Raw genomic sequence first — 72089 nt, forward strand, 5'->3', positions numbered from 1 at the left:
TGATGCTACATCATTGCACCACCGGTAGCAATGGGTTGTTTTTTGAGAAAACTTTTTTAGACCACACCTTCTTGATTTCTAATGCATGGTCTGAATGCAACATTTTTTTTCTAGAAAAATTGTATCAAATAAGATGCCATTTCTGATGTGGCACCTATATGGTGCCATTTTCTCATAAAAACGTCATTGATGCCAAACACCGCCTAAGTATAGGGGAGCTTGAGAGGTTTCAACAATTTATCTTTTAAGGCCCTGTTTGCTTTTTGGCAATTCACTTACCTAGTTAAATAATAGAATGACCATTTTAACCATAAAAATCTATTATTAAAAAGAACATTTTAGTCCTGTTCGAGTGTGGCAACTTTCCCCTTGGATGGGAAAATTATTTACCCCACCTACGAGATTGGTATCATTTGCCCAAAATAAAACTTCCGTAATTCTAATTAAATCTGAAAAAAATATGAGTTTCTTTAATCAATAATAACCAAAATCTAATTAACCAACTTTCTACGTCTCAAAATCCCAAAAAAGAACGCCCCCTAAAAGCATTTTTCAAAACCCTAAGGATGGTTTTAGAGTTTATGTGATTTTCAGGTAACCCGGTTCAACGAACAGGATAGACAATATGCATAAAGATGGATCATAGCGGTGGACCGGTGGTATTCTATTCCGTTCCTGCTCTTTCGCGTGCTCGTCTGCTCGACGCAGCAGGGTTAGGAACTAGGAAGAGAAGCGAAGGGAGTGAAAAGGAACAAAAATGGTGCGGTTAACTGCGGATTTGATATGGAAGAGTCCTCACTTCTTCAATGCCGTTCGAGAGCGAGAGCTTGATCTCCGCGGTCAACACCATTCTTTCTCTATCTACAAAACCCTACATCATCCATAGCTCATAATGTTTCTTGTTAGTTGCAGTAGTAATAGTTGTCTATGTGAGACAAAAAACTTAGATTTTTCTTAAAAATTTCGTTATCATCTTTGTTCCAGGAAACAAGATTGCTGTGATAGAGAACCTAGGAGCGACTGAGGTGAGTGAGCTTCCACTTCAACTTCTCTATAAGACTAACCTTCTGCAATGAGACAAAACCTGTATTTGACTTTTCTCCCCCTCCAGTTCGCTAGTTTATCTTGTTTATATTCTTTCTTTGGGGTTCAAAGACATATGCGTACTTGCCAGGGACATAGATGATATGATTTGGTTAAGAAATCCTTTGTGTGAAAGACGAGTCTAGGGTCTCCTCGGGGCTGGGCCATTTGTATGGGGTTCTAGGCACAATATGCAAACTAATAAAAGTTTCATTGTTACTGATGAAAAAATAAAGTTTAGGGTCTCTACATCCTAGTAACAACCGTGCAGCTAATCTGTTGAAGCCCCGAGGTTTCCCAAAGTTTTATTTGTTTTCACTTAAAATTGACAAACTTTTCAGGCTCACATGTTTGCTCCTTCTACGGTGGAACTTTGTTTTACCTGCTATTTACAAAAACAAATTAGAAGGGCAGAAAACAAAGCTTTTTTCTGTGAAAGAGATGGAAATATTAGCTGAAATGTTTCAATTGGAAAAATTTCATGTCCATTTTATAGTGATACAAGTGCAGCCTATATGTCCTCCCCCCAGTTGTGTTAATGAATTTATTACCTAAAACAAGTCTACTTAAAATTATTCTATCTTTGAATCTTTAACACATAAAATTTCATTTTTCAGATGCTTGTATACTATTACCACTATTCCATTCCGTTATTTACTTCTCTTGTGCACCATAGTTTATAGAAATCCAGGTCTGCTACCAACATGTTTTTTTGATAATTGTTCTACCAACATGTTTTTTTGATAATTGTTCTACCAACGTGTTGTTAGCAACATTTGCTTCCAACATGATTGTAGCTGTACAACTCAAAAATGATCACTGTCTCTACTATACGACCCCCATCAATGACAAGATACATGAATGAAACATGTTTGAGATCTGCATCCATAAATCATATTGGAAGCAATGTTGCTCCTGACATGGTGGTACTTGGTAGCTGTTTGGACTCGGTTTATGGCCTCCAATTTTTTAGCTTCCCTTCATTCCATGTGGTCTCTTGTAAGCATGCTATATTAATCCTTATCCTCATTGTATTTACTAATTACATAGTCTTTTCTGTTAAACATTCCTACATTCTAAGTGGCTAATTGATTCATGTTTCTTGGATTAACTTCTTTACTTACCCTCTTCCAAAAGTATATGGGAACCTTCACTTATTTCTCATCACAACTTACCATTGTTTTGGTGCGTTGCTTTTAGGGAATGCCCTAGCATTAGCATGAAATGACAATTAAGTAGCCTTGTTCATAAGAAGTTGGCTGCTGATTTTACACAACCCTCCTCCCTTATTTGGGCTTGGGACAGGGAGTCAATGTATGGTTAGAAAATGGTGTTCAATATGGAATTTGTACTAAAAACTAACCCATCTAACTCAGGCACGATCTCAAAAGACTATAACCTGTAGGGATAGAATTAGGATTGGGAGATGTTGTAGTCACAAATGAAGAGAAGTAGTAGTGCTAGCCTTTTTTCTTATTATCTTTGAACTACAGAGGTAATGTTCAAGATGCGGTTCCATGGTGCTTGATGTTTGCTGATAACATAGTCTTAATTGATGAAACTAGTGAAGGATTAAATGCAAAATTAGTTTAAAATATATTCACAAAAAAACAAGTCATTTTATTATAAACAGGACTAAAAATAGAATATTATCTCTGTAGTTCAAAGAGATAACTCAGTGTGGCCTCTTTGGTTACCTTGGTTCAATAATTCATAAGTAGAGCACAAAGGGTAAAATGGAGGGTTTGTTATTGATAAAAAGGGTAAAATGGAGGGGGTGCATCTGGTGCAAGGTTCAAAATTTTGTCACGTATTGGGGCATATCATATTGTACTGGCCCTGTCTTGATATGTGAAATATTAAGCATTTTATAATTTTAATATAGCCAGGGATAGGCCTTGTTAAGACCAGCCCCTTGTAAAAATAAGTGTGTTGGGGGTTAAAAAAATAAGCATGTTGGTCAAATCCCTGATACGTACATTCCGGCATATCGGGGTGTATCAATATTCTGAACCTTGATCCTGAGTCTTATGTGATAGGCGAATACCATGTTGGTTTAAAGGAAAGTTCTATAAAACAGTTGAACCAGATTAACCAGTCTCCGGCGAAGAAGACTGTAGCTTTATTATCTTCTCTGATTTTCAGCAATTCCATACCCTTCAATCTAAGTAGATGACTAATGGTCACACTAGGAAGGAGCAACTTGGTGCAAGTAGAAGGCTCTAAAAGAGCATGGGGAAGGCTAAAGAGGACATGAGCTGAAATAATAAGAAATGACAGTTTTGTTGAGTTGAGTTCTTGTCCTTCCTTGAGTTTTCTCTCCTTTATAAGAAAATATGGAGGTTCTCATTGGATTGCATGTCCCAACTTCCTATTACCTCACCTATGGTTTTCATGGGTTTTTCATAAATAAATTATCTTCATTAGTTGCTTGGCTGCTGTACTGCTTTTTTTTTTTGTTTTTTTGTTGTTGCGTGGTCACTCCTATATACTTGTGTTGGATGTTTCTTTAATAGAACTCTTCAAGTAGATTATTTAGCTCTTTAAAATTTTGTAACCCTTTGGCACCTTCTGTTTGATGATAATGGCTTTTATACTTCTTATCTTAATTTCAGGACCAATTTGATACAATTGATCTGTCAGATAATGAGATTGTCAAGCTTGAAAACTTCCCTTATCTAAGTCGGTTGGGCACTTTGCTTATAAATAATAACAGAATTACTCGTATTAATCCTAATATAGGAGGTAAGACTGAAAACGCCATTTGCCTGTTTAATGCAATGTGTTTATTTCTTAAGGAAGCTTACTCTAATGGTTTCTGTTACTTAAATTTGCAGAATACTTACCAAAACTGCACACCCTAGTTCTAACAAATAATCGACTTGTTAACTTGGTTGAGATCGATCCTCTTGCATCCCTTCCGAAGTTGCAATTTCTTAGCCTGCTGGATAATAACATTACTAAGAAATCGAATTATCGGTTGTATGTGATCAACAAACTGAAACAGTTACGGTTGCTAGATTTCAAGAAAGTGAAACATAAGGTGAGTGCATTTTTTTTTAATTTTATATCAAGCAAGTATTGTTTAGGTGCCTTATAAGGCATGTCAGAGACTCAAAGTTCATTAGAACCTAGGTTGGATGGTCTTGAATCTTGATCTTGGTTATTTGATTCAATTACCTTGATTTCTTTTTTTTTTCCTTTTTTTGTTTTGAAGAGGTAATGTAAAATTGTACTAATAGAAAAAGGAAAGGTATACAAGTATGTCAGTTCACCGTACAAAAAGATTCTGTACATATGAACACCATTAGGAGCCCCCAAAGAAGTCAATAGCCAAAAAAGAAGACAGAAGATTCTGTTTAAAGTATAAGTTGATTCTCTACCAGCCTCTGAGATCTTCGACAATGTGATTAATCAGCATCTCTTCTTGAGACTACTTTTGGTAAAAAATCCTCCTATTCTGTTCTTCCCATATAGCCCATAACACTTCCAGAGGAATAGACCACAAAGTCCACCCCTTCTTATTCATTTCCCTACTTTCCAACTTTCAGGAAGGGACTTCTGGCTGTGCTTAACATAAGCTTGTTAATGGGTGGTAATTTGTCCTCGTAGAATTAGAGATCATGCTCCCAAGTACAGCCATCAGCCCCATTGTAGTTTAGAGGAAAGCTTGTCAAAATAAGTTGTCTCTCCACAAATGGGTTAATTGATGCCTAAGTTTTTTTTGTTTTAATTCAAAATTGAAAAAAAGATTCCTTGTCATTGATAAAAAACTTCTTCAATACATAAAGTTAAGAATGTAATGAAATACTCAAAAGTGCATAAACTGACAGAGTCAATGACTCAGATTTAAGGGAGAAATGCATGAAGATCCAGACCCTGTGGTTAGATGGGGAAACAAATTTGATGCTAAAAATTAGTAATCTAAGTGAACTAGGATAGAAGGCAATAAAATCTGGTCCATATTCAATAGCTCCCTGATTGCTTTTTTGCACTAACAGTTTGTCATCATTCAGTGGAAGGATTTTTTTTTTTTTAATAAATGAGAATAGTTTTATTAATTCAAATAACGAAAGTACAATCAGCCTAGGAGGAGGCACGAGATGTTACCTCCCCCGAGGACTGAACCATATACACTAAACATACCCAAGCCTGAAACACAATTACAAAGTAGCCCAAAGTAGATCTCCCCTTGACACCCCTTGCTTGGCCAGAAAATCAGCCATTGCATTTGCTGATATGTTAACCCACTGAAACCTGACAGTCATATTTTTTGTCATCCATTTAACTTTTTTTAACAGATCCCTGTAGCCCCAACAAGCTGTTTCTGGACTTATCAGCCAGCCCACTACTACCTTGGAATCCCTTTCTACTATCAAATTGTTCACTCTAATTTGACTAGTCATCTGTGTACCTTGTACTGCTGCTAGTAACTCTGCCTTTACAGAATCACCTTCACCCGCTGGTCCTGAAAATATAGACAACTTATTGCTGTTTTTGTCTCTCAGAATCCCTCCAATTCCGGATGGCCCTGGGTTACCTTGGCAGCTGCCATCAAAATTCAATTTTACCACTCCATCCGGTGGGGGTTTCCATTCAGCTAGTGATTTGTTCTTGGTGGAGACTGTAGAAGCCACTACTGTCAATCTCTGATACATTTCCATTCAGCTAGTGATTTGTTCTCCTTAAGTCATCAAAGGAGTACTCTGCCAACAAATGTAACCACGTGAGTGTCCTTGTCGTTATGCATTCCTTGATTTCAGCAAGACTTCTTTCCTTTTCTTGAAATATTCTAACATTTCTCTCCTCCCATAATATCCACAAGGTAGTGGTTCTGATACATTTCCACATTAGCTTCCCTCTTTTTGTCAATCTCCCAAAGGCAGCCGGAGTGAACAACAACTTTACTTCACAGGGCAAGTTCCACCTGCACTCAAATAATTAAACAACCCAGTTCCAAATGTTGGCAGCAAAGGAGCACAATATCAGCAGATGGCTATAGTCCTCATCCTTCACTTTATACTGGAATCACCAATTTGGGGACAAACGCATAAAATGTTTCTTCTTTTGCAAGTTTTCCGTAGTATTGATCTTACCATAATAGGCTTTCCAACAGAACACTGCTATTTTGGGGGGGGGGGGTATTGGCCTTGACCAAACCTTTTTAACAGGGAAGACCTGAGAGGAGGGGTTGGAGCAAAGGGCTTGTACAGGAGCGGCTGTACAAGGCATCCAGATTGCTGAACAATTAGGAGTTCAACATTTGATAGTTGAAGGAGACTCTAAAATTGTTGTGGGATGGCTGACAAAGCCAGTTTCAGCTGTGGCGATATAGAGATTTATTGAGGAAAGTCAATTGGCTCACAAGAAATATGACAATTACCTCTCTTTGGGTAGAAGGATCAGCAAATTCCTTAGCGGATGGACTAGCTAAGCAAGGGGTTTCAAGGGATCATTTGTTTTGGGTTGCTATGTAATTTTATTTCTGTTTATTTCTGCTTATCCAGTTCTTAATTGATGTAATACTTTGTTAGAAGAGGTAACAGCTCGTGCCTCTTCATGGGTTTCTTGTATTGCCTTATATTCTGATTTAATAAATTATTTTCATTCATAAAAAAAAAAGATGCGCAAATGAAGGAGCCAACCGGGGTTAGGGACCAGACCCTTTTATCCGAGTTGGGGGGTCCAAACACACCAAATCTAAAAGCAGCAATAGTTCTGAAACACAAAAAAATTCTTTACCCTTAACCCTCTTTGAAACCTAAAATCCTATTTTAAAGCCAAAGGGCAAACTGGGGGAGGGTGGAAGGAACCATGAAATGGGTTTCTTTTTAAAGAGGGAGATGGAATAGTGAGAAGGGAAACTGTCTTTTAGGGGTTGAGTGCTCACCCAAATATCTTCCTAAAAAAGAATGGAGTTTCCAGAACAAACATCATACCTTACAAATTTGAGGAATTTGGGGAGAATGCCAGAGATAGCCTTCCAAGGTGTTGTTAGCAAAGCCCTTCAGGATACCCCTGCATCCCAACCTGATTTAGAACAACCATGGATACTTTTCACTATTTCATGCCACAACCTCTCCTTCTCTAGGGGGGCCACCTCCAAAGTCACTTACCTAAAAGAGCTTTATTCTTATTCACAATATTCCCTAAGCCTAGGCCTCCTTTTTTGCTCTGACTCACCATCTCCCACCTAGTGTTTTAAAAGTGCAAGGCGTAGGGGTCAATTTGCACTAGGCGCAAGGCGAGGTGCAAAATTATAAAAAAATGCTAAAAAATAAAAAAAGTCAGAAAATTCAAAAAAGTACTAAACATAATATTAATAAAAAAATATAAACTTAAATTCTAAAATAATGTTTTAAAAAACCTATTATCTAAAATTAGAATACATAAACATAAGATGTAATTATGTAAAGCATATTCAAATGAGAATTTAAAAATAAAATCAAACATATAAAACATTTTCAAGCATTTAAAACCTCTAATCTCTTTTTTCACTTAATTGCATTACTTCATGTAGCTAATGTAATGCAAAACATATTACATTCCTGATTCTACAAGCCGCCTTTGTGCCACACCCCTCGAGGCAAGCCTAAACAAGTCCACGTTAGCTCTTAAATTTTTAGTTTTCACACAAAAAATAATGATTTTATAGTTTTACTTGTTTTTTAAGAAGATATTTTATTAGGATGAATGAATGAACAACATTACCAAATTGGGGGTTCTCGGAGCTTTCGTGAGCTCTCCTTTGCTTCGACAAGACCCCCCCTTTCAACTAATGTTATGCATTTTTATTCTTCTTAATATAAAAGATTTTTATTAAAAATAAAGAAAAAATGAGATCCCCCCTTCCTCTTCATCTCCTCCTAACCCCCTCCTCTTAAGGAGGCTTATGCCTCTTTGTGTTCGGGAGGCTTACGCCTCTTACATTCTGAACTATGCCTCACGCCTCTAGGTAGTGGAATGCCTCGTGTCATGCCTCCGCGTTTTAAAACATTGATCTGAACATAGGACCTGCTGTCCCTCTGCCCACCCTACCATGCAGACTTTCCCCAAGTGTTTGAGTTATTCTCTTTTTTCTTGGTTACCTCAGTTGACTTAGCCTATTTTATAGTAACTACTCTTCCTTGCAAACCACTTAAACAAGCCTGTTCTGTCCCTTCATCTTCCTTGCTTTGTCCCCCTTCCATAGCTGGGCTTCAATGGAAGTAGCAAGCTAAACGTGGTATACTAAACCATCTGAAACAACCTCTATCTTCCTTGGAATATCATTGGGTGTAACACCACCTAGCATCACTGCGATTGAATGGAAATCAAAATCAAAGACACCATCTAATCTTGCATCACAGATTGCAGCTATTGATTGTAATACTTCCTCCTTCCAAAGATTGAAAGGTAACCCAAGCAATCTAACTATTACATTATCCTCAATCTTAAAACTTTTGGTATTAGAGAGAGGACACCATTTCGAGACTGTGACAACACCAACCTTTGAGTGAATATTTAAAACTGAAATCTCTACTTGATCTTCACCCAGATCTATCAGAGCTTTACAAGATTCATAAAGATTAACCACCATTGGCTTTTGCAGGTTTAATTCTCTGAGTATCGCCTGCACAATGCCTCTCCAATCCTTTGGTGGACTTGAAGTTTCCACCAAAAATTTCTTCCCCCAATCCTTCTTTTCTACTGTTGCTACCAGTTTACAACTTCTTTTTCCTTTTTCTGCAATCGTCCATTTCCTATAAATGGGTTCTTTCTCTCTCTTTTGTTTACCCACTTTCTTTTCCTTTGCCACAACCTCTACTTGTTTTAGTTTCAGCTGCTGAGTAAAGTCACTCAGTACCTCTGCCACTACCTTCCATCCATTACCCCTTCTACTTTCTGGGAAGCAAACCAACTGCTTCTTTCTTCCTCCAAAGATTTCCTGCAGAGTTATGTAACATCCTTTTGCATTCTTTTTACATTCCAATTCATAACTCTTTCTTCCATCAAGGTTGAACTTCTTAAAGTTCATTTGTTTACCTTTAGAACTTGCTTCTAAAACAAACTTCCGCATCCATTCGATCACTTCAAGACCTTCCAGCAGTATTGTAGCTTGCAACCCCACAGATGTGCAGATATCTTGTAAAACAAGAAATAGTGATTGGCAAACTGTGTTACATAAGACTGCACAAGGTATTATGTAGCAACACACATCTTCTTAGTCTTTCCATATGATCTTTTGTCAGGCACTTTCTGTGCGTGCAGTGCATACCAAGAACACATCCTTGGTAGGAGCTTACTCTATTTGACTTGAAGGTTTAGGATATGAATTTGCATTATCAATAGTAGTCGGTGTATCTCCTGTTTGGTGTGACATATTGCATGATTCAACTGTTGAAGCTGTGGTTAAAAGTAAAGAACACACCAAGGCTAAGTAAGCTAAGCCGAAAGCTAAGCCGTGTTGCAGACTCACCGATGCTCTTAGTTGTAGAGTTCACTCTTCACTGAACAAACCATTTGGCGTTTGCTCACCAGTCACCCCTAGAAGAGTTCACTCTTCACTAAACAGGAGAAGAGCTAGAACTCGCGGTTGTCGCTGGACTAACTGTTGTTGTCGGTTGCTGATGGTAGATAACGAAAGATGAAGCCCGAAGCTCGCCGCTCGTCAGCACTACACTAGGGTTTTAACTAAAAGTTTTGGAGGGAAGTTAGGGAACTGGGTGGGAAGAGTGGAAGGTTAAGGAATTATTGATAAAAAAGTGGACGGTTTCCAATTGTGCAAGTATAGCCCATGTAAGAAGTTTCCAATTGGAAGGTTTAACTTAAGGAGGCAGAACTGTGTTGAGGATTTCATTAGCATGGACAAATGGGGGTGATCATGGGCCAGGTTTGGTGCTAATGACAAGGGCTTTAGCCTAGGACCGGGCCTGGCCCTATAGTGGTTCGGACTGGGTATACAAGCTTTCCAAGCCTAATGACTTTGAGCCCATGGCATCTAATGATAAAAGTTTGTTATTTAGAATTTTTTGAATTAAATAACATAACATGTAATAAATGAAAAAAATATTGCACAAACCCAAGCTAGGCTGGGTTTGGCTAGGCTTTGGGCCTAGGACACAAAAAATTAGGCTTGTGCCTCAATGCCTCGTTTAATTCTTAACCTTGGTTATTGATAAAAAAAGAATTCTTAGGCTTGGTTTGGCTTGGTTTACCTATCTTTTTATAGATGAAGGCAAGACCTTAATCTTATTCACGAGAAATATGGGACTTGGAGCAATGCTTAATAGTGAATGTTACCATTGAGTGTTTTCCCATGGCTGCGTTTGTTGTGATACAAATGCAAATATGTATTGTACATAAATACTCTGCCTTTGGTTCATGAATGCAAAATGGGTTCACAGTTGTAAACTCATTTTGTACTCTTCTTGTTTGTTTCAAATCGATATAAATTTGTTGGTGTTTGGTAGATTGTGTGGAAGTAAACATTTAATGCTTCAACTGCCCATGGTCCACATACGGTGGTCTCTCTCGATCGAGGGGGTCCAAACTCTTTTATCTGGATTGAGGGGGTCCAAGCAAGCAAAATCCAACAATAATAAAGTTCAGAGACACAAACAAATTCCTCATCATTTAGGCCTCTACGAAACCCAAGGTCCTAAGCAGGAGACAAAGGGAGAGCTGGATGATGAAGAAACCTTGATACAATCTCCTTCTTAAAGAGGGAGATAGAATAAAGAGAGGGAAGTAAATCTTTTAAAGGTTGATTACCCACCCAAGCATCTTCCCAAAAAAGAACAGAGTTACTTCAGCAAACATCATACCTTACAAACTTGAGAAATTTAGGGAGAATGCTAGAAATTGCCTTCCAAGCAGTAGTTAGTTGAGCTTGTCAAGATATCCCAGCATCCCATCTAGTTTCGGAGTAGTCATGGATGTGAGCCACCACTTCATGCTAGAGCCGCTCTCTTTCCATAGGCCACCTCCAAAGCCATTTGCCTATAAGAACTTCATTTTTGTTGGCCAAGTTCCTTGGTCCTAATCCTCCTTCCTTACAACGATTGACTATCTCCCAACTAAACTGATCCTTTTTTCCATCTCCTGGCTCCATAAGAAGTCCCTCGTTAGTTTTTTCTAACCTCTTAGCTACTCTAGAGAGTATCCTAAAAACGGATGGAAAGTAAATGGGGAGATCAGCGAGAGTAGCTTTGATTAAGGTGATTCTTCCCCCCAATGAGATGCAATTCTTTTTCCAAGCCAGTAGTCTTTTTTCAAACTTTTCTAGGGGAAGTCCTAAGTAGGTCAAGTGCCACGCAGAAATGGAACACTTAAGCATACAACAATAGACTCCGGCTCCCTCTGATTTTAGTTTAGCCTCACCACACAACTCTTTTCAAGATTGATCTTGAAGTTGGAAGCACTCTCAAAGAATGAAATTATTTTCTTAGTTTGTTCTGTTTGGAGTTTTGTGTAAGGCGGTAGCCTAGTATCTTGTTGGTGAATACTTGTTACCCTTCTCATGTATGTTTTTTTTCCTTTTTAATAAATTTTCTTTTATCATTAAAAAATTTATTTGCATTAATGCCCATCTCATTGGTTATTCTAGATTCGGTCTTCCCCTTGGTCCATCTAACAAAGCTTCGGAAGATTTATACATTCATAGAGCAGGTTCTGTTCATCCTCTTAAGCATATACATCTAGAAGGTCCAAAGGGTCAACAAAATTCTCCTTTTCTTCATCACCTTTAAGATGTTCTGCCTTGAGCCTTAAGTTGTGGTTGACAAGAACTGACTTTTTAAGCTTTACATGACCCAAGCTATTTTGCTATTTTGTGTGAATAGGAGAGAACATACTCCAATTTCACTCACATCTTAATGATGTAGCTGTTCGAGACAATACATGTACAACTACATGATGTAAGGAGAGTAGGGGAAGAGATAGATTTAGAGAGGTCCAAAGGGTCAACATAATTCTCCTTTTCTTCATCACCTTTAAGATGTTCTGCCTTGAGCCTTAAGTTGTGGTTGACAAGAACTGACTTATTAAGCTTTACATGACCCAAGCTATTTTGCTATTTTGTGTGAATAGGAGAGAACATACTCCAATTTCACTCACATCTTAATGATGTAGCTGTTCGAGACAATACATGTACAACTACATGATGTAAGGAGAGTAGGGGAAGAGATAGATTTAGAGAGGGAAACGAGATAGAGTTTGAAGAAAGTTCAAGAAGAGCAAACAAAGTGGAACTCTTGAACTTGAACTCTTTAAGTCCCAACTTATCAAGTGTAAAAGCAAGCTTGAAGGTCCTAAACGAAGAGATATTACATTATTACTTCACTTTTTATTTTTTTCTTTTTCTTTTCTCCTATTATTCACATAAGAAATCCAAAAGAGGGTTTGCTGTTAGTGCATACCTAAGGTCTTGAATGGCTGAAGGCCTGGCTTTTTGATTGTTGCTCTAAGGAAGTCTTCAGTGATGTTAAAGCTACTAGTTCGAAGCGTAACTATGCCGTTTTAGACTTTCTAGTTTCCAAGTATGGAAAATAGAAAACCCTTCTTTAATATGATTGTATCCCAATGCTACTCTATAGTCTACAAATGTGGTTTTAGCTTATTTCTTTTAAGAAACATCTCTCTTTTTCTCTATGTTGATAGGAAATAAGATTCTATGTTTCTTCTTGGTCGACATGTCTTTCAAAATATTAGGAAAAAATGTTTTCTTGGTGTTTGGATCGACTTAGTTGATATTTTCAAAATATAGGAAATGTTGATTTACATATTGTATATTTTATATTCATCCCCAAGTTTATTTTAGTAAATCTTGAGAAATGTCATGCACAACTTTAGAGGGTAGCTTTTGGAGTCTTCTACTTCAGAGTTAATTAATCATGTCATGTTATATCATTTTTGTTTGGGAGAAAAGTCGTTTAAAGGAATAAGTTTGTCTAGTTTTCATTGTGAATCTTGTGAGCTCTCCTAGAATTATAGAAACTCGTATCCTTCGAGTAATAAAATATCCATTTTTCTTTTTAATGTTGTGCTCTCAAAGGTAAAACTTGTATCATTTACCTTTGATGGGTGTTTTTTTTTGATAAATGAGTATGATTTATTAAATCAGAAATATGAGACAATATAGTAGTCCACACACCCAAAGAGAGATTATCTTCTTTTTTTTTGATAAATGAGTAAGATTTTATTAAACCAGCAAATAATAGTTACATGCAACCCATGGAAAGGCACGAGATGCGACCTTGCCTTTAAAGCTAGTTACAGAATTACAAGTACAAAAGAAATTACACAGAAGCTCAAAATAAAGTATCCCAGAGAACCCCTTGTTTTGCAAGTGAATCAGCTATTGAGTTTGCTGATCTCCCTACCCACTAAACTCTGATTGTCATATTCCTTGTTAACCATTTAACCTTTTTGAGAAGATCTCTAAAACCCCAAATCATAGTATCCGGATCCTTTTGCCAACCCACTGTCACCTGGGAATCCTCTTCAATAATCAGATGCTCTATACCTACCTGATTTGCAAGCTGGATTCCTTGCAGCAGCAAGTAATTCGGCCCTTAAAGAGTCTCCCACACCCGCAGGACCTGAGTACAAAGATATAATGCCTGAAGGTCCTGGGTTTCCTCGGCTACTTCCATCAAAGTTCAGCTTGATAAACTCCTCCCCTGGTGGCATCCATTCAACCCTATGTCTGTCCTTCCTGGCATCCATTCAACTCCTCCCCAAAGAGAGATATCTTATATATGTTTTCTATACAAGGCTGAGAAAGGACCATTATGTCTATCTCTTACAAGAAAGAATAAAAGAATATACGTGTACATATGTTATAGCATAAAAAGGTGCTCCTAAAATCCGAGAAAGGAAAGAATATATAAGATTGAAATCTTCAGCCTCTACAGCTATAAGTATTTTGTCTGATTTATTGCTCATTTTTCCAGATATACATGGATTTACTTGATGCGTTCCCAAGATGAAGCTTCAAAAATTGTGAAGCAATTTCATGAATTTGTTTTTACCCAATTTGAAACTTATGTCAAAATATTATACTTTGATAATGTAAAGTAGTATTTTGAGAAGAGTCTCACATCTTACCTTAAAAAAATTTTGGGGTTATTTATCAAAATTCTTGTACCTGCATTCCACAATATAATGGAGTGGCAAAGGATAAATTGTCACATTGTTGAAGTTGCCAGAAGTAAATAAGAAAAAAATAAGGTTTCTAATGGACCCACCTCAAGTTGGAGCCTAAATGTCATAAAGCTTCAACTTGCTGTAAATGTAATCCATCTGAGCACGGCTTAAGCCTTTGGTGAAGTGATTGGCTGGCTGATCTTCTGATCTGACCCCTTGCATACGGTGTTACAATTTCGCTACTTATGACCTTCTCCTTTACAAAGTGGCAATCTACTTCTACATCTTTAAATTTTTTCATGAAACATTGGATTAGAAAAAATGTGGATTGCAACTTCAGTGTTACAAAATAGTTTGATAGGAGTGGAAACTTTTATTCCAATTTCCTGAATAGCTGTTTTAACCAAAGCAACTCACAAGTTGCATGTGCCATGGTCCTATATTCAGCTCCAATACTACTAGCAACCACATAATGCTTTTTGCTCTTCTAGGTAACTAAATTTTCTCTAGGAAAGGTGTAATAGCCAATTATGGACTTTCTGTTAGTGATAGATCTGGCTCTTAGTCTACATCTGTAATTCCTTCCAAGTACAGTTCTCCCTTTTATACATCAACGCTTGACCTGGAGCACCCTTCAAAAGCAACTTGAAGAGGGAATATTCATAGATAGACCTGTTCATGGGCCGGGCCGGGCTTTGCCTCTACATTAACAGAATATGTTCAGGCCTGAGCCTGAGCCTGAGCCCGGCCTGACCATTGGGCCTAGGTCTTGAGCCTGAGCCCGACCCTCATAAAACCCGAAGCCCGGGCCCAAACCCAAGCCCGTTTAGAAATTTGGAAAAGAAGATTTTTTCCTTTTTAATTCAATTAAAAGCTGTTTTATTTATACTAAAAGACCTCAGAAGCTAAAAACTAATGAAAAATCTCATTATTACTTGAAAAAAGAGAAGAAGGTAAAGAAAAATATATTATATATGTTTTTTATTATATAAAATATATTTTTATTAATATAATACATTATCAAGTCGGGCTCGGGCTTGGGCTTGGGCTCGGGCAGATTTTTTTGAGAAAGCCCGAGCCCGACCTTAAAAAAGTTGAGTCTGATATTTAGGCCTGAGCCCGAGCCCGTGGGCCTGAAATCTTGTCCAAGCCTGACTTAAATCGGACTACCTGGCCCATGAACAGGTCTATTTATAGATAATACATGTTTGGTTACCTTTTTCGATGATTTTTTCTAGTTAATGATATGTGTGTGTGGATATTGTGTGAGATAAGATAAATGTCTCCTATTTATGTTGTTGATGTCAGCTAGCATTTTGAGAAATCTTTACTAATTTTCTTTGCTTGCGGCTAGTGTTTTATAGTGTTTCTAGGCAATATGTATTACTGTTTGGTGATTATATGTGTTGGTGAGATTTAGTTTTAGGTGGAGGTTGCTAAAGTAACATAGCAGAATTCTCCCTTTCGTTATGGCATCATGGGGTAGTGAAATTAAGTCAAGCATGGTTAATAACCAGACTTCATGGCCGTCCAGATGACCTCGGTGAAGCTTAATGGTGCTAATTACATACCTTGGGCAAAATCTGTTGAAGCAAATCTAATTGCTAGGGGTAAATTGAAGTATATTAAGGATAATAAACCGGACTCAAGAATTGCTGGACACATTGATTGGGTAGAAGAACATGTGTAAATTATGACTTCAATGGAATAGCATGGAACCCTATAATAGTGTGAATTTGGTGTTCTTTGACAAGAAATATGGGTTTCTGCTAAACAATTCTGCTCTGGACAAGATAATGTGACAAGGATTTATCAGCTTTATCAAGATTGTTTTCTGCTACAACAAAGTGACATTATCATTGAAGAGTACTATGCTAGCATCCATAAGAGTCTTGCATAATGATTTGAATTCCTATCAGCTGTTGTCAAATGACTTGAAGGTACAGTAGCAACATAGGGATCAGCTGGATGTTGCCTTGTTTCTTTCTGGGCTAAGGTCTAAATATAAATCTGTTTATGGACAAATTCCAAGTAGTTGTTAGATTCGTACCCTATTAGAAGTCTTCTTTAGAGTTAGGAGAGTCTCAAATCCACAGGCTTGTAGTTCTCCCATATTTGAGATGTTTGCTCTAGCTGCAACCAGGGGTGGTGGAGGTTTATGAGGTAGAGGTGGTATGGAATGAGAGGTGGCTGTGGAGGTGTTTGAGATGGAAGTGCTGCTAGAGGCTGAGGTGTTGGAGGATGTGGTATAGTTGTGTGAATGTTGTCATTGTGGGCATGAAGGATACATTGTCATTAGTATGCAATACAATAAAAAAAGAAATCAACATGATAGACTAAACACATTTAAGTTGATCATTATTTCATTAGAAAGCAGCTACTGAAGTTCATCATCAAATATTATGGGATGATTGGCCTAATGTCTACTATTAGTGTGCCTAAGGTTTTCCTTATGCTTCATTGATCCTGGATGATTGCCTTGATGTATGATGTCTTGGAGGAAATCTCTTCCCCTTTATAATAGAATTTTCACCACTTCTTAAAAAGAAAACAGAATTGCCAACCATTTGTAAATACCCTTTTTGTCAAACTTGCTAAGCATGGCTTTTCATCATGCCCAACTTGCTAAGACAAAGCAAAAGTTTAGGTTAGATACCCTTTTGTCAAAACATTAGCTAAATGATTCTGGTTGTGTTTGGGAGCGTTTTTTTGGCCTAAAGGGGCTTCTAAAATGCCACTTTTTAAAATGGGCATTTTAAAGAAGTGCTTTATAGTGTTTGCTTGGTCACCAGATTTTTAGTTCAAAATAGGTTCTTGTAAACATAAAAAATCTAAATGGAGTTTTTTTTTTTTGCTTTTTTAAATGGGCATTTTGAGGTAGAAAGCCCTTTTTGAGCTTTTTCACCAAACAACTCTTTGACTGGTTTTTGGCTTCTCTAACCCAAAAGCACAAAAAACCCATTTAGATTTTACTAATTAGGGTATATATGTAACTTGCATTTCATTAATTATGTAATTCAATACAAATTAGGGGTATATATGTAACTTCATCTTCTTTCTCTCTTTTATCTTTAATTACTTTGTTTTAAAAATTCAAACAACCCTAACTAGTCTTGATTGACCCTATGTAATTGTTTTATACTATGTTTTGGGACAAGTCTTAGTTGAGTTGACTATACTTGTGTCAATCTTTTTGCAAATCTCTTCTATTTTTTTTTTCTTTTTTTTTGATCAATAACAACTTCAGCAATTTTATTAAAATATCACAAGAATAGTTACAGCAAGGAAGACAAACACTCTTATCTGCCAAAAACAACTTAAGTCCTCAAAGAAAGAAAAGGAAAAAAAGAAGCTATTTAGTTACAACTTAGCCCAAAACACTACATCCCTTTCTATCCCCTGTTTATTTAGCCCATCTGCTATAGAGTTAGCTGTTCTTTTAATCCAACATCCTGATTTCCATTTCCCGTACCAGCCACTTGAACTTTCTTCTCTCATTGCTGTACTTCCATAATCCACAGTTGTCTTTCCTCAGCCACCCTATCACCACTTCCGAGTCCCCTTCAATTATGAGTTTTCTGACGTCCATCTCCTTAGCTTTCTGAACTCCTTCCATAACTGCCAAGATCTCAGCTCTAAGAGAATCCCCCACTCCAATTGGACATGAGAACATGGCTGAAATGACCCGGTTCTCATCCCTAAAAACACCCCCAATCCCTGATTGTCCAGGATCCCCCCTACAACTCCCATCAAAGTTCAATTTTAGGAATCCAGCAGGTGGGGGTGTCCAAGACACCTTCACAACTGATTTGGACTCCATACAGCTTGCAATCTCACCCCACTTCCTCACATGTCATCCACTGTGTAGTCTGTGAATAGCTCTAGAGATTTCAGTCACTGGATTAGGAAGCCCTTTACAAGACGAAATGTGACATGAACTGGATACTTAATTCTACATCGTCGTTCCTATTTGCAATTGTGAATTTATTTACTCGGGATAGAGTTTATAATTCAGTTGCTCCTTTCATGAGCACCTTTATATCTAACACATCCAGCATTTACTTCCATCATCTCGCTAAAACGTGAGAAGCATATTCTTTATACTTGTCAATGACGAAATGAATATACATGAATCGTTTTTTGCACTAAAGTGTTTGACTGTTTGTATGTCTCCTCTTTAAAAGCTCGAACCTTTATATATCTGAGGCGGCTTTATCATTTTTGTTTCTCTTAAATTGGTGATTTTTGAATAATCACAATTTCTGATCCATCATGTGAAATTAGTTGTTCAAGCAGCGGATGGCCTTTCCTTGTAATTGTCCAAAGCATGGCTAAGGATTTTTAGAGAATGTTAGGGGAACCTTATTCATAGTTAGGAATGTGGCATACTTGTCTGGCAAATTGATCTTTTGATTGACCACTTCATCTAAGAACGTCTTCAGTGAGATTATATCTGAAGTTAAAAGGGGCTGTTGTTAAATTAAAAGGAAAGAGGTAGATGAGAATTTTCTTTCTTTGAGGTGCTCATGTTATATATTTATTTGTTTGTTTGGTATTTCACGTTTGTTCTAGTTTGTGTTGTTTTTTTAGTTTTTACTGTCTTGTCTCTCCACTGATGTTACACCTTTTCATTGTAGTGGTTCACTTTCCCCCCGTTTTCAGGTGAAATTGCTAGGTTATCTAAAATAAGTAACTTTTAACTTTCTTAAATGAAAATAAACCTTAATAAAAGATATCGACACTTTACTGCGTTTAGATTGTACAAAGTTACTTAAATTGATGATAAACTGGTAATTAGGATCTTTAGCAAAGAATGCTGTCTGCAAAGTACTTGGTGCCATGAACCATGTTGCTTTACCCCGCCTCTTCTTTGCCCAACAAATTTGAATCCACTCCTTCAAGAATTTTCCCCTGAATATCTGCATCAAAATTCTCTTTAATTCAATCTAATGTCAAAATTTTTATTGACATCAAATCTGACTTCTCACTTGATGTTTCTACCATCTGATTATTGCTAGGTAATTTGGATCAATGATTGCCACCTCTGCCTCCTTTTTATCTTTTATATCTTCCTATTACTTTTATGGGATCTGATTCCCCATAGGCCAATTCTCATTTGGGAGAAATTTCTTGAAACTTGAATTATTTGGCCGTTCTTCGAACTCTTAGGCCTCTAATCTATCCACAATGCTGATCTTTTTTCTCCTTCTCAACTGGTTCTCCATTTGGTGATATCATCTTTTCATTCAAATTCACCAATGAAATCCTCTGAGTGGGCTTCCTAATCCAGTCCAGCCCTTTACAAGATAATTAGTAAGGTCTTGTCCTTAAGAATCCGATAAGTACTCCCCTCCTTAGTTTTTTGTGAATCAAGGAGTTTTTGTTCAAGATGGACAAATTATTGATCTAATACTAATTGCCAATGAGTGTGTAGGAGAAATGAAGAGATCAAGGAAAAATGGTGTAGTCTATAAGTTGGATTTGGATAAAGCCTATGACTTGGTTGATTGGCAGTTTCTGATTGGGGTTGTTAAGACAATATGGGTTTGGAGAGAGATGGTGAAAATGGATTTGGGGGTGTTTAAGGACTTGTCGCTACTTGGTAATAGTTAGCGACACATTGGTGGATTTCTTCCCTACTAGGCATGGAATTAGACAAGGAGACCCCCTCTCTCCTTTTCTATTTACGGTAGTCACAGATGTTTTAAGTAGAGTCATCCTAAAATTACTCATTTGCAATTTGCAGATGATACCATTTGGTTTTGTGAGGGGGATGAGTTAGTTGGGATAAATATGGAAGAGGGGGAGATTGCAGAGTGTGCTGGCATCTTAGGGTGTAATGTTGCTCAATGGTTGTTGACTTAATTACCTCTAGGAGCTAACACAAAAGAGGCATTTTTCTAGAACCCAATAATGGAAAGATTCTATAAGAGACTGGCTAGTTGGAAGAAAGGGTACCTTTTTCTGGGTGGAAGAATAACATTGATTAGTTTGACCCTTTCCAAGTTACAAGGAATATGTTGATCTCTTTACAGTGGGTGGGGAGATCAGCAAATACTTTGTCCAATGTGGTAGCCAAGCAAGGGGTAATTAGGGAAGAATTGTTTTGGGCTCAGTTGTGATTCCTATATTTTTTTTCCTAGTTTAATTGTATGACTCTAGGAGGGTCCGTAGCTCGCACCTCTCCCTGGGATGTATGAAATCACAACTCTAAATCAGTTTTTGAATTAATAAAATTTTACTATTACTCTTAATAAAAAGATTCCGGTAGGTGTGGGCAAAAGGTTAGAGAAGTTAACGAGGGACTTTTTATGGGAACCAAGTGAAGGGTAGCAGGATGATAGGATTAACTAGGACGTGGTGAGTAGAGAAAAGATGCATGAGCTCTGGGAATAGGTAATATTACAAAGGAGGAATACAACTCTTCTGGGGAAATGGCTTTGGTGAATGCCACAAGACAGGGATAAATTATGGACGAAGGTGATATTGAGCATTCGTGGGCTTTTGGACAACGAATGGGATGGCAGAACTTCGGCTAGGGCGAATTGGGCTTCTCCTTGGAAAACCATCAATGCCGTATTGCCACTCTTTATTCCTTTTATTATGTACAATTGTTATAGTGGTAACTAGACCTGTTCATGGGCTGGGCTCGGGCTTTGCTTTTGCCAAAATGTGCTTCTTGTTCTAGTTAAGGGGGTATGGTGTAAGCCCAACCCTATCAGTGCTTTTTGTTGGGAAGTTGCTCATGAAAAGATTAATACTTGTGACTTTATCCAAAGAAAATGACCATATTGGTGCTCATTGCCTCAATGGTGTACCTTGTGCAAGGCTAATGGTGAGAGTTTCTACCACTTGCTTATCCTTTGTTCGTTCACTACTTTTATTTGGGAATGGTCTCTTTCCTTGTCTGGGTGTAGGTGGATACCTCCGGCAGATGTTCAAAGTTTAATTGTCCCCTCTTTCTTCGTATGGCCAAAGAAAATGGGAAGAATTATGTGGGGATGCTCAAGAGTGGCATTTTGATGGATAACTTGGGAAGAAAGGTACTCTAGAATCTTTGTAGAGAAGGAGAGAAGCAAGGAATATGTCATTGGAAATAATTATAATCAGAGTGGTACATTAGCTGAAGTCCTTGGACACTTTTTTTCCCAATGTATCAATGGATGTCCTCTTTAGAGGAGGAAGTGGCTGAATTATGTTCAACTAAGTCCATTTCCAATTACTACTGGTCCCTTCCGGAACGAGGGTTCATTAAACTTAATTTTGATGGCAGCAGCATGGGTACTCCAGGGTTTTTTTTGGTATTGGTGGTGGGGTTTTCAGAGATGATGAAGGCTAGATTCTACCTCTTTTCTCAGGACCAGCCAGGGAGGGTTGGATATACAGTAATGAAAAGAAGAAAGTCAGGTGGTTGACAAGAGATATGGAAATTTCCTTCAATTGGGCTAAATACTGTGCTATCTCGTTAGCCTGATGTTTTAGGCAAACACAGGGTGGGGGGAGAATCTATGTTCTGGGTACTGTTTTTAATGAGGGAACAGTTGGGGGAGAAATAAGAGATTTTTTCTCACATTGTCTGACATTTACTTCTGTAATTCCTTTGTTGTACACTTATTTCTATTCTTTAATGAAATGAATTTATGCTGTTATCGATAAAAAAAAATTCCCCTCAAATGTCATCTTAGTTTTGATATGCAGATGTGTTTGATGGAGGTACTGTTTGTATTCCATTTTGAGGTGTCCATGGAGCATAGGCCTTACACTTGCATCAGTTATATACTCTATAGTAATGTGTATTTTTTTTTTTTTTTAAGTTTAAAGCATTGTGGGTGTAATGTCTTACTTCCATATACATAATGTATTTATTTTGTTGGAAAGTAATAAGTTCTACTCCCCATTTGTTATGAGTCCACCCAAAATTCTATAACATGCATATATGAGTCGGGGCTTTCTCTAATGATTCATACCTTTTGATCTTTAGAATCTTTCTATTTCTAGCCTATAAATTTTATGTAATCCTTTTCTTCTCTTCTGTTTTTTCACTCCATGGCTTGATTTTCGTTATCATGTTTGAGAATAGGAGAGAATTGAAGCAGAAAATCTGTTTGCATCAAAAGAAGCTGAAGAGGAGGCTAAGAAAGTATCTGCAAAGACATTCACTCCGGGTGAGATGCCAGATGTTCAAGATATTCTGAAGGAAGAACAAACCCCTAAAGCAGTTGCTCCCACACCAGAGCAGATTATAGCTATTAAGGTGAGATGTTTGCGATTTTTGTTATTGGGTTTGTGCTTTATGACATGGAATCTCACACTCTCTCTCCATGTGTGTGTGTGTGCATTGACTCTTATCTATGTTGTTAACCAATGTTGGTCCCTACTGTCTGGGGGCCTTGTGAGGGATGTACTGGATATGGACATAATTTTTGGCAATTTTTTGCACAAATTTGCTGCTCTCAGACTCAAACTCGTGTTCTCCTGCTGGCCACTTGGTAGTCTAAGATTTTACTATTGCACCAAGCAATGATTTTTTTTTGATAAATGAATAATGCTTTTATTAATAAGAAAGGAAGTGTACGTTCACCCTAAGAGCAAGCACGAGATGCTACCTCCCCTTAGAATCTCCTTAAGTATCAGATTTTCTACTCCTAGTTGGTTTGCGGCCTATAATCCTTGCACCACAGCCAGTATCTCAGCCCTTGTTGAATCGCCAACTCCCACTGGTACTGAGAATAGGGATAGGATGTTTCTATCCTTACCACTTAAGATCCCTCTTATACCCAAAGGCCCTTGATTGCCTAGACTGCTGTCATCAAAGTTCAGCTTTACCACACCCTTTGTGGGAGGTCTCCACTCTATCTGTAGTCTATTCTTTTTGGGGGGTGGGGAGGCCACCTCTGCCCAACTTTTCCAGAGATCATCAAAAGAATAACCTCTGAACAGATCTGAAGTTTTTAGCCAATGAATTGTTCTTGTCAAAATGCACTTCTTTACTTCATTGATGCTTCTTTCATTTTCTTGGACTATTCTAAAATTCCTTTCCTCCCAGATAGTCCACAAAATGGCTGTCTGATGCACTTCCACATTAGTTTCCCTCTCTTAGTTGGCTGCCCAAAAGTAGACGGATCAAAAAGCAAGTTTATTTCAAAGGGAAAGATCCACCTGCACCCAAAAAACATAAAGACTCAATTCTAAATATTAGCAGCAAAAACACAAGATAAGAGCAAGTGATGGTGATCCTCGTTATGCACTTCACACAAAATACAGCAGTTTGGGGATATACAAAGAAAATGTCTCTAACTTTGAAGTTTATCCATAGTATTGATTTTACTGTAAAAGGCTTCCTAACAGAAAACTACTTTAGGGGGAATGGGCCTTGACCAGATTTCTTTGACAAGGAACTCCGAAGAGAGAGGGGCAGAACAGAGGAGTTGAGATAAGAAGCGCAAGTAAAGGAACCGTTAGGAGTTAGGGTCCAAATTCTTCTATCGGGTTTTGAGTGGTCCGAACAAACGGAGTCCAAAAGAAGCAAGAGCTCAGAGACACAAGCAGATTCCTCATCCCTTAAACCTCTATGACACACAAAGTTCCAATTCAAAGACAAGGGGAGAACTGAGGGAGAGAAATCTTGAAGCAGGCTCCTTTTTAAAGGGGGAGATAGAGTACAGGGAGGGGAATGATCCCTATTTGTATCCTGTACATGACAAAGAATGTTTGAAGAGTTTTTTTTTTTTCTTTTTTTAATTTCCTTTTCTTTGTCTATTATTGTATGGTGACTTGATCTTGGGGTATAGATTTCTGTTATTACTTATTTTATCAGTAAATGTGAAGAATATGGGTTTCAAATTTCATTATTAATATCTCTTCATCTTTGTCATATATGCAGGCTGCAATTGTAAATTCCCAAACTCTTGAAGAGGTTGCAAGGCTTGAACAGGTTTTTATTTTTATTTTCTTAATTTTCTTATTTCGGAAGATAGTTTACTGTCCATTTTCTCTTTATCTTTGTGCCTGCCTTTTTGCCTTTTTGTCCTTTTTCTGGTTTTACACTTGTGTATTCATCTTTTGTTTAATTTCATGGCAGGCTTTGAAGTCGGGTCAGCTCCCAGCAGATCTGAAGATTCCAGAGGATGACACTGCTACAAGTATTGTCCATCCCAAAGACGACAAAATGGAAATGCACAACCAGAAAGAAGATAATTCACAATCACAACATTCCGTGGACCAACAAAATGATAATGGCTCTGTACCAATTGAAGAGGTATTTTGTTAATTCTATTACATGCTGGTGAATCTGTTTGGGCAAAAACAAGTAGCTCTCCTGAATCAATGGCTTAGGTATATGTTAAGATTGCAGGTGTGACATATGGGTATTTTGTGTCACTTCATTTTAAGTTTGCTTAAGCAATGTTTTATTTACTGTCCCACACTTATTAGGGGAAGAATTGTCATGATACTATGAAATTAGAATACTACAACTATCAGCTGACTGGTTAAGAGACACCTAACCTCTCATCATTTGTTTCTTTCCTCTTTCTTCTTCTTTCCACTGTCGCTTCTTTCTTTCTGCCTACTGTATAGAGCAAATAAACATTAGTACATGGTATCCGAGCTAATTTGAAGCATGCAGTCTCTCTAGAATACCAGTATAAAGAGGTTCTTGTCTATCTTTTCTCTCCTGAAGCTGAACCCTAGAGGCATGCAATTTCCTTAGGATTCTTCTCTGTTATGTTTTATAGTGGTAGCAATCATCTTGGTTGACTGCACGGTGCTGTGCATGTTATTGCAGCCCTCCATATGACAGTTCAAAGAGGAATTAGGTGCTGTTGGTTGTGAAGATTGGTAGCAGTGCATGAATGCCAAGGTTGTCACATGATTTTAGTGTATTTTGTTGTTGGATAAGAGTAGTGATGATGTTTGGTGGCTGCTGTAGGAGTACCGAAATCCAACTTGTGGTGGCTGAATGCTGTGACGTATAGTAGCAGCTATGTTGGTGGTTGAATAGGTGACTGGTATTGTGTTTATGATGAATGGCTGCAAAAGAATGCACAGATTATGAGCTGGTTATAAAACAATATGGAACCATGTTAGGAGGTTGTATTCTGGCTAGTACAATATTATGGGCGTTTACCAACTAGTCTAGGAGTTTCTTATTATAGCAGTGTGATAACAGCTTAAAGAAGCACTATACAAGTCTCAAGAGCAATCATAATGAGTTGGATGTCTATCAGCCATTCACCCTTGATAATAGCAACATAGGGAGAGCTTTGATGTGGCTTGATTTCTTTCTGGATTAAAACCAGACTGTGAGCAAGTCCATGCTACATTTAATGTAACTCTGAGCTCCTATCTTTAGCATAGATGTTTGTTTGACTTTGAAGAGTCTCTGTTATTTGGTAAGACTATTACTATCTGATGGTGCGCAATTCGGCTGGTCCTAACTGTCAACGACTTTGCCTCTGGGTAGAGCTACAGGGAGCTTGAAACGGAGAAGATGAGGAAGCTCCGGGGGGAACCTGGTATGAATGCTCCGAAGCTCAAGTTAGAATTCTCTCAAAGGCAAGATAAAACCAGATGGCGCAAAGTTCACATACCTTGTTCTCGGGGGTAGGGAGCCTTTTATAACCATCTCGCGCACTCACTTCTAAGCTTCTGTCAGGTCGGGTATGATTACCTCTGGGCCGCTGCCAGTTCGGGTGTCATCCCCTCTGCTGGACAGAACCGCCACTGCTCTCTTTGTCGGAGCCGTCTCTGCGACTGGCGATGATGGTGGCAGGTGGCCGTTGAAGTGCGGCTGTCAAGCGACAGATCCCAAGTCAGTCAGGTGCGCCGCGGATACGGACCTGTGTCAGGTATGGTACGTTTGTTCAGCTCGGCATCCTGGAGGCGAAGTGTCGGAGTGGTGAGCGAGGTGACCTTGAGTTCGGATAGGGGAGTGTCCCGAACTGCCATGAGGCGGGCCATTTTGGGTTATTGCCTTGTGTGAGGTTCGGGGCTCAAGGGAGAGTTTGGGCTCCTTGTAGGGAGTTCGGGGCCTTGGTAGGGAGTTCGGACTGCTGTTTCCTCCGGTGCTCGCGCCTCGGGCGCGCTGTTGTGCCGAGCAGTTCGCCTTTGCCACGTGGAGTGATTACGAGGTCGGGCCAAATCTTCGTTCATCAATTGCCCCCCCTCCTCGTGCTAAGGGCCTTGCCCTGGCGCGGGGAGTTCGCGAGCTGGCGGTGGATTTGTCCTGTACCTTGAATCTTGGTTGACTGATAACGCGGGAAACGCGCTGACCTGCCTACAAATGCTGACAGATGTGACAGCGTGCTCTTTATTTCAAAAATTCAAAAAGCGCGCCGCTGGGAGACGTGACAGCAGGCGTCTTTTCAAATTTGAAAACGTGCCACTACTGCCTTTAATGTGAGGAGACGTGCGTTGGCGTTCTGTCAGTTTCAAAAAGATATGCGCCGGCGCATGTCAGTTTCAGAAAGACGTGCGCCAATCATGTCTTGGTCTCAGGGGACGTGTGGTCAGCGTGACTGCGGGCCGTCGGATCGGCTTTGATCTGCGCTGTTGCTTCTCGGTCACTGTGGTTATAAATAGTGGGGGACTCCAGTCGGTTTGTCACTTCTGCACTGCCTCTTGAGTTCGCGTCCAGGTTTCAGCTCGCGTCCAGGCTTTCAGTTCGCGTTCAAGGTTTTTTGCTCATTCAAGTTCTCGTAGTTTCGTTCAAGCTTTTTAGCAGGTGAGTACCTTCCTGGAATCCACCCTCTCCTCGATGTCTAGCTCGGATAGATCAGACGGTTTTTCCAGTGAGTCAGATGCAAGTTCCACGAACCGAGTTGCATCCCCTGATAGTTCTAGCGAGCCGGAGGTAGAACTCGAGGAAGAGTTCGAACCCGTAGGTCGAGTCGCCTCGGGTAGTTTGGCGTCCACCTCTCGTCGGGGTCGGTTGTTAGACAAGTTTGGCCCCTCGACCATGACGCCCGAGGGGCTCTAATCCCTTATTACCTATTATAATTTGCCTGGGGAGTACGCTTATTTCATACCTTCGAGTAGCTTTCCCTGGGAACACGGTCCTGACGAGATCGTGATATTCCTGGAGCAGCTCGCTGCGGGGCTGCGATTGCCTTTCTATCCCTTGTCGAGGTCTTGAATCACTTCGGCGTTACGGTTGGCCAGCTTCACCCGAACTCCATTCGTAATTTGGTGGGGACAATCTCCCTATTTTGCGAACAGGACTTTCCTTTAGACTTGGAGATCTTCTCTTCCATCTTAATGCTTAAGAAGCAAGCGGGTCTCCTCCCTGGGCGTAGGTGGGTGTACTACTTGTCTTCTCACCCGGGTTTTAAGCTTTTACATGAGCTTCCTAATAAGGTCCCGGCGTGGAAGCGGGACTACTTCGGGGTGCGAAGTGTGTTGGGGTGGCCGTTTCAGACCGGGTGGGGGATGGGCCGCCCCTGACTCCGGGGTTACGCTTGACAAAGAGACGGCGAAGGGCCTCCGGCAATGGGCGCGACTTGGGCTAAAGTGCCAACAGTATCTGACAGAGGCCAAGCTCATTGCGGCCGGCTTGAGTTCGGGTAGGTTCCTTACTTAGAGGTTCTATTTTACTCTGTCTCTTGCTTTCTTTTGATGCCGAACCTCTTTTTTGCAGGTGTGATGGACTCAGGAGGGACCCGTGGTGGGCACTTGTTTCAAGGCATGAAGAGGAGGAAGCGAGTCGCCAAGCGAACTCGTGCTGAGCTGCCCCGGGATGTGGAGCCTGAGGTTCCAGGGAGCCCGAGATGGCTCTTCCAATGCAAGAAGCGGCAGGGGGCCCGTATGCTGAAACTACTTACACGGGGGCTCCCACCTATTCTGGGTCTGCTCATACGCGAGCTGGGCCCTCGGGCTTGGGGGCCCCAGGGGAATTCAGGAGTGTGTTGTCGCCGACCCACGCTCTTCAGAAGAGTAAGGAGGCCATTTTTCCCGAGGAGGTCGCGGCGTGGATTGATCTCCCTCTGCACCAGGTGGCTTGTCGTGCTGTTACTCATGCCATGATGGTAAGTCGGACTTTTTATTCAACTCTTCTGCTTTTATCCTTCTTGCTGTCGTTCTTTTAATCACTCGTTCTTTCTTTTTGGTAGGTAAACTCTTCTATTCATGCCTTGGCGACCCATGTGGAAAGGAGCTGGAGGCAGGCGCGAGCTACCGAAGAGGCTCTTCGTGCTGCTGAGGCGGCTGCTCGCGTTGCACAGTCCAGGTAGGCGAGGTCTCAGAGAGATGTCGAGGCCATGGGAGTCGTAGTGAAACATATGGTGGACTTGAGGCTGGATTTGCAGCATCGGGTCGAGTATCTTCAGGAGGACATTAGGGAGAGGACGCAGATCTTCTCTCAAGGTATTGAAGATGCCAAGAAGAAGGCCGTCGATGATTACATCGCCTTGCCGGGCTTTGACGACCTGATGGTGGATTCGTACCGAAGGGGTTTCAAGCTAAGCCAGTGGATGATCCGGAATACGTACCCCGAGCTTGATATTAGTGCCATATCCACTTTGCGCATAACTCAGGAGATGGCCAATGCTGCAGACAGTGAGCCAGATTCCGAGGGCGAGGCGGGACCTTCGGGTATTGTTGAAGTGCCTTCTGATAATGAGGAAGTAGCCTCGGGCCTGTAAATTTTTTTTTTTTTCGAAATGTACTCCCTTATTTTGAAATGGAATGACTTTTCTTTTTGGTTAAGTGTTGGTTGTTCTTTCTCCCGAACTAAACGTATTTGGCGAACTGACCATACGTCCGGTCTTTTTCCTGCCCGGGTTACCGCACTCGCGCGGCCTGTTTTGGTGCTCTGAGATGCCGATGTCCCTATTAGTTCGTTGTCTCCGTTTTTCCTTTGGCTGACTTTTCTTGGCTTGCCTATGCCGAGGTTCCTTCGTTAGCTCGGCATCCTAGCCCTTGGGCTTTGGTGGCGATTTTATCTACTCTGCTTGGTGGTCTATAGGTAGTATTGCCTTAAGTTGACGATGTTCAATGCTCGGGGTACTTGCTTACCCTCTAAGGTTTCGAGCTCGTATGCCCCCCCGAGTGCTTTATTTACTCTGTAGGGTCCTTCTCAATTTGGTCCGAGTTTGCCCACGCCAGGTTTGGGTACCATGATCTTACGGAGAACCAGGTTGCCGACACGGAAGCTCTGCTTCTTTACTCTGGTGTTGTAGTACCGAGCTACTTTTTGCTGGTAGGCCGCTGCTTGGATGTGCGCGAGGTCTCTTACCTCATCCAGTAGGTCGAGGTTGGTACGTAACTCATCTCTGTTTGTCTAATCATCATATGCTTCTAGTCGCAGTGTAGGTATTTCGATTTCTGCCGGGATTACCGCTTCGGTGCCATAGGTGAGGTTAAAGGGGGTCTCTCCTGTGGCGGTTTTTTCCGTGGTTCGGTGAGCCCATAGAACACTTGGTAGCTCGTCTGCCCACAACCCTTTAACTCGGTCTAGTCGTGCTTTCAGTCCGTGGAGGATGGCTCTGTTCATTACTTATGTCTAACTGTTTGCCTGCGGGTGTGCGACCGATGTGAAGTTCTGACGAATTCCCATATCTTGGCACCATTCTTGGAACTTGATATCCTCGAACTGTTTGCTGAAGCGACATACAATGTTTTTCCAAAAGAAGTTCTATATGTTTCGGGCTGTGACTATTGCCAGAGGTTAAACTTCTATTCATTTTGTGAAGTAATTTACTGCCACCACTAGGAACTTTCTCCCACCTGTTGCTGGCGGGAATGACCCCAGGAGGTCGATCCCCCACTGTGCAAAGGGCCATGGACTGGTGAGGTACTTGAGGTCGGTAGCCGGCTGATGGTGGATATTGGCATGCTTCTGACACTTGTCGCATTTTCTGACGAGCTTGACAGCCTATTCCTTCATCGTTGGCCAGTAGTATCCTTGTCGAAGTGCCTTTTGGGCGAGGGCTCTGCCCCCCAGGTGTCCCGCATAGGCCTTCATGAGTGTCGCGGAGTACGAGCTTGGCTTCGGCAGGTCGCAAGCAACGCAGGTAGGGGAGCGTGTAGGACCGTAGGTACAACCGTTCGTCTATCATGACGTATTTGGCTGCCTGGCGCTGCACCCTCTTGGTTGCATTGCGGTTCGCAGGGAGGGTTCCATCTAGCAAGAAGCTCGTGAGTGGGTCGATCCATCTTGGCTCTGCTTCAAGGACGGGAGCGACCTCCTTTGCCCCACTGAGAATGCTAGGCCGAGGTAAGTCCTCTATGTACACGGTTCTCATGGTGTTGTGACTTGTGCTGGCTAACCGGGACAGGGTGTCGGCCTCAGTGTTCTCTGACCTCGGGATTTTCCTGATGAAGTGTGACTGGAAGTTGAGCAGAGCCTCCTTTACTCTTGCCAAGTATGCAATCATAGTGAGCTCGCGTGCTTCGTATTTGCCCGTAACCTGGTTGACCACGAGCTGGGAATCACTGCAGATAACTACGTGCTTTGCTCTTACCTTGTGCGCTAGGTTCAGCCCGGCTATCAGTGCCTCATACTGCGCCTCGTTGTTGGATGCCGCAAACTCAAAGCGTAGTGCGTATTCCAATTTCATGCCACTCGGGCCGCGTAGCACTATTCCAACCCCGCTGCTCTGCTGGTTCGAGGAGCCATCTACGTGAAGGATCCATGGCTCCTCATCCCAGTTCGCGTTTGGCCTAACCAGGAGAGATGCCACACTGGTTGCTACTTCACGGGGTTCAGACTCTATTGGCTTGGGAGCTCCGAGCTTGCCCGAACTGGGGATCTCGGGCTCGGCCGTCCCAAGGGCTTCGAGGCTGAACGTGCACTCGGCGATAAAATCTACTAAGGCTTGGGCCTTAATAGCAGTTCGTGGCTTGTATTGGAGGTCGTACTCGCTGAGTTCGATGGCCCATTTCGTCAGTCGACCGGAAACCTCGGACTTGAGTAAAACTTGCCTCAGAGGTTTGTTAGTCAAGACGATGACAGTGTGAGCTTGGAAGTATGGGCGGAGTTTCTGGGTTGCTATCACCAGTGCGTATGCTAGCTTTTCTATCTGTGGGTACCTTGTCTCTGCTCCCTACAAGATTTTACTAACATAATAGATGGGTCGTTGGACCTGATCTACTTCTTTTATTAGTACCGAACTGACCACCTCGTCGCTTGCCGAGAGTTACAATTCCAAGACCTCGCCCTCCTCGGGCCGGGCTAAGGTTGGCACACTAGCGAGGTAGCTTTTTAGTTCGTCGAACGCGAGCTGGCAGTCTCGGGTCCACTCGAACCCTTTGCCTTTGATTGCTTTGAAGAAAGGCAGGCAGCGGTCTGCTGACTTGGACATGAAGCGGCTCAGAGCGGCTATACGGCCGTTTAGCCTCTGAACTTATTTTACTTTCCGGGGTGGTCTCATATCTAGGATGGCCTTTACCTTGTCCAGGTTGGCCTCAATACCGTGCCAGTTGACAATGTACCCTAGGAACTTGCCCGAGGTGACACCGAAGACACATTTGTTAGGGTTTAGTTTCATGCTAAATCGACGCAGGATTTGGAAGACAGAATCAAAGTCCTGTATTAATTCATGTGAAAACTACGTCTTGACGACCATGTCGTCTACATAACATTCTATTTTTGTGCCAATTAAGGGCCGAAACAGCCTATTTGCAAGTCTTTGGAAGGTCGCCCTGGCATTTTTTAATCCGAAGGGTGACCTTGTAGCAGTACAGGCCGAACTCGGTTATGAAACTGGTTTTTTCCTCATCGGACTGGTCCATCCTGATTTGGTTGTAGCCCGAGTAGGCATCCAGGAAGCTTAGCAACTCATGTCCCGAGGTCGCGTCCACTAGGCGGTCAATTCTGGGGAGGGGGAAGCAATTTTTTGGGCAAGCTCGGTTCAAGTCAGTGTAGTCGACGCAAATGCGCCACTTGCCATTTGCCTTTTTTACCAGCACTGGGTTGGCTACCCAGCTCGGGTAATGAACTTCCCTTATGAAGCCTGCTGCGATGAGCTTTTCGATCTCCTCGTCGACCGCCCTCCAGCGTTCTGGGGCTAAGTTGCATTTCTTCTGTCTAACGGGTCTGACTATAGGGTCAGTATTAAGCTTGTGAGTTATAAGGCTGGGGTCAATGTCGGGCATGTCGGCCGCGGACCAGGCAAAAATATCTAAATTTTGAAGTAAAAAACTCACTAGTTCGGTTCGTAGTGGTTCCTCGACGGAAGCGCCGATCTGTAGTGTGCGAGCTGGGTCTCTAGCCGAAGTCGGGACTGCGACCGTTTCCTCTGTGGGCGAATCTCGTTCCTCGCCTTGCTCCGTAGGCCGCTCCAGTTCAAGGTCGTCGGCTGCCTTGGTTTTTCCCTTCAGGGCGGCAACATAACACTTGCGGGACTCAAGCTGGTCGCCCCGCACTACCCTCACACCGAAGTCTGTAGGGAACTTCATTGCCAAATAGTATGTGGAGACCACTGCCCGCAGGATATGCGTAATTGGCCGCCCTATTATGGCATTGTATGGGGAGGGGGTTGCGACCACCAGGAAATCGTGGTTGAGTCTGACCGCACAAGGCCATGTGCTGACTTCCACAGGTACTGTTATCATTCCGATGGGCCTGACTTCTTCTCCGCTAAAGCCCACCAGAGGAGTGCTTGCGGGCTTCAGTTCGCTTCTCTGCTACTGTAGCTGGTCAAATACCGACTTGAAGAGGATGTCCGCCGAACTACCCGAATCCACAAGTATGCGCCTGACTTCGAAGTCCCTGATCCTTAGTTTTATGACGAGCGCGTCATCGTGGAGGTGGTGGACACCTCGCGCATCGTCTTCCATGAAGAAGATTGGTTCTTCTGTCTTCGGCCTCTGTGGAGGGTTCTGTTCTTCTCGGGCTGCCTTGCGAACTAACGTCCGGGCTGCTGCCGAAGTACACCCTGCTACCACCGAACCTCCCATTATCACATGGATGGTTCCCCGAAACTGGCCTTTCTTCCGGAGGCTGTGGCAACGCTTCGGTTGGTCTGCTGCTAGATTCGGGGGCGTCCTTTCCGTGCTCCCCTTGCCGACTCGCCTTATTGTTATTATTCTGTACAAAATTTCTCAAGTATTCGCGACGGATGAGTCCCTCTATCTCGTCCCGGAGATTATTACACTGTTCGGTACTGTGACCGTGATCTCTATGAAAACTACAGTATAGATTTTTGTTTCTCTCGTTTGAATTACCCTTTAGGCGAGGTGGCCACTTGACGTATGGGGCGTCTTTGATCGTCATCAAGATCTCGGTCCGCCTCGTGTTTAACGGCGTATAATCCGTTCGAACTGCTAATGGTGCTCGGGACGGTTGGCTCGGCTTCGCCTCCCGGGCCGGGTTTCTTCTGTCGCCTGGGTTGGAGGGTTCACCTTCTCTTTTCCTTTTCTCGACCCCGCCTTCGGTCCTTTGGTTGATCTCTTCCTCTGTTCTCATGAACTTGTCTGCGAGCTTGAGGAATTCGGCCACGGTCGCGGGCTGGCTGGCTACCATGTGCCATTTAAACTCCTTGTGTGCTAGTCCTCTCTTGGCTGCCGCGAGTTGAACTGCGGGGTCTAATCGAGGTATCTGCAAGCACGCTTCATTGGACCGCTTGATGTAGCCCCGGATGGATTCTTCCTCTCTGGACTACTCCGAAGATGCTTTCCTCAGTTTTGGGGCATTGCTTGCTGGTAACGAAGTGCGCGGTGAAGACCTGCACGAACTGGGTCCAACTCCTTATTGACCCAGGGGCTAGGTTCCTGTACCATGTGCGGGCCACCCCCTGAAGGTGGTGGTGAAGGCCACGCACATGCATGATTCACTGGCCCTAGCGAGGTGCATTTGGGACTGGAAAGCATCGAGGTGGTCGTTGGGGTCAAAGGACCCGTCATACTTGTCCAATGGTGGGAGCTTGAAGTCTCTGGGCATGGGGACTGCCAGGAGTTCTGATGCGAGGGGGGAAGGGACTGAGAGAATCGGGGCAGCTTCGTCCGAGCTCGTCTCTTCCTTACCTCTAAGTTCGGGCAGGACACGGGTGGCAGTTCGGCGACTTCGCCGGCGCCTTAGTTGTTGAGTGGGCCTGGTATTGGCGCTGCTGGCCTCTGTGTTGCTGAGCTCGATGGGTCCAGAATGTTGGTAGTCTGCTGCTAGGGCGCTGAATCGGTTCTCTGTGAGCGGGAACTCAGGCTTGGAGCGCCGAGGTGCTGACTTTGCGGGCGAGGTTCCCGACCCGCCTGCGAGCTGCGAGGCGGGGGTGATTCTTTCCCTTCAGCCTAGGATGAGGCCTGGCTATTGGGGGGGTTCTGGAGTTGGGAGGCTTCTCCTCGGCGAGGGCGTCCACCCTAAGGGGAAGCCTTAATTGGCTTCGGAGCAGGGTGCCGAGGTGGAAGCAGTGACTGGTTCAGGGGCAGTTGGGGGAACTGTTGCTGATAGTGATGTTGAGAGAGGTGGTGCATTACTTGGTGCTGCTGGAGTTGATGTTGCTGGAATTGTTGCATTTGGGCTTGCATTGCCTGCATGCATTGCATCAGGTCGTCAAACTGGTTCTGGTGGGTCGCCAGGGGAACAACAGTTGGTTCAATAAAGGTTGTTTCGATAAGGAGTGGAAGGGGAATGCTCATGGCAGGAAGGTTTACGGGCACCACTGCTTGTGACGCATTCAAGCTAGGGGTCCCATCCATCGGAAGGGGGATGGTGAACTGCCCGACGCACACCATGGGGACTTGAAGTTGTTCCCCGGTGGTGTTTGTCTCCGTGCCACGTCTGGCGTTGCTGGAAGAAGCCATCAGTGTTGGGGCTTTTGGAGAAAAGAGGTTATGAGAGTTTAGAGGGAGGCTTTTAGAAGCTTTTCCACAGACAGCGCCAATTGATGGTGTGCAATCCGGCTGGTCCTAGCTGTCAACGACTTTGCCTTTGGGTGGAGCTACAGGGAGCCTGAAACGGAGAAGATGAGGAAGCTCCGGGGGGAACCCGATATGAATGCTCCGAAGCTCAAGTTAGAATTCTCTCAAAGGCAAGATAAAACCAGATGGTGCAAAGTTCACATACCTCGTTCTCGGGGGGTAGGTAGCCTTTTATAACCATCTTGCGCACTCACTTCTAAGCTTCTGTCAGGTCGGGTATGATTACCTCTGGGCCCCTGCCAGTTCGGGTGTCATCCCCTTTGTTGGACAGAACCGCCACTGCTCTCTTTGTCGGAGCCGTCTCTGCGACTGGCGATGACGGTGGCAGGTGGCTGTTGAAGTGCGGCTGTCAAGCGACAGATCCCAAGTCAGTCAGGTGCGCCGCGGATACGGACCTGTGTCAGGTATGGTACGTTTGTTCAGCTCAGCATCCTGGAGGCGAAGTGTCAGAGTGGTGAGAGAGGTGACCTTGAGTTCGGATAGGGGAGTGTCCCGAACTGCCATGAGGCGGGCCATTTCGGGTTATTGCCTTGTGTGAGGCTCGGGGCTCAAGGGAGAGTTTGGGCTCCTTGTAGGGAGTTCGGGGCCTTAGTAGGGAGTTTGGACTGTTGTTTCCTCCGGTGCTCGCGCCTCGGGCGCGCTGTTGTGCCGAGCAGTTCGCCTTTGCCACGTGGAGTGATTACGAGGTCGGGCCAAATCTTCCTTCATCACTATCCCTGGGAGATCTGCATTATTGGTTTCCACTTTCCAGAAATGGTTGAATGGCAATATGGGTGCTGGTTGTGAGACAAGAGGTGGTAAAATAGGTGTTAATTTGGATATTATTGGAATATCTGGATGTGGTCATGAGTCAGGGGGAGGTCATGGTAGAGGACCCTTGGAAATGTACTTATTTTAAGTGGCATTCCTTGGGCACATAGACCATGAGGGGTGATTTGGCTCAAGCTGGGTCAACCCTCTTGTTGATTATCTTCTCCACGGGACCCTACCAGCAGAGCGTAATGCAGCTCGGAGGGTAAAGCGTCAGTCAGCTTGGTACGTCCTCATTGACGGGCAACTGTATAGGAGATCCTTTATGCTCCCCTACTTGCGTTGCTTACAACCTTTAGAAGCAGACTGAGTGCTATACGAGATCCACGAAGGTCTCTGTGGAGGACACCTGGGGGGTAGGGCACTTGCCCAAAAAGCTCTAAGGCAAGGATATTATTGGTCTACAATGAAAGCGGATGCACTTGAGCTCGTCCAGAAGTGTGACAACTGGCAGAGGCACGCCAACATCCTTCACCAGCCTACCGCCGACCTGAAGTATTTGATCAGCCCGTGGCCTTTTGCCTAGTGGGGGATAGACATCCTCGGTCCATTCCCACCTGCAATCGAATAGAGAAGATTCCTGGTCGTGGCAGTTGATTACTTTACAAAGTGGGTGGAGGCCAAGCCCTTGGTGACTATCACAGCCTGGAACAATTCGAAGACATCAAGTTCTAGAACTGGTGCACCGAGATGGGGATACAACAAAACTTCACGTCAGTGGCTTATCCCCAAGCGAATGGATAGGCCGAGGTGACCAACAGGGTGATTCTCTGTGGATTGAAAGCTCGCCTAGCGCGAACTAAGGGTTTGTGGGTTGACAAGCTGCTGAATGTCCTATGGGCCTACATGACCACTATAAAGATTGCAACGTACGAGACACCATTCAACTTGACCTATGGTACGGAGGCCATCATCCTTGTCGAGGTTGATGTTCTGACCCTGCGGCTAGAGGCGTACAATGAGGAGGGCAATGACGACGAGCTGTGCACGAACCTCGACCTGATCAAAGTGGTATGTGACCTGACCTACCAACAGTCGGTAGCTCGGTACTACAATGCTTGAGTCAAGAGATGCCAATTTCGAGTTGGTGACCTTGTGCTCTGGAAGGTGATGTTACCTAAGCCCGGTGTAGGTAAGCTCGGACTGAACTGGGAGGGTCCGTGCAGGGTAAGATGTGTATTCGGTGAAGGGACGTAAGAACTCGAGACGTTGGAAGGGAGATAGGTGCCCCGTGCCTGGAACGTCGACAACTTAAGAAGACATTACCTCTGTGTTTGGGAGCAAAGCATCTGCCATAATTTTTTAAGTTCAGATGACCACCCACTTAGGCGAATTGGTTAGGCCGCACGTCGGCTAAATGATACGGTGGAGAGTGAACCAGGAGTCGTTCCCAAAGCCTAAGGGCCACGGTGCTCAGCCAATAGTGACCTCAGTGCTAAACACAAATAAGACCCATTCGCTTTCTAAGCATATGGGCAGCACAGGCATACTCAACTTACGCCTCATCAGTGCATAGGCAGGTCGGACACATACCCTACAATGTTTGCTCACCTTGGCTTACGTTGACTTTGGGTTATTCCTTATTGTGCCTAGTTCATCATCTTGGCATCTCGGGGTAACCTATACTTAGAGAAAAAATTTTCTAGTTCAAATTGGTGTGTGCGAAGTGACTAAAAGTGTATTTCATTCCAAAGATGGTTCTTACATTCATCAAAAAATAAAAGAGAGAAAGTCTACTGAACCGAGCTCAGAGACTCGACATACATTGTATATACAAGGAGGTCCAAAGAAAAGAAGCAGAAGGTTAGTCTTCATGGGGCTCCATGACATCTTTAGTAGCAGCAACATCATCGGTCTCCACGACCTCGTCGATTGCAACATTCGGGCTCTTCTCTGTTTCTCCCCCATTGAGACCATCATCACTCTCCTCCTTGGAGTCTAGATCTTGGTCGGCTTCTAAGACCATTTCAGTGCTGACTCTGATAGTGGTGAGGGCTCTGAGGTTGAGCTCGGGGAAATTGCATCTGGCCAGCTAGCGACAAACTTTGAAGCCTTTTCGAAAGGCATCCGAGCATTCCTCCTCCCTTAGTTGATTATACGCCGGTAAAGCTTTGTAGGCAGCAATAGATGTGTCCTCGGCGTCTTTAATGCCTTGGGTAAGAGCGGCCTCACGCTCAGCAGCAGTAGCATTTAGGTCCTCAGCTTCCTTCATTAGCTGTTCGGCCAGCCCTTTCTTTGCCAACACCTCGGCCTCCAGCTCGGATAGCATCACCGACCTTTGTCAGTTGACTCTGGCACTCTGTTAGTGTCCCCTTGACGTGTTCGATCCTCACCTCGGTGGCCAGAGCTCTTTTCAAGTGCTGCTTGGATTGTTGTGCGATAGAATGGATTAGTGTGTTCACTTGCAAAAGGAAGTAAATTTTCTAAGTATGAAAGATGGAACAAACCAAAGCAAAGCACTGAGATCGAGGACATACCACCATGCAGTGATTCACAACCTTGCCCCTGAGTTGAGCAACAGGCAACCCTACAAACTTAGAGACCTCCTCGGGGAAGATTGCATTCTTACTCTTCAAGAGGCTAGACCCGGGCATTCAAGATGCTTTGGACCATCTCGGGGCCTTCACTAGAAGAACTGACATCGGGAGTAGCGGTCTGGGCTCCTGAGAAATTTCACCTCGGGTCGTCTTTCTCTTCTTCCTCTTCATGCTCGAGAAGAGGTTGGTTATCGGGACACCCATCATAATGCTTGTGGAAAGCGAGCACCGAGTCAGTCGAAGTGATAAGATAACGTAAAAAAGTAAAGTGTGCACGTGCCGAGGTGGCGACCTACTCGGAGGACTTTGCCTGGCTGCGACAAGCTTGTCCTTGGCTAGATAATCTCCTAACCAGACCGAGATCTACTAAGGTCAACATCTTTTTTATCTTCCTACTTAAGCGATCTCTAGGGTCACTGATGGCAGTTCTCCATCGAGTCTGGAAGGGCCACCCCCTTTTAGCAATCACAATAAAATACCTAGTCTTACAGGATGACACCTTGGAGAAGGGTATTTATGAAGCAGCTTGTATCCAGGTCGATAAGCAATGAAATAACTAAACTTATCGACCCCTTTGGGGCCGACAGGGTTCTTCTTGATGGAGCAAAGCGAGGTGAAGGTGTCTATGTCTAAGGGGAGGTCGCGGTCATGGAACAAAGTGCCAACCACAGTACGAATTGAGTTCGGGTAAAGCTGATCTATGGTGACACTGAAGAAGTTTAGGGCTTCGACAATAAAGGGATGAAGAGGAAATCGGAGCCTAACGAACAACTGCTCTTCGAAGATAGCGATCTCGTCATCGTCGTGCACCTAGGGAAAATTCTCTAAAGGAAGGTTGTAACCATAGAAGTCGGGGAACTTAATAGTGGGCAACCAGCGCCTCAATCCGCTCGGGTGTTAGAATAAAGGGACCGAAGCAATCCGACCCCCGAGCACGACAAGAGGATGAAGCCTTTCTACTAGTAGCTTTTCGCTCCTGAACCGAGGTGTCCACCTCGGTTGGGGACTTTGAGCTGCGACCTAATGTGGCAGTGACCATCTCGGCCAGGCCAGACTCTAAGTCTTGGACCGAGGTGCCCACCTCGGCTTGATCGGACTCACTATTCATCTCAAACAGGCTACTTGTGCTACTATTAGACATACCGAATTGAAGGCAAGAAACAAACTCAAAGCAAGGCAAGGGAAGGCGACTTACCTAAGACCGAAGAAGAGAGGAGCAACCATGGAAACAAGATAGAGACGATCGACTTGGAAGCTAGTGCGTGACCTCTGGAATGCGAATACCCTGAATAAGACAAGGCGAATGGGACCCTAAGGCGCCCTTATTTATAGCCACAATAGTCGATCTTGGATGGCTTAGATCAACGCGATCCGATGGCTCTTGTAAAAACTGACCGCACGGCTCTGGAGGTCGAAATCGATTGAGTGGGTTTTTTGACGTCCGCGGAGTCTGTAACCCGCGTAACGTCCACGTGTCCCCGATACACGACTTGGTTTTACAGTTGAACCGGTTGGTCTAACCTTCGGACCAGACCTTGGCATGGGAGAAAACCGAGCCAAATTCACCTCAACTCGTCATGAACTCCCCGCACCGGGTCAAGACTGCAATTGATGAGGGGTGATTTGGCTCGACTTGCTAATAGGCCAACATGTGGACGTGACAGTTGACTGGACATTGATGAGGCACTTCTTGCCACCTCAGCAGGACAAGTCACCTTGGGTACCTCAAACACCTCAGCCAAGACCAAGGACTGAGTAGCTCGTTATGACCTGGCCTATCGAGGTGACACGTAGAGGACTTCTAGAAGCAAGCCAGCTGTCTCCGAGCTCTTCGGGATCATGCCACACAAGTGTAGGTCTTATCCTCATCCTGCCCAGATCGGACATACTCGATAAGCCTTATCGGCTATCACGAAGTCCACCTCTTGATGCGGAATGGACTCCTAAACAACACAGGCTGAGGATCTCGGAGGTGTTTCGTGAGACCCCTGGCAGCTCACCTATATAAGGGCATCTAGCCTAGTGACACAAGGTATGCGTGATTATTTGCTCACTAGCCTACTTGCTATCAAGCTTTCAGCTCGCGCACATAAAGTACTGACTTAAGCATTGGAGCAACCACACCGGGTAAGCTACCTCGGGTCCTTTGGTTCCCGTTTTTCTTGCAGTTCGACCGGCCAACTAAGCAACTGACGTCCGAACTGCCCTCCAGCTAGGAGCATCCAAATCGTGCACCATCAGTTTCCTCTTTCCAAAGATGGTTGAATGGCAATATGGGTGCTGGTTGTGAGACAAGAGGTGGTAAAATAGGTGTTAATTTTGATATTATTGGAATATGTGGATGTGGTCATGAGTCGGGGGGGAAGTCATGGTAGAGGACCCTTGGAAATGTACTTATTTTAAGTGGCATGCCTTGCGCACATAGACAAGATAAATTTAAGGCATGCACCTTTCCTGAACTCAAGTGATGTCCCTTCTAAAAGGTGCATGCCTGGTATACCCAAGCATGCAGCTTCTATAAGTTTCAGTTTTTTTGTTATCAAATATTATTAAAATAAAGAGACGTATAAAACAAAATAATGTAGTGGAGAAATTCTTGCAATTTTTCTTACAATCCGTTGTATATTGGTATATAAAGTTGCAACAAACAAAGGGCACATCACTTGGGCCACTTTCTTTCCCAACTGTTCAACTGTGTGACTTTTCATGTGACTTTAAAAATAAAAAAAAGGTTACGTTACTTACTCAAGTCTAAGCCACTCACTTGGGCCAGTTTACCATTTGGCCCACTTGATAAGTCTTGGGCAATGGGCTTTTTCATAGGCCCATCTTTGGACACCTGTAAGCCCTCTTTACTAGAACTAGACACATTCTGGTTTAGGCCTACAACTGGCCCAGCTGCTTTGGACTTTCCCTGGACCAACTCCTCCCCTATTTTAAACCCTCTTTGGTTGGCGCCTGAAACCACCTGCGCATAGCTCCAGCTACCTGTCAGCTGGTTGCCTTCAGCTACATGCTTAAGAAAGCCCTCCTGTTGCCTGTCTTTTGGTCTCCCCAGCTCTTTAGCTTTCATTTTGGTGCAAGGTCCATTTACATTTGACTCCACCAATCCTCTAGTGCCACACAGAGCTTCTTCTTCAACCTTCTCATTTCCCTATCTGCATGCTATTCTCTAGAGCCGAGCTTCAATTGCTGATGCTAGCCAAACTGAAACAACCTGCCCTTCCACCCTCAGCTCCACTTTCCATGGTATCTTCTCTGGTTTTACTCCACTTAGACTGATAGCTGCAAAGTGGAGATCTCCCCAGTAAGCACCAAGAAGGGTTGCACCACACAATTGTGCAATCGATTCAGCAATTTCTTGCCTCCACAGGTGAAAAGGCAGGCCCAACAGTCTCACTAGAACCCCATCTTCTACAAAGATGTCTCTTGAGTTTGATCCTGGACTCCAACTTGAGATTGTGAAATTTCCAATATTGGACTGGATGTTTAAGGCCCTGACTTCCACTCTATCTTCAAGCAAATCCAGCACTGCCTTAATTTCTCAAAGGGTGTTAAAATGAAGTTTTTCTTCAGCTTCAGCCTTACTATTAACAGATCTGCAACTGCTTTTCAATCCTTTACCCAGGAGCTAGCTACAAGTTTCTTTTCCCAATCTTCTTTCTTTAGATTCACTCCTATTTTTTGTCTCCCTGCACTATTCGCCACTACAAGAAACTCTTGCTTGTCCATCTTAACTTGACTTGTATAAGAGTTATCTGTTTCTTTGTTTTTTTCGCCTCTGTTGAACCTTCTTGTTTTTCTATCTTCCATTTCAGTATTTCTCCCAAAGCCCCACTTATCTCCTTCCATCCAAGACTCTGCCTTCCCTCTGGGAAGTAGACCATCTGATACTTTCCCTTACCAAAGTACTCTGTTAGTGATATGAAAGACCCTTTAGAGTTTACCTTGCTTTCTATCACATATTTTCTTCCATCTTCAGAGAGTTGGTAAAAGAGGTTTAGAAGTGGCAGATATGGTGTGTCCCTTATGGATCGAAAATGTGGAGTCATCTGGGCATTTGCTGGTCCACTGTGATTTTTCTCAATGGATCTAGACAAGATTGTTGGACTTATTTGGGGTAAAGCTTTTCTTCCCAGTGGATGTGAAGGAATTCATGGAGAGGCATGGTATCTAGGGGGTTTAAGTAAGGCTGGAAAGTTTGCATGGAGCTTCATTCCTGCAGCAGTATTTTAGGCTATATGGAGTGAGAGAAATAGTAGAATTTTTGAAGGCAAACAGTGCTCAAAGGAAGAAGTCTTGAACAAAAAGTATTGGGGATGGTTCATTCATGGTTGGCATTCTAGATATTTTTTTGATAGTAGACAAAGATCTATAAAACGGAATTATAAATGTTAAAACCATTGGAGATAGACTAATTTTAATTATACTTGTTTTAGGTGGGGAAATCATTAACATATTTAGTTCTTATGTACCTCAAGTGGGTTTTTTAGAAATCATTAAAAAAACAATTTTGAAAAACTTAGAAGGGTTAACCGAACAAATACTAAATGGGAAGATCTTTTTTTTATAGAACTTATATGGATGTGTAGGGAAAAGTATTGGATATGATGTGGTACATGGAGGATTTGGGTTTGAGAAGGGGAATGGAACATGAGATACAATCTTTAATTTGCATTAGTTTATGATATGACAAATTTGAACACATTTTTCAAAAAGAAAGATGAACACTGATAACTTTTAAAAGTGGATAAAACATAAGTCGAATCATGGTTGTCAAGGTGATGCCTAGGCACCTGCCTATGAGAGAAGGCACTTTTAAATGGTTGCCTTGCTTGATGGTCTACCTATTTTGTACATGCCACTATGAAAACCTTTTATATTCTTTTTTTTTGATATTATAATGAAAATTTTATTATTGTCTGTCTTAAGCCTTTGTAGACTTAAGAACCTGAATCAACAAGGAAGAGCTTAAAATTATGTCCAATAAACATTCTTCTTCTCTTTATTTTTCCATCCTTTCTTCCCTTTTCCTAGACAAAAAAAGGGGCTTAGCCCTATATTTTCTACATTTTCTTTTCTTCTATGTTTTAATATGAAGATGGTTGCTGGTTGCTATTGAAACCTAGGGAATTACCCTAGAATTCATTGCTTTTATGTAAAAAACATTCCATTGCCTAGGTGACAAGGTTCCCCCACCCCCACCCCAACGCCTAGTTTTGCCTTGGAGCCTTGAAAATTTGGTGGGAGGATCAAAAAGGAGTAAAATTAGCACAGTTTACAAACAAAATAATGCAAGGAAATTGTAATTTAGATGAAAAAACTAATGATCTGTGACTTGGAATGGCAAATTGCATAAAGAAAGTAGCAAGGGACATTTTACGAAAATTTGAACGGAAAAGGAAGTTAAAAAGAAGGAACCCAAAGTTAAATTTAAGGAATATGATGAGTTTGATCACAAAATTGATTAAAAAATGAGTTTTACCATATATTAGGCTATGTTAAGTGTATTAAAGAGGAATATCAAAGCATCTTGGTAAAATATGTGGAAACCAAGGAAAGATGGAAAACTATTTTAAAAAATTATCAAATGAACATGTAGAGGGCACTAATGGAGAGATTAGTAACATTGATAGTGAAAAAATAACACGTGCCTTCATGAAATTATAACTAAAAGTGAAAGAGGCACTAAATAAGATGGAGAAGAGAAATGTTTTAGGACTTGATGGTATTCCAATAAAAGTGTGGGAAGGAATGGGAGAGGTCGGCTTGTTGTGGTTAATTTAGCTATTTAATAAGATGTCAAAAGAAAAGAGGAGAAAAAGTATGCTGATTAGTGGAGAAAGAGTAGTATAGAACCTATATTTAAGAACAAAGGCAATATATAAAGTTGTAATAAACTGTCAGGGGATTAAACTCATGAGTCATGAGCCATATTGTGAAAATTTGCAAGAGCAAAGGGTACAACATGAAACAAGTATATTAAAGAACCAATTTGGGTTTACAGCTTTATGCTACGGAAATCCACCACGGAAGCTATCTTTCTTTTAAGACAATTGCTAGAAAAGTTTAGAGAGAAGAGGAGATCTTATGGTGTTCATCGATCTACAAAAAGCATTTGGTAAAGTTCTTAGAGAGATAATATGGTGGATCTTGGAAAAGAAAGGTGTTCTCAATAGGTATATAGATGCAATTAAGAATATGTATGAGGGTGCAACAACCAATGCTCGAACACCTATGTGAGAGACATCAGATTTTATAGTTGAGATGGGTCTTCATCAAAGCTCAATACTTGGCCCTTGTTTATTTGCAAAGGTCATATCTGAATTGACTAAACATATTCAAGAGAGGGGTCCTATGGTGCATGTTGTTTGATGATTTATTGATGAAACTAATGAATGATTAAATGCAAAAAGTTTTATGGACAAATACCTTAGAAACAATCAAACAAGAAGTTTTAAAGCTCCATTTGGTTTGTGGGAATAGGAGCTGGAAGTCCAATTCCACTGTTTGGTTGGGTGGAATCGGGATCTGATTCATATTCCTTGTGGAATGGCATTCCCCCATCTGAGGGAATGGTCATTCCCTCCCTCTCCCTTGGGAATGAGAATCCATTCCGGCCAATTTTGGTTCCGATTCTGATTCCAAGGAATTTCAATTCCAATTTCGATTTTGACTGCAAATGAAACGGACCCTATAATAAGTATGACTAAATTGAATATATGACAATGTATCAGGAAAAAAGATAATATGATATGTAAGTTCAGTAATAATTTTTTTGGTAAAAATTTTAATAATACTTGGAGTATAAATCAGCATACACTTGAATTGGAGATGAAGAGTAACTCGGTGTGACATTTTCAAGTATCTTGGTTCGATAATTCATAACAACAGAGAGATGGAGGAGGATGTTGCCCATAAAATTGGAGTATGATGGGCAAAATGGAGGGGTGCACCTGGAATCTTATTTGATAATTGAATAGCACTTAGATTAAAAGGAAAGTTTATAAAACTGTTGTAAGACCAGCTATGCTGCATGGATCAGAATGTTGGGCAGTCAAGAAACATAATGTCCAAAAAATGAATGTGGGGTGAAATATGTATGCTGGCTATGAAACTTTAAACTTTAAACTTTAAACCTTGGCAGTAGGATTGCCCATTCTTTTTGAAATGGAAGCAATAGCTAGTACAGCTAATTCTATTATTTCATATACAGATTTTGTGTTTTCTTTTTCCAATCTTCCACTGGAATCTCATGTCGTAACTGAATAAAATACGTTTACTTTTTTTATTGATATTTCAGGAGTGAAGTTTCGAGATTGTCTACTAAGTTACTGAAAAGTTAATTCCCTTTGCACTTTCATATGCTCTCAGTGACTCAGGATTTTGCTTAATGTTGAGATTACTGCATGAGTGATTCTGAGATTATCTGCCCATTACTGTGGATAAAGCTCTGCTCCTCTTCAATGTATTGGTGGTGGTATTTCCACTAATTCACCAAAGGTAGGCAGTGTACATCTTGCTTTGAAAAAATAGGATGCTGTATGGTGATGGTAGAAGTCCCATATTAAGATTTAAGAGTGATTGAGACTCGAGTCTCTGTTTGTATGCATGTTATTCTCTTGCAGCGAGACACATTACTGATCTTCATATTATATTTTACTTCATAGAGCTTTCTTGCATGATAGCAAATGTCCACATGCTTTTATGTGGCAATTTTAGAAGATGATGCTAGTAATAATGACAGTTGTTTTTTGTTTCTATACGTATATAAATAAATTTTATTTTTGTTTAATATGATAAATATGTTATATTAATAATGTGTTCAATTGCTTTCTACAAAATTTCCATATTTTTTCATATTTTTTTGTCTTTGCAAAATTTTTGTATTTCAAGGGTTAGGACATTTTACTCAAAAGGCTAAACTATTGATGCACCAATTAATAGGAAAATAATTTTATTTTTGAGTTTGTTTTAAATTTTGTATTCTCATTTCCATGACAATTTTTGTTTGTCATTTATTTTCTTTTAATATGGTTTATATAAAATATTAAAAATGTGTTCAATTTTTCTACAGTTTATTTATTTATTTATATTGTTTGTATTTTAAAAATTTTATTATTTAATTGCAGCATGAATTGATCTATTTGACTCGGATGAATTGCTTACCTACTATCAGGATTAAATAATGATTTCATTATGGGGTTGGTTTTAAAAGATGCGAGTTTTATAGTCATAAGATTCTTTGAGAGAATTGAGTTTTATATTGAATAATGGACGTTTTTCGCACTGCATGTCAATCTTTTTTTGTTTACCGAGTGGTGGTTCAGGTGGTACGTAAACTGGGTAGTCCTAGAATAAATGCGATTTCGAGCCCTGCTATCGGTTTCCACCACCATTTGGAGAAAAGTAATAGTTGCTGAAAAAGTAAAGCCAAGAAAGTGAACTACAGCCCCTATAGGGGCACAATGCGAGTGGTGGCTCGTTGACAACAACCTTAATAACCAAACTCTATTCTACTAAGCCAATTTTAAGACGTATCAACTAATACGTATCATTTTGGGACCTTTCCAATACACTCCTACAGTGGGTGTATTGGGGGGTTTTGACCAGTTCAGGGGATGGAGGAATCCTAAACCGACCTCTCTGAACTGGTTTCAAAAAAAAATTAAAAAAATAGTATCGATTTGTATGATACACATACCGACATATTAAACGTATCAATATTTTGAACCTTGCCTACAGCTGATCCGACTGTTCCAACACCCTCAACACGTCCTAGCTTCGAATTGCCTCTATTAATCGGAAGTTAACTACGTGACCAGAAGAGGATATTGATTGCTTACCTAAAACAAAATCCATGCAATGGATAGTGTTTCTGTAAAAAAAAATCATGCGAAGTCTCAACTTGTTAATGTCTCAATCCGCCCCCCTCCCCCCTTCTGTATATGAACAACCAATGCTTCAACCAATGCAACAGAGGCAACAGATCCGAGTCATCCAACTATTTAGATTGTCCTGTGTAGCCGCCACTAACAATCGGACAAGATTGTAATGCACTACATGTTTTACCATCACCCGTGCCAATTGTACTCCATCTTGGCATCATCTCCCTAATCTTACATTGCTATGTGGTGTAAAGTGCAAACCCAATCTATACATTATTTCTTATACAGCAACCACTCGTGTTTCATGAGTAGATTAACTTGTTAAAATAGGTGGTGTCATGGATTTACAAATTAAAACTGGATCCAGGAATAGGAACCTTGCAATCACTGACAGTTCCCCCATCCACCTTACACTGGGTTGGGGGTTTGAAAGACATTACAAATTGCTAAGCGATCAGATGACCCAAAACCAAGCTACCACCGAACCAATTGCTAAGCCAACAACCAAGAACAGTACAATCACAAAACCTGCAGACTCAGCATGTTGTAGCTGGACAGTCTTGGGCGCCACAATCATCAAAACACTTGTAAAATAGCCATTCGTCAAGCCAAGAAGGCACGTTAGCAGTGTGACTGGAATCTCTGTTCGAAAAAACTTGGGACCATGCAAGCAGCCTAAGAAGAGTGGGTAAAATAGCAGCCTTGCAACACAGGCGCCAATGGCAACCTTTGAATTCTCAAGGAGGTACACTGCAGTCAAGGACTTGCCAATGAGATCAAACACATTGTAGGCACTAATGAGAAGGATTGGATACCAGTCTTTTAGGATCAGTGAGTGCACATCTTCTGTAATATATCCTGGAAATATTGACAATGTCACAATGTAGATAAGGACTATCCCAAACCCAAACCACTTGACTCTCCCTATAATGTCCCACAAGGTTGATCTCCAGGTAGACCCACTCGTGAAACCTTCCTCATTTTCCTCCTCAAGTGCAGCCTGTGTTTTTATATCTTTGTAATATTGAATAATTGGAAGCCTGTGTGCTACATTGTGGAAAACAATGCATATGACCATAACCACAATACCAACAATGAAGTAAAGGATTGCACTTTTTCTGAGACCATGGGGATCCTGTGGAAACATGGCTTTGGTTATGATCCTCAGAATTGAAACAAGAACCCCTGCACTCATTTATTAAAGGGTTATTCAGTATAATCTGCCATGATAATTTAATTCAGTTCACAACAATCCTGTGATTGAACTGTTCTTTTTTTTTCTGACAAGTAATAATCTTGTGATTGAACAATTTTGGTAAACACAAAATTGTAATCCTAGAAGATTTTGAAGAGAATTGCAGTCCATAGTAATTCTTTTCAGTCTGATTGAAGCCTTAAGTACTTGAATACGTATTTTTGAGTTCTCAGGAGATAAATATATGCTGATCTTAGAACATTTTGTGTAAGCAACAATTATCTCTTCGATCAAGAAAAAAAGTTGAATCAGCAAATTAACTTCAGTTCAGCTTCAAGGCATGCATAGGTGATACATAAAAGTAACAAGTGGAGATTTCATAACACCAGAGTTGGGGCCTGTTCGTTTCCTCTTAACTCTTATCTGTTCAGAAGAATCTTTTAATTTTAAGAGAAAATTGATTGTTTGTTTCCTCTTATCTCTTATCTATTAAATTGCAATCATACAACTTTTTGTTTTCCAATGATACCCCCAAAAAGACAAACAAAAACTCCTATATATGGGGTCAAAATGGATATTTGATAGTTTTCAGAATTCAGAATAACATTCTCTGCATTCAGAGTTCAGAGCAAAGAAAAGTTCACCAATACCAATATACCTCTTAATGTAATTATTACACTTTCAGATGTCAGACTTCAAGCAAACGAAGAGGCCCTTACTAGCATATAGCTGTCTAGTTTTCTTAAATATCATAGCATTTCTCACAAATAATCCTCCCAAATAGGAAAAAATAAGAAAAACAAACTTTGATTTGCTGAGATTTTTTATGGTTCTTAACATATTTAAAGCCATTTAAAATATTACTTAACAATTTAGTGCTTCTTAATAATCATTACATGTTTTCTAAGTATGCGATTGATTTCCTATGGTTTCTAATATTCTTATTTGATATTTATGTGATCCTCTAATCATTTATTTGCTTTTCTTACATAAAATATACTCCTCTCATGCATATTTCCATACTCATTTTAGCTTGATGTTTTTCTTTTTATTTTTGAAGATAAATAAAGAAGAAAATTTATTAGAAAACAACCAGCAGATAATACAGAAGGTGACAAGGTTATCACCCGAAAACCCATCATAACCAACCCACCCCAACTTCTAGACAAGCCCTTAAACAAAACAAAAAACATTAAACTCAAAAAACCTGCTGCAGACAGACCCAAATCAAAGCCAGAACCCCTACATATAGCTTATCTCCCCTCTTTCCAAAAACAAAACAATCAGGCACCCAAACCAAAACCCTTCCCAACAGCAGAAACTCACACCCTTCTTTCAAGACCTTCATCAGTAGTTTGATGTTTTTCTTTGAAAAATGGTAAATGATGACACATAGGTCTTATGCATCTAAAGGCCCTGGAACCTTGTTTCCCATCTCTACATTTTTAAATATTGCCTACAACAGAAGAGCACTCTTGGATCCAAAGTTACCAATGACTGCACTGATGAAAACTGACTTTGTGCAGGACAAAGCCTCTAAAGGAGCAAAAACATTGCTGAAGAGGATGCGGGTTCAAATTTTGACAATAAATAATGACAAATAATTTGAGGGCTTACAATTGACAGAAGCAGCTTTTGGTTGAGTGCTGTAATGGAACACAGGATGTGTAGTGGCCCCAAACAATCAAGTAAGAGTTTGTTAAGTTGATCTCAAATCACTCTAAGAGGGTTTCAACCATCACATCTCGAAGAAAAATGAATACCCTAATCTGACAATTGTGCTTCTAGGAATTACTTCTAGAAAGAAAAAACACCAAACTCAAGAAAGTTGATAGAATATTACTCAGCTACCATGCTTTAAAAAGACCATAATAAGCAACTTAGATAAACTTGAACCAAGATTCAAGATTCATGAGCAAGTAACCTCCTTATTGATGATATCATTAACAGATCTACAGAGAAGCCATGCTCAGAAAGTTTCCAAATGCCACCATATAGGGCTTCGCCTTATTCATCTGGATCATGATTTCAACAATGATCCATCTGATTCATTTTAGCAGTGTAAACTAGCTTGTGCCTCTCCACGGGCAGTCTGTTTTGAAACATCACCTTATTATCTTTGAATAAATTACCATTCAATTATCAAAAAAAATATAAAATAATTCCCCAATATCCTTCACAAATCACCATTTAGGAATAGATGCAATTTCATACATACTTCATCAGCTACCATGCTTTTCTAAGAATTCAGAAGGTGGGAAGGTAATGTTTCTATTGAATATGGCATCTGTGCTCTTGCCTGGTTCCCCAAGGCTCTGTTTGGTTTGTGGGATGGGGATGAGAAAAAGGGAATATTCCAAAAATATTCCTTTTTCTCTCATTTGTTTTGAGGGAAATAGAAGGATGGGATGAGAAAAATGTGGGATGTCAGATCCCGAAATCGTGGAATCGGGGTCGCACCAAAACCGTGAGACCCCGGTGGAAAAACTCGAGAAACCACTGTTACCATTGAACTGATTGTTATTGGTCTTCTTCCTCACCAGATGCTGGCAAGGAACCAGTGCAAGGGGCAGTGGCGATCTACAAGGGATCTGTGGCGATCTCCCTCCATCTTCCTCTTCTCTCTTCTCCCTCACCTTCTTCTTCTTCCTATTCCTCCCATCTTCCTCCCTTTCTCTTCTCTCTTCTGCGAGGGGCAGCGGTGATCTGCGGAGTCAGGGATCTGCGAGGGGCAGCAGCGATCTTCACCAGATACTGTCTCTCCCTCCATCTTCCTCTTCTCTCTCCTCCCTCACCTTCTTCTTCTTCCTATTCTTCCCGTCTTCCTCCCTTTCTCTGATTGCCGCTGCAACTCTCAGCAGTGGCGATCTGCTTTCTTAGCACTCCTATCTCTCTCTCATTCCCTCATTTTCCCTCTCTCTCTCTCTGACCACCGCTGCAGTCATGGAGTTCTGTTCTTCATCTTACATGAATCCGGCGAAGAACCAGCTCGTAACAGTGTTTTTCTTATTATTTTCCCATATATAAAACCAAACAATGGAAGTGCAAGTTTTTACACTTTCCCATCCCACCCACAAACCAAACGGAGCCCAATATAAAGCACAAAGAGCCCCCCCCCCCAAACAAACAGCAGAACTGTTGCCACAGTTTTCTTTCTACACATAAGAGAATAGGAGCTTAACAATTAAAAAATCGACCATCATACGATCATTTTGAGCACCAATGTCACAAAACCTCAAAAGGAAAAAAGGAAAAATCAGGGGGGGGGGAGATACCAGTTTAACTCAACACATATCACTAGCACAACACATTTAAAAATTAAAATGCCTTCCAGGAGCAGTTTACGAATCAGAAAATCAATAGAAAAACCAAAAGAAGCCACCAATTTGACTCGGTATTCAAATCTCACACTAAATTTCCTAATGAATGAGCAAGGTTCAAAGTATCGATACACCTCTGTATCGGCAGAGGTGTATTGGTACTTTTAACTATAACAAGTGTATCGGGACCCAAAATATAAAATACAATACGCCCGATATGGGTGTATCATATCAAAATTTTGATCCTTGCGAGTAAGAACAACGACCCAGCACATTAACAATACTCAAATTGAAAAAAGAAATAAAAATTAATCTAAATAGAAGTATTTTCTGTAATACAAGGAGGAGCTCAAAAGGCACAAAAAAACAAGAAAAATCAAAACAAGGCACCAATTTGACACAACAGGGGACATGTAACAGGTGCTCCGAGCACATACCATTAGAGAAATTTTTTGGACTATGGGATCATTTTGAGCATGTACCTATATCTATATCTATATAAGAAAGACGAAAAAGGGTAGGTGAGGGGCCTGCTCCTCTCATTTTTCACTCATGTAGATATCTATTTTTAATTAAATTATAAAAAATGTAATACAACAATTAAAAGATGTTTGTAATTCTTCCCCCATGTTAAAACTCAAATTCGCCAACCCAAATATGGCACCAACTTGGGTTGGGAATTTGACAAATTTTTCGTGTCTGGCAGAGCATTGAACCCAAATCTAACAAAATTTCTATTTAAGCCCCGCTAATATTATCATATATCATTAGGAATTAGGAATCACATAAGTTCATAATCTACCATATATTGCATGTAAAGAGCAAGCAAATCCTCTATATGGAAAGAAAAGCATCTGTATGTTGATCCGTTAGACTAATGAAGACGTTTACAAAAAAAAATGAAAGACAAGAAAACCAGGAAATTAGCAGAAAAATACAATACCAGAAGCAGAAATTAGACTCGTAAAAAGAAGCAGTAGTAGTGTAATACCAGAAGCAGCCGTTCCAGCAACCACAGCTTGCATGTACCTCTCTGGGAGCTCCCCAGCAGACCCAATAACCCCACCCTGGACCAAGGCATCAGCCACTCCAGAAAGGCCAACCGCACCAACCGTAACATAGTATCCGTCATATAATCCCCTCCTTCCCTTAGTGTACAACACGTCCATGACTGGCACAATGATCAGCGACACAACAAACAGAGCAAGGCCGATGTTGATCCTGATGAAAGAATCGGATTTGTGGGCGTAAGCAGTGATGACGAGGAGGCAGAAGAGGCAGATCAGCATGTACACGACGGCGAAGACGCGGTCAACGCTAACATCCGGGTAGAGGTAGGTGAAGTAGTCGACGGCGGTTATGAAGGCGTTCCATGGGAGAAGGAAACCCGTACCCAGGGTGAAGTAGATGATGTAGGCTAAGTGGAAGGTGTCCTTTGGGACCTTGTCGTTGCCGCTGGTGTTAGTTGTCAGAAGCAGTGATTTTTCCGCTTCTGCGTCTCCGATGGCAGCCGAGATACCCATATTGTCCGATTCCTCCCCTTTCTCTTCTTCCGTTGGTTAATAATTGCTTTTAGGGGCTCCGGCCTCCAGGGACGCTTCACGCTTGATTCTTCGCTCTTCAGGGTTCAGGCTGCCATCAGGCCCCCACAGCCCCACTTAATAATTTCTTGAAAAGAGTGCTGATATACATATATATATATGAAAATGAGGAAATGGTCCGGACCGTCCGGTGGATGTAACCAATCATCAATAAGGTTGCCAGATTGGTTGAGGGTATTATTAACGCCACGTTTTCGGTAACTTACCGGGTATAATTGGATAAGTTCTGTCAATCATTTTCTTTTATTTAAAATTAGTGAATGACCCCTAAGGTTGCCAGATTAGTTGAGGGTATTTTTATCATTATTTTTATTATTATTAATTCATATTTTGCATTTAAGAACAAACATTAATGATTTGGCTTAACAATTTGAAAGACTGTTAATAAATATTGATTCCTATTTAATATTTAATTAATGTATTTGAAGACACACAGATAATAGAAGAAGCATTAAACAACTATTGAAACACTAATAAAAATTATAGCATGATAATACACTAACCGATTGGAAGGTAACTGAACCGGGACCTTCAATGCAGCACCAATGCTGAAGTTACGAGTTATTTGAGTAGCAGAGTTGTTCCAGAATTCTCTGAATAGCAGACATGAGAGTTTGTCAGAGACCTTGAGAGTTTTGTGAGTTCCAGGCTTCTCTAAAGTCGCAGATTCACAAAGGAGATTCCTTGAGAATTTGATAGACACGTTGAATGAGCAGAAAGTTTATGTTTCTGTTAGATTGAATCTTTAAGTTGCAGAGTTCTATGGGTTGTATATTTCTCAGAGTTGGAGATGTGTCTGAGATGCAAACATTTAAATGTATCTTATTCTCCTTTTTTAGGAACCGATAGAGAGTGGGAGCGTCGCACTCTTCACTTTTTGTAAAGAAGAGTTCGAATGACACATGAGTTTGCATGGTTATGGGCTGTGTTCTTAAATGGCCACTTCTCTGATTGTTGACAGGTGTCTAATTTTTCTCATAAAATTTGGAAGGCCACTACTCAGATGGTTCTTGATTTTGCAAATTAATAGGAGGACGTGTCTACTTTTTTCTCACAAAATTTGGAAGCTTGATTTTGCAAATTAATGGGAGGACATTTGTCTTGCTATAGGGCTGCCAAGTGTCTGATTAAGGGAGACTTGATTTCATTACTTATATATATATATATATATATATATATATATATATTAAAAAGAGAATTTTTGTCTCATTCAAGTGTAGACAACTTTATTCCTATGTGGAAAAGTTATTTATCCATCAAGGTGATACTTAGAAAAATAAAATTTCCCTGATCCCTACATAAATCTGAAAAAATAAATGGGATTCTTGGTCAATGAGATCCAAAATCCATTGACCAACTTTCCACCTCTCAAAATCCGAAAAAATAACACCCCCTAAGGGTAAATTTCTTAAACTACTCTTTTGGTTTAGCTAATTTACCAAGTGTACTACTGATTAAAAATTGATTAATGCTACCCTTACAGTTTCTGAAGATTGACTAATTCCATCCTTACCCTTAGCATTGGTTAACTTTCTGTTACATGTGATATCATGTGACTAATATATTTATCAAAAGTCTCGAAAATATCCATTCCCACCTCTGACCTCTGCAATTGAGTAAAAAAAAAAAAAAACATTTTGATTGGTAAAGCCATCGATCAAGTTCTCCCAACCAAAGATTCTAATGGTAAGAGTAATAATTAAAGATCCTGGATACCAAAACACAAATAGTAACAATAAAGGGTAGATCAACAAGAAAGGGAAACCTATGGTCAATTTGAGTAAATCCCAATACAACCAAAGTCAACAGTCTCAACTCGATCGACCTTACAAGAAAAATACAGAGAAATAAGAAAGAGACGGGAGAGAGAATATGATGATACCTGGTAATTCTTTAGGATCCCACTTGTAGGGGTCGATTTTTGCGATTACATTGAATTGGATTGACGTTGACACATCTTCCTCTTTAGATAGAGGATCAATTCCTCATCGGTGGGGTGGAATCGGAACCCAGGAGGCCAAGCCTTTGAATATCCAAAGTCATCAGAAGATAATTGTGTAGTCTTCATTGTTTTCAGAAGAATATTTTGCTATGTTGTCTATAAAAGAATGAATCAACAGAAAAAGAAGCAGAAAAATCAGAAAAGAACACCCAAAAATTAAGTCAAAACTATAAGAAAGCCCTCTTTCTGTTCTACTTCTCTCCTATCCAGGATCAAAATCAAAACCTGAAGAGTCTCAGGATCTCTTCTTTGCGATCAAAATTGAGACTCTCCAGCGAAAAAGCTCTAGTTGCCTAACCTAATCCAATCCAACGGAAGTGATAGTAGAGAGACAAAAATAAACACAGCTTCCTCCAACCAAAACCCGTTGCCTGATGTTGAACTCGTAGGATGGGTGATGGGTGTGCTTTAGAAGAAGCACCTGAAGGGGTCTTCGATTGAGGAGATGGCTGAACGGGATGTGGTGTCAGCAGAAAACACTGATGGAGATGGTGTCGACGAAGATGATGATGATACCGAAGAGCCAGTCCATACGCTCCTAGAACCTTTCTCCAAATATCAACTCATCGATCTCCTCCGGGAAGTTGCTAGTAAGCATTCTGCGCATTCACAAGGTCTCTGATGTAGACCAATGTAATGGGATTCGGGAGAAGAGCGACGGAGAAGAAAAGGGGATGTCTCGCCAGCGTCATGGTGATGATCTAAGTGTGCATGCTTTAGAAGAAAAGGGGAGTGGCGATTCATGAGAAGAGCATTGGTTGTAGTGGTTCCAAAGAGAACAAGAGGGGTGCCGACCTCTGCAGTTCCGGAGAAGAGCACTTGAGAAGAGCGATGGTTCTAAGAGATCTACAGTTCTGTCCTTGTCGGCGTCATGGTGATGATTTGAGTGTGCATGCTTTGAGAAGAAAAGGGGAGCGCCGATTATTGAGAAGAGCGGCGGTTGCAGCGGTTTCGAAGAGAACGAGAGGGGCGCCAACCTCTGCAGTTCTAGAGAAGAGCGGTGGTTATGAGAGATCTATAGTTTTGGTGTAACTGGAGGAGTCTTACTGTTGTTCGATGTACAGCTCTGGTGGTTTTGACAGTTACGACGAAGAGAACGAGAGGGAGAGGGAGAGGGAGAGATCCGAGTAACAGTGGAGGGTGTTACTTTTTCTACATCTTTCGATATTATCTTCTTTCTCATCATATATATTTGGGAGAATGAGTGATTAGCCCAACTCAGAATTCTTTACCCCCACCGTATCATACAGGGAAGAATCTTGACCATGGATTAATGCAAAATCTACGGACAGGATGCGCTTTATAGGTGGGCTATTAGTAGACTCTGGGGACTGTAATTTCAGAAATCTGAATTGGACTATAGTGTACTTCTCCCTTTCGGGGTGTGTGTATATATATATACACACTAGTGACGATCTCAATGCAATTTCAAATTTGATGATAAAAAGTATCAAAATTATATACTAATTGTTAGCCACATCGTAAATTTACGTAAATAATAATTTTCAATATTTTTTATAATTTTATAATAATTTTCAGAATTATACTTAAATTAACGTGCATTTCCATTATTTACATTTTGTTACCTTTTTTATGTTTTTTAATTTTCAGAAATATTATGCATTTTTAGTATTTTTAACATTTTCAGTAATTTTATAATATTTTTCAGAATTATCTAATTTTCAGTATATTTAAATATTTTTTAATTTTGAATTAATTATTAGTTGATTTTAAAGTAATTACGAAAAATATGAATTAATATTTTTTAGTTATTTATTTCAATTTTTTTTCATTTTAGGCCACAAAAAATATAAAATATGATGTGAAAAAAATTAAATGAAATTACTAAAAGTTATAATTTTTAGTAATTAAAACTTAGAAATATTAAAATACAAAAATAATATTAATAACTAACTACTAAGAATATTAAAATAAATAACTGAAATTAAAGAATATTACGATATTTAACTTATGGAAAATCAATAATAATAGTTATTGATGAGGGCAGATTTGGCCCTCCAGTGAAATTGCGACACGTGGCACCTCGTGACAACTAGGCAAGCCCCCAGGCAACAACTTACCAAGTTGGTCCCCCCCCGGGCACCGGTCTGGCTGGCCTGGCGCGACCTGGCGCGGCCTGCGCGCGACCTGGCCGGATCAGCCTGCCACATGCGCCGACCTGGCAACCTGGACCGAACATAGGCGCCGACCTGGCAATCTGGCCCGGACACAGGCGCCAACCTGGCAATCTGGCCCGGACACAGGCGCCGACCTGACAACATGACCCGGACATAGGCGCCGACCTGGCAACCTGGCCGGACACCGACCCGCCGACTGACACAAGCGCTGACCTGGCAACCTGGCCCGGACACCGACCCGTCGACTGACAGGCGCCGACCTGACAACCTGGCCCAGGCGCCGACCTGGCCGCCTGGCACAAGCGCCAGCCTGACAACCTCGAGGAGTTCATCACCGTACCCCGGTTCTGACGGGATATGACGTCTTACCATTTGAAGGCTTTTCACCCACCTAACCCGCAAGGGCACCACTATATAAGGACTCCGACCCCCAAAGCCAGAGGGGAAGAAAAAGGGTATGGTAACCCCCGCTCTCTAGCTCTCTCATTTCTCTCCAAGCCCTCTGTAATCAGAATGCTAACTTAGGCATCGAAGAGCCCGCTGGGAAAATACCCCCGGGTCCTCTGATTCAGTTCCCGCAGGTCCCTCAGCTCCCGCCGTCTACAAAGGAGAGAAAATCACCCCACGCGGGGGGTAGTCGGGTAGCACTGCACCAAGGAGCACTGCCGGGCAGTTCGCCACCAGGCAGTTCACCACCAGGGAGCACTGCCGGGCAGTTCGCCACCAGGAAGTTCGCCCCCAGGCAGTTCGCCACCAGGGAGCACTGCCGGGCAGTTCGCCACCAGGCAGTTCGCCATCAGGCAGTTCGTCACCAGGCAGTTCACCATCAGGCAGCTCGCCATCAGGCAGTTCGCCACCAGGCAGTTCGCCACCAGGCAGTTCGCCATCAGGCAGTTCATCACCAGGGAGCACTACCAGACAGTTCGCCACCGGGCAGTTCGCCACCAGGCAGTTCGCCCCTAGGCAGTTCGCCATCAGGGAGCATCACCAGGAAGTTCGCCCCCAGGCAGTTCGCCACCAGGCAGTTCGCCACCAAGGAGCACTACCAGACAGTTCGCCACCGGGCAGTTCGCAACCAAGCAGTTCGCCCCTAGGCAGTTCGCCACCAGGCAGTTCTCCCCCAGGAAGTTCGCCACCAAGTAGCTCATCACCACCAGGTCAAACACGAGGTACTTAGCCAAAAAAATTTTACACATCCCAAAAAATGGTATGTGACTAAAAACGGTTACATCAATTGGCGCCGTCTATGGGAATACGCTACGAAAAACTAAGTTCTCATCCTACAAAAGCTAAGTTCTCATCCTACCAAAGCTAAGTCCTCACTTTTTTGAAGATATCACTTTATAGTTTACATTTTTTATGAACTCAAAAACTATGCAGGGGGCTAACAAACTAAGTAGCTCTACCAACCTTACTTTCGATTCAGATGATGCCTCATCAGTCCTCTCCGCAAGGTCCCCCTACAAAGATGAGCTCTTAGTGGCTTCCGCGGGAGTTGACGGCCAACAGACTACATAGGCGCCCTTACCAGTCGAGCCTTCCAAGGCTCCCGTGTGAGCTGGCAACCTAAATTTAGTAGTGCTGCCCCCGAAGGTCGAGCCCCTAGTAGCTTCTTGTAGGAGTGGGTGATCGACATTACGAAGCTGATGCAGCACAATCATAGCTCGACACCTCACAGGCAAAGCCTACGGGCCACATTACTGCTTAAGACCCGGTCGCCTCTCCGGCACGGACAAAGTCAAAAAAGAGTAGACCACGAGTCACTCCCAAAAGCCTACAGGCCACATTACTGCTTAAGACCCGGTCGCCTCTCCGGCACGGGCAAAGTCAAAAAAGAGTAGACCACGAGTCACTCCCAAAAGCCTATGGGCCACATTACTGCTTAAGACCCGGTCGCCCCTCCGGCATGGGCAAAAGTCAAAAAAGAGTAGACTACGAGTCACTCCCAAAAGCTTACGGGCCACATTACTGCTTAAGACCCGGTCGCCCCTCCGGCACGGGCAAAAGTCAAAAAAGAGTAGACTACGAGTCACTCCCAAAAGCCTACGGGCCACATTACTGCTTAAGACCCGGTCGCCCCTCCGATACGGACAAAAGTCAAAAAAGAGTAGACTACGAGTCACTCCCAAAAGCCTACGGGCCACATTACTGCTTAAGACCCGGTCGCCTCTCCGGCACGGGCAAAAATCAAAAAGAGTAGACTATGAGTCACTCCCAAAGCCTGCGGGCCACACTATTGCTAAATATCCAATCGCTTTCTCAACAGGAACAAAATCAGCAAAAGTGAACTATAAGTTGCCCCAGAGCCTAAGGGCTACACTACTGAAACCGGCGAAGACCCCCTCGTCTTACTGGCAGCTCGCCACATACAGGCAGCTCCAAAAGCCTAAGGAATTGGATCAAAACTTACTAGCTCGTCGACTTACGGGCCAAAAGAAATCTACTCCCTTCGCTGAGTCACTCTCAGCTCGGGAGTGGGGGGCAATTGATGAGGGTAGATTTGGCCCTCCAGTGAAATTGCGACACGTGGCACCTCGTGACAACTAGGCAAGCCCCCAGGCAACAACTTACCAAGTTGGTCCCCCCCCCCCCCGGGCACCAGTTTGGCTGGCCTAGCGCGACCTGGCGCGGCCTGCGCGCGACCTGTGCGCGACCTGGCGCGGCCTGCGCGCGACCTGGCCGGATCAGCCTGCCACAGGCGCCGACCTAGCAACCTGGCCCGGACACAGGCGCCAACCTGGCAATCTGGCCCGGACACAGGCGCCGACCTGGTAATCTGGCCCGGACACAGGCGCCGACCTAACAACATGACCCGGACACAAGCGCCGACCTGATGACCTGACCCGGACACAGGCGCCGACCTGGCAACCTGGCCGGACACCGACCCGCCGACTGACACAAGCGCTGACCTGGCAACCTGGCCCGGACACCGACCCGTCGACTGACAGGCGCCGACCTGACAACCTGGCCCAGGCGCCGACCTGGCCGCCTGGCACAAGCGCCAGCCTGACAACCTCGAGGAGTTCATCACCGTACCCCGGTTCTGACGGGATATGACGTCTTACCATTTGAAGGCTTTTCACCCACCTAACCCGCGAGGGCACCACTATATAAGGACTCCGACCCCCAAAGCCAGAGGGGAAGAAAAAGGGTATGGTAACCCCCGCTCTCTAGCTCTCTCATTTCTCTCCAAGCCCTCTGTAATCAGAATGCTAACTTAGGCATCGGAGAGTCCCCGCCGGGAAAATACCCCCGGGTCCTCTGATTCAGTTCCCGCATGTCCCTCAGCCCCCGCCGTCTACAAAGGAGAGAAAATCACCTCACGCGGGGGGTAGTCGGGTAGCGCTGCACCAGGGAGCACTGCCGGGCAGTTCGCCACCAGGCAGTTCACCACCAGGGAGCACTGCCGGGCAGTTCGCCACTAGGAAGTTCGCCCCCAGGCAGTTTGCCACCAGGCAGTTTGCCACCAGGCAGTTCACCATCAGGCAGTTCGCCACCAGGGAGCACTGCCGGGCAGTTCGCCACCAGGCAGTTCGCCATCAGGCAGTTCGTCACCAGGCAGTTCGCCATCAGGCAATTCGCCACTAGGCAGTTCACCACCAAGGAGCACTACCAGACAGTTCGCCATCGGGCAGTTCGCCACCAAGCAGTTCGCCCCTAGGCAGTTCGCCACCAGGGAGCATCACCAGGAAGTTCGCCCCCAGGCAGTTCGCCACCAGGGAGCACTGCTGGGCAGTTCGCCATCAAGCAGTTCGTCACCAGGCAGTTCGCCATCAGGCAGCGCCACCAGGCAGTTCGCCATCAGGCAGTTCGCCACCAGGCAATTCGCCATCAGGCAGTTCGCCACCAGGGAGCACTACCAGACAGTTCGCCACCGGGCAGTTCGCCACCAGGCAGTTCTCCCCCAGGAAGTTCGCCACCAAGTCGCTCATCACCAAGGCACGTCACCACCAGGTCAAACACGAGGTACTTAGCCAAAAAAATTTTACACATCCCAGAAAATGGTACGTGACTAAAAACGGTTACATCAGTTATATTGTTATATTATTATATTATTGTTATTATTATTATTATTAGACTCGTACGATGCACAGGTCCAACTGACTTGTACTTAGGAGTGTCAATGGTATTCAAAAATCCGATTTCGAATTCGATATTCGATATAATCGAATTGAATTTGGGTATGACCTTATTCGATTCGATAAATATCCAAATTTGACCGATTATTTAATTCTTATATAATATATAAAATATTTTATATAACTTATATATAATAATTAAGTTATATAAATAATTTATATATTTATATACTTCATATCAATAAAATATTTATTTTATATATTTATAAATTATCTAAAATAATTAATTAATCGAACTTCAATCGAATTGAATATTCGAATATTTAATCGGATTCGAATTCGAATATTAATTTTCAATATCTATCGGATATCGAATCGAATTCGGATATCAGGTTCTCTAATTAGATTCGAATTTAAATATTGTCTGGTCCGATTCGAATTTTATCCATTTATACCCCTACTTGTACTGGACATGAACAAGATTAGTTGGACCCGTATCTTCGCATTCGGTTTTTTAATCGGGTAATCGTTGACCCATTTTGATCTTCTTTTCCGCCCAGACTGTCCTACGGATCATGCATCGACTTGATTAGTTTCTAGGTCATTTTTTGGTGTTTTTTACTCTTTTTTTTTGTTAAACCTTCATACTTTTGAATAATTTATGCATAGAGGTTTGACCTCCTACCTGATGTTTAGAAACATTTGAAAGAGCTAAAACGTTTGCTCAACCCAAAAAGAGCTGAAATGCCCGGTCAACCCAAACCGTGAGTCGATACAGCTGTACAGGTGAAATGTCCGAAATGCTTTTATCCTTGAGGTACAGTTGAAACGCTTGCAACGTGGAGGAGCTGAAATTATGGGTGATCATTTCTGCCTGACCCGCACAAGCCTCGTCCAGAAAGTTTGAGTTTGGGTCTGGGTTTTGTATTCAATCTTAGTCCGAGTCTAAACCCGTATCAAGTTCATAAATTTTAGGGCCGGGCTTATGCTTAATATTTCAAGGCTAGCTCAGGTCTGTATATATTTAAACATTCATATTTTATGTATAATATATATATATATTATTTTATATTACATTATATATTTTATATATAAATATCATAATATATATAACATGTATAATTTATATTAATATTGTATAAAATAAGTTTATGTGCATATTATATATCATTTAATATAAAATATTAATTATATGTAATGATTTTATATGAAAGACAGGCCCGGAATCAGGTTTGACTTGGCTCAAGCCCATATAAATCAGGGTTTAGGCTTATATTTTAGGCCCGAAACTCAGAGACCGGGCCTAGGTTTGTCTTTATCACAAGTGCAAAGCACTGCCCGTTTTGGCTCATGATCACCCCTAGCTGAAACATTTGCTCAATGTAAAAAAAGTTTGAACGAAACCCTGCGTAGGAAATAAAAAAGCGAGATGAGAAGAGAATGCAAAGGAAAGAAGGAAAGTGAAAAGAAAAGTGGCTAAGACGGTTCAATTGCAACGGGGTGCAATGATAGTTGAACGGGTGCGAGTTTGCAATGGTGTTCTCGGTCTCCTGAAGGTTTTGGTCGTTTGAATAGGCTAGAGAAGAGAGACGTTTGGTCTCCCACCATGTTTTGGGAACCAACACGTCATGAATGTGATGTTTGAAAAAAAAGAAAAAATAAAAAAAATTTGCAGCAATGTTCCAAGTTTAACGTGCGCGCAGGAAGGTGCGCTCGCAGATTTACTAAGCAATGTTCCAAGTTAGAATGTTGGGGTTTAGTATATAGATATAGAGGACCTGTGCAATGCACAGAATTTATTTATCAGCAAAATTGAAGATTAGGCTCTATGACATTTCCAATTAAATGTTGTTCATCTTAGTTCAATACAAGGTTAGGCTCTATGACATTGGTCAATTTCCTATTCTCTAGATAAATTTGTATTATATTTTTATATTTTAATGTTAATTTTTATTAGAACAAATTTTTTGAACTATCCTTATAGTTCAACTAATTGATTAACTCTACCCCTACTATTTAACTATTATTTTAAAGCACTCCTACTGTTTCTAACAATTGCCTCTACAGTTAAATTATAACAACAATGATGAAATGTCCTTTTTGCCCTTAAGTTGTATTCTGAATCTCCTTCAATCCCATTTTTACTCTCCCTTCGTTGTCTTTTATCCCTTCTCGCATTGCCACCGACTCACCGGTCCATCTTTCTCCAGAGTAATCTCTAACATCTTTTGCTCTTGTTTCTTCAGGGTCTAGACTAGCTCGGTGCAACTACAGAACCATAAATTCTTTCTCCAGAACAAAGAAACCTAGAATAACAGAAGCCAAAGAAAGCATTAGGGTTGACAAGATGGTGATTACGGAGTGGAATCTCGCACTCGGAGAGGACAACATCAACAAAGCCACCTGAGGAGGTACAAAAGACCCATTCGTTATCATCGATTAGAAGATAGACTTCCCAATTACTCTCTCACTCTAGACGAGTTCTAGCATACACTATGCGAGAATGGGTAGAGCTTCGGATCAATGAACATGGACAAGTGCCTCAACAACACCTGGATTGTGGAAGAGAACTGAGTTATTAGTTGCAACAACGAGAGGTCACAATCCAACCTAGACGAAGTCGTAGCTAACAGGGCCAACTCCAGCCAACCCAGCATACTCCGACTAGGTTCGATTGGGAGAAGGGAAGATTTCCCTTAATCGAACGATTTCTTCGAATCCGGTTTTCACAGGCGATTCCGGTCCAGTTACTGCATTTGAACCTAATCCACCTCGCCAAACTATGCTCTGGGTCGTTAATGGAGGATCTGAACCTGAGAAGCAAATCTCTGTCTTCAACCTGTAAATCAAGCATTGGTTTTCAGCTGCTACTACGAAGTTGAAGCTCATAAGCAGTAAAATGACTGAGAAAGAAAGTAAATTAGGGATGAGTATTGGATATCAATTGGAAAAATTCAAGAAAAGGAAAGGCCATCATAGATCGGAAATGGGGCGGTCACTGATGAATCAATTTTTGGCTAATTACCTCATCATTTGGTCTGCTTCCAAGTGGCTGATGACTCAAAGGCCAAAGTGAAGAACTTTTGCTGGATGAGAACCTGGATGTCGAGCTGATCAAGCCAAGCTGGGGGTAGATTAGGTGTCGAGCTGACTGAGCCGAGCTGGGTAGGTTAGGTGTCGAATTGACTGGGCCGAGCTGGGCAGGTTAGGTGCCAAACTGACTGGGCCGAGCTGCATATTAGGTGACGAGTTGATCAGAGGGCCGAGCTGCTTATTAGGTGTCGAGCTGACCAGAGTGTCAAGCTACCTATTAGGTGTCGAGCTGACTGGTGGCGAGCTGGATTGATTGTTAAGCTTCGTAGTTCTTTAGACCTGCAAGAAATCAATGTCAGAGGACCTGGGGTGGCTAACCCGGTGAGGTCGTCGATGCTTAAATCAGTACTCTCATAGTAGACTGCGAGCTAAAAATCATAAAGTATGAGAGCTAGAATATGTTACTAGCCCCCCCTCCATGCCATTGGGGTCGGTGCCTTTATATAGGCATTGTCTGGCGTGGGCTTCACGCACCGTATTTGAGATTTCGAGAGGTTGCCTAAGTGGTCCGAGATTCCTGGAGGCAACCGCCATGCATGTTGACCACCCTCCGGATCGTTCGGAACGTGGGCCAACTTCCAAGGATCGTGGGAGTGTTGGCATATGCATGCTGAATTTGTCGGCGAGCACGTCTCATAGGTCGCCAGGTTAGTGCCTGTGCCAGGTCGCCAGGTCGGCGCTTGTGCCAGGCTGCCAGTTCGGCACCTGTGCCAGGTCGCTAGTTCAACGCCTATGCCAGGCCGCCAGGTCGGCGCCTGTGCCAGGTCGCCAAGTCGGCGCTTGTGCCAGGCTGCCAGTTCGGCACCTGTGCTAGGTCGCCAGTTCAACGCCTATGCCAGGCCGCCAGGTCGGCACCTGTGCCAGGTTGCCAGCTGGAACACCATCATCTTGGCTAAGGCAAGTTGTTGCTAAGTGATTCCTGATGTCACCTAGTTGTTCTGAGATGCCATGTGTCACAATGTCATTGGAGGGCCAAATCCACCCTCATCAATTGCCCCCCACTCCCAAGCTGAAAGTAACTTGGCGAAGGGAGTAGATTGCTCCTTTTAGCCTCGAATGACTAATTTGATGAGCTCGTAAGCATCGATCCAATTTGCTTCTCAAGTTGGAAGAGTCCAAGTGCTTGCAACCTTGGGCTCTGGGAGTGACTCGCAGTCCATTCTCCTTACCCTTGATTTTCCCATGCCGAAGAGGTGACTGGGTCTTATGTGGTGCCGCGATCTTTTATCAGCTCGGTACTTTAGAGTTACGGCTGTGCTGCATCAGCCTCGTTAGTGACGCCGGTCACCCACTCCTACAAAAAGCTACTGGGAGCTCGACCTACGAAGGCAACATTACTAACTTTAGGTCACCAGCTCATGCGGGAGCCCTCAAAAGCTCGATCGGCAAGGGCGTCCGTGTAGCCCGTTCGGACTAATGAAGCTTTATCCGAGTTGAAATAAAGTTGGCAGAGCTGTTGGCCATTAACTTCCTGCTTAGTCCTTGAGTTCATAAAAAATGGAAATTAGAAAGTGAGAGCTTTAGTTTCTAAAAGGTGAGAACTTAGCTTTCTGGAAGAAGAGGACTTAGCCTTTCAAAAGATGAGAACTTAGCGTTTTATAGTGTTTCCCATAGACGACGCCAATTGATGAATCAATTTTTGGCTAAGTATCTCATCATTTGATCTGCTTCCAAGTGGCCGATGACTCAAAGGCCAAAGTGGAGAACTTTTGCTGGATGAGGACCTGGATGCCAAGCTGACCAAACCAAGCTGGGGGCATATTAGGTGTCAAACTAACTGAGCCGAGTTGGGCAGGTTAGGTGCCGAACTAACTGGGCCGAGCTGGGCAGGTTAGGTGTCGAGCTGCATATTAGGTGACGAGCTGACCAGAGGGTCGAGCTGCCTATTAGGTGCCGAACTGACCAGAGTACCAAGCTACATATTAGGTGTCGAGCTGACCAGAGGGCCGAGCTAACTGGTGGCGAGTTGGATTGGTTGTTAAGTTTTGTAGTTCTTTAGACCTGCAAGGAATCAATGTCAGAGGACCCAGGGTGGCTAGCCCTGGATTGATTGTTGAGCTTCGCCAGGTCAGTGCCTGTGCCAGCCCCCCAGGTCAGCACCTGTGCCAGGCTGCCAACTGGGACACCATCGTCTTGGCTAAGGCAAGTTGTTGCCTAAGTGGTTCCAGATGTCACCTAGTTGTTCCAAGATGCCATGTGTCACAATTTCATTGGAGGGTCAAATCCGCCCTCATCAATTGCCCCCCACTCCCGAGCTGAAAGTAACTGGCGAAGGGAGTAGATTGCTCCATTTGGCTTGGAAAGACTAATTCAATGAGCTCGTAAGCATCGATCCAATTTGCTTCTCTGGTCAGAAGAGTCCAAGTGTTTGTAACCTTGGGCTCTAGAGCGACTTGCAGTCCACTCTCCTTATCCTTGATTTTGCCCATGCCGAATAGGCGACTAGGTCTTATGTGGTGCCGAGATCTTTTATCAGCTCGGTACTTTAGAGTTATGGCTGTGTTGCATCAGCCTCGTTAGTGACGCCGGTCACCCACTCCTACAAAAAGCTACTGGGAGCTTGACCTACGGGGGCAACACTACTAACTTTAGGTCACCGGCTCGCGCGGGAGCCCTCGAAGGCTCGACCGGCAAGGGTGTCCGTGCAGTCCGTTGGCTGCCAACTCCCGCGGGAGCCATGAAGAGCTCATCTTGTAGAGGGTACCTCGCGAAGAGGACTGATGAAGCTTTGTCCGAGTTAAAATAAAGTCGGCAGAGCTGTTGGCCATCAACTTCCTGCTTAGTCCTTGAGTTCATAAAAAATGGAAATTAGAAAGTGAGAGCTTTAGTTTCTAAAAGGTTAAGAACTTAGCTTTATGGAAGAAAAGAACTTTGCCTTTCAGAAGATGAGAACTTAGCTTTTTGTAGCGTTTCCCACAGACGGCGCCAATTGATGAATCAATTTTTGGCTAAGTACCTTGTCATTTGGTCTGCTTCCAAGTGGTCGATGACTCAAAGGCCGAAGTGGAGAACTTTTGCTGGATGAGGACCTGGATGCCAAGCTAAGGGCAGATTAGGTGCCGAGCTGATTGAGCCGAACTGAGCAGGTTAGGTGTCGAACTGATTGGGCCGAGTTGGGCAAGTTAGGTGCCGAACTAACTGGGCCGAGCTGCATATTAGGTGACGAGCTGAGCAAAGGGTCGAGCTGCCTATTAGGTGTCGAGCTACCTATTAGGTGTCGAGCTGACCAGAGGGCCGAGCTAACTGGTGGCGAGCTGGATTGATTGTTGAGCTTTGTAGTTCTTTAGACCTGCAAGGAATCAATGTCAGAGGACACGGGGTGGCTAACCCAGCAAGGTTGCTCCAATGCTTAAGTTAGTACTCTCATAGTAGACTACGAGCTAAAAATCATAAAGTATGAGAGCTTGAATATGCTTACTTGCCCCCCCTCCATGCCATTGGGGTTGGTGCCTTTATATAGGCATTGTCTAGTGTGGACTTCACGCACCGTATTCGAGATTTCCGAGAGGTCGCCTAAGTGGTCCGAGATTCCCGGAGGCAACCGCCATGCACGTTGACCACCCTTCGGATCGTTCGGTATGTGGGCCAACTTCCAAGGATCGTGGGAGTGTTGGGATATGCATGCCGAATTTGTTGGCGAGCACGTCTCGCAGGTCGCCATGTCGACGCCTATGCTAGGTCGCCAATTCGGCGCCTGTGCCAAGCCGCCAGTTCGGTGCCTGTTCCAGGCCACCAAGTCAGCGTCTGTGCCAGGTCGCCAGTTCGGCGCCTGTGCCAGGCTGCCAATTGGGACACCATCATCTTGGCTAAGTCAAGTTGTTGCATAAGTGGTTCAGGATGTCACCTAGTTGTTCCGAGATGCCATGTGTCACGTTATCATTAGAGGGCCAAATCTGCCCTCATCAGTCACCGATGTGAGATTTTCTTTATGATTGGAGAACAAAGGTAGAGGTGTAAAATGAACCATGCTAGGTTGGCACATCATGACCCGCTCAAAGTGCAGGTTGGGTCAGGCCCCCGGGCCATGCCTCCCTCCCCTATAATATTTTGGGGGGTCAGCTTGGTACAACCCATGGCCCAAGCTCATACAGGCCCATGCCGAGCTGAGCCTTGGGCCTGAATGCGTCATGCACCGGGCCAAAGTTATTTATTTTAAAAATTTGAAGAAAAATACTTAAATTTTTAATTTTATATGAATTTTGATGTATACAATTTCTTATATATATAATAATTAAATAAAATAGTATAATAAAATTGAAAATAATGTTTATTTTATTAATATATTATATAATATTATATGTTATATTATATATAGATATATAAAATAGATAAGTATTATATATGTTTTATATATAAATATATATGGGTTGTGCTGACCTAACCCGTTGACCTAAATCCCCAAACCCAGCATGGCCCATTGACCTATACAATCATGCCAAGCAGACTCAAAATTGTATCGGATCGTAGGCGGCACGACCAGATTTACACCTCTAAACAGAGGTAATGAATGGTCTGTAAAACATCACCGATGATGAGGGGAAGGAGATGAAGAAGAAGAGAGAAAAGGAGGAAAAAGAGGGAAGAAAGGGAAAAAACAAAAGAGAAAGATGAAGAAAGAGAGGGGAGATCATAGCAAGGCTTGTTGTCCGCTCTGTTCGGTGTCGCGAGTTTGAAGAAGGTGAACAAGGTCGGCTGAAGGTGGAAGAAGAAAAAAAAGAAGGAGAAGGAGAAAAGGAAGAAAAAGAAAGATAGAGGGAAGAAAGAGAGGTCGGAGGAGGAAGGGGGTCTCGGTGTTCTGCCATTGGTAATTAGCTTTGGAATGGGTTCTAGTATTCATTGCAACCCAGATAAAAGAAAAAAGGCAAAAGATTTACTCACCTCTAAAGTTTTGTTTCTCTACCAATAGTATTGCTTGAGTTCAATCTTTGCTCCCATCCCTAGTAACCATCTCCCAAGGTTGTTCTTCGTCACAGAAAAAGATTGGATTAGATCAAAGTAGAGCAGAGGATTGGGGGAGAGAGAGGATTTGATGGAAGCAGAGCAGAGGATGCCCATCAGCGGCTTCTAATACTGCACAAACGCTATCTGCACATTTATGATCATTTTCTTGAATCAAGCCCCAACTGAAGAAGCCGGAGCACTCGAAGACAAGTGGTAATAGGACTCTTCGAGAAATGTGTCCAATTTTTCATTCTCGCGTCAGAAGAATGAGGGGAAAATATGAAGAGGGTAGTATTGAGTTTAAAAAAAAAAAGTCATGCATCACGTGGTTCCACGTGTGTATGGAATTTGATGAAATAGTAGGAGTGGTATAAGACAATAATATTATATATTAAGGGTATAGTTAGTCAATCATTTTTGGATAAAATACAAAATCCTCATTTAAAGTTTTTGACAATCATAAAAACCTCCTCCTATAATTTTACTTTAATAAAATTCTCTTCATTATTTTTTAAAAATTTAATAAATACCTCCCTTCCATCAATGACCAAGACGAAAAACATTAAAAAGATGATATTTTTTTCAAAATACATGGGGAAGGACCCATGGCCTCGGTGTCTTTCAAATTCTTGAATTCACATACATGGAGAACATTGTCGTTTTAGGCGAGAAAGACTCTCATCGTTCCGGGGAATTGTTGTGGGCCAATCAGCCCAAAAAGCCATATAGTGAAGAGAGAGAAACTTTGCGATGAATCTAATCATCCCATGCCCAGAAATCTTCATCAGAGGAACCATTCGAAAGTAGCCATTCATCTGATCTTGCTTCACCGTTTCATCTATCCAGTTATTCTACGTTGGATTTCAAGATGACGTTCGTCCCCCTCTACCAGTGAAGACAGAGAAACTGTGCGATGAATCTGATCATCCCATGCCCAGAAATCTTCACCAAAGGGACCATTCAAAAGTATGGGAATTAGGGAGAAGGCATTCATCTGATCATGCTTCACTATTTCGTCCTCCTGTTGAGTTAATGTACTAGATGGAGTCATCAACCTCTGTTTCGTTCTCTTGTTTATAAACTTAACAAGAGGAGTCATCAATCTCTGGTTGAGTTGATGTACCAGATGGGGTCATCAATCACTGTTTCATTCTCTTGTTTATAAACGTAACAAGAGGAGTCATCAATCTCTGGTTTATAGCCAGGAAACCGAAGTTGCATAACATGAGGAGATGATGTTGGCTTCTACGGAGACTGAAGCCTTGTTGATTGAGAAAACTATCTATCCACCACTCCCCAGAGAACCCAAGTGTGAAAAGAACCTTCTTTGCAGGGTGGCGGTTCGGTTTCCAAAAGGACGTCGGATTTAGCGGAATTTCCTTTGTAAGACCATTCCGGTTGAGGAAACAGAGGCAAGACCATTCTGGTTGAGGAAACAGGGGCAAGACCATTCCGGTTGGTACAAGCAATTCCAGGGGATTCAGACTAGCTAGATTATGCCACCAAGCTCACGTTCATTGAGTTTGTATCGCCCTTCTGGTTCGGCCTTGAAGCTGGATCGAAACCCGAGCTCCTCCTTGCGATGAGCTGTCTGTACAAAGGCAATCCTGAAGCTTTTCTTGTCTGCAACGGTTACAAAGATGCGGAATACATCTCACTTTCTTTGATAGCGAGACAGTTACCGTCATCGAGCAAGAATTTTTCAAAAATAGTAAAAACAGGTATTTTAGTAAAAACAAATGCACATTAATACATAAAAGGGTAAAATAGGTATTTTGAAAAAAATGTTAATCTCTTCTACTTTTTTCGTCTTGGTCTTTGACGGAAGGGAGGTATTTGTTGAATTTTTCAAAAATAGAGGGGAGATTTTTGTTAAAGTGAAACTTTGGGGGAGATTTTTATGATTGTCAGAAACTTTAGGGGAGGTTTTTGTATTTTACCTTTATTTTTTAAAAAATTTTATTATTATTTTTTTATTGGTCTGTTATTATTATTTTTGTATTACTTTTAGGTAAAATTATATAAAAAAATCTTCTTATAATAATTCTAAAAACCACCTTTGTGCTTTGACCTAACAAAGGCCTCCCCCATAGTTTTGAGAAAAAAAAGTGTCAATACCTCCTTTCCCTTGGTTATTTGGTAACAAATACATTAAAGTTATCAAAATACCCTTATCATTGTTAACGCATTATCATATATAACTTAAAGTTTCAAATTTATCCTCCACTAATTTATTTTGCTAGACAACTTTCAAAGAATAATTCTCCTTACTCTTATTGGATAAATGTAAAAAGGGTTAAGTGAAGTAAAATTAATGCATTATATCAACATTTTTTTGGAATGTTGACACTAAAGGAAGTTGATGAGGGTAGATTTGGCCCTCCAATGACATCATGACACATGGCATCTTGGAATAGCTAG

The 72089-nt window shown here is 42.4% G+C and overlaps 2 protein-coding genes across 4 annotated transcripts; one reads left to right on the plus strand and one right to left on the minus strand.

The window, feature by feature from the left end:
• Window positions 1-534: 534 nt before the first annotated feature.
• U2A' (U2 small nuclear ribonucleoprotein A) lies at window positions 535-46093 on the plus strand. 2 transcript variants are annotated; one of them, XM_010252104.3, is made up of 8 exons: window positions 535-839; window positions 985-1025; window positions 3699-3828; window positions 3921-4126; window positions 22292-22465; window positions 24095-24145; window positions 24293-24469; window positions 45715-46093. In XM_010252104.3, exons 1-8 carry the CDS (start codon window positions 758-760, stop codon window positions 45718-45720), a joined length of 867 nt encoding a protein of 288 aa, XP_010250406.1. In that variant the 5' UTR covers window positions 535-757; the 3' UTR covers window positions 45721-46093. The 2 variants fall into 2 exon arrangements, with proteins under 2 accessions (XP_010250406.1, XP_010250407.1); XM_010252105.3 differs by having other exon boundaries at window positions 575-839; window positions 45786-46093.
• A 1482-nt stretch (window positions 46094-47575) lies between these two features.
• Window positions 47576-53488, minus strand: ENT1 (equilibrative nucleotide transporter 1). 2 transcript variants are annotated; one of them, XM_088901268.1, is made up of 2 exons: window positions 52758-53488; window positions 47576-48484 (listed from the first exon to the last, which is right to left on the minus strand). In XM_088901268.1, exons 1-2 carry the CDS (start codon window positions 53335-53337, stop codon window positions 47754-47756), a joined length of 1311 nt encoding a protein of 436 aa, XP_088757394.1. In that variant the 5' UTR covers window positions 53338-53488; the 3' UTR covers window positions 47576-47753. The 2 variants fall into 2 exon arrangements, with proteins under 2 accessions (XP_088757394.1, XP_010250408.1); XM_010252106.3 differs by having other exon boundaries at window positions 52806-53487.
• Window positions 53489-72089: the final 18601 nt, after the last annotated feature.

The sequence above is a fragment of the Nelumbo nucifera genome, chromosome 3, assembly GCF_055504915.1.
Source record: "Nelumbo nucifera cultivar China Antique chromosome 3, China Antique-T2T, whole genome shotgun sequence".
In the NCBI taxonomy this organism is placed as follows: domain Eukaryota; kingdom Viridiplantae; phylum Streptophyta; class Magnoliopsida; order Proteales; family Nelumbonaceae; genus Nelumbo; species Nelumbo nucifera.

Coding starts and splice junctions, on each gene's coding strand:
- U2A' (XM_010252104.3), top strand. CDS start 758: ATGGTGCGGTTAACTGCGGATTTGATATGGAAGAGTCCTCACTTCTTC. Junction 3,829..3,920: donor TATTAATCCTAATATAGGAG/GTAAGACTGAAA, acceptor TTAAATTTGCAG/AATACTTACCAAAACTGCAC. Junction 22,466..24,094: donor AGCAGATTATAGCTATTAAG/GTGAGATGTTTG, acceptor TCATATATGCAG/GCTGCAATTGTAAATTCCCA.
- ENT1 (XM_088901268.1), bottom strand. CDS start 53,337: ATGGGTATCTCGGCTGCCATCGGAGACGCAGAAGCGGAAAAATCACTG. Junction 48,485..52,757: donor GAGTCTAATTTCTGCTTCTG/GTATTGTATTTT, acceptor AAATGAGTGCAG/GGGTTCTTGTTTCAATTCTG.